Here is a 69664-nt window from a genome sequence, read left to right as displayed (position 1 = left end):
TCTACCATGTTGCCACTTGCATCACTACCTAATTGATCATTTGTGCCCATAGGTGTGCTCATTGGTTTAGCTTCTTGCAACCCAAACTTCTTGATCATGTCCTTGATGTACTTGCCTTGACTTACCAAGGTGCCATCTTTCATTTGCTTGATTTGAAGTCCAAGGAAGTAACTAAGCTCTCCAATCATGGACATCTCAAACTCATTTGCCATCATTCTTCCAAACTCTTCACAAAAATCTTGATTGGTTGATCCAAAGATGATATCATCAACATAGATTTGCAACACAAACAAGTCATTGCCTAGTTTCTTGGTGAAGAGGGTAGTGTCAACCTTTCCCATCTTGAACCCTTTAGCGAGAAGGAAATCTCTCAATCTCTCATACCATGCTCTAGGTGCTTGCTTCAAACCATACAATGCCTTCTTGAGCTTGTAAACATGGTTGGGTTTCTTGTCATCTTCAAAACCGGGAGGTTGTTCAACATAAACCAACTCATTGATGTATCCATTGAGAAATGCACTCTTCACATCCATTTGATAGAGCTTGATGTTGTGGGCACATGCATAGGCTAATAATATTCTAATTGCCTCCAATCTTGCAACCGGTGCATATGTTTCTCCAAAGTCAAGACCTTCCACTTGAGTGTAGCCTTGTGCTACTATTCTTGCTTTGTTTCTCACAACTACACCATCTTGATCTTGCTTGTTTCTAAAGACCCACTTGGTACCAATCACATTGTAGTTCTTTGGCCTCTCAACAAGCTCCCACACTTGATTTCTTGTGAAGTTGTTCAATTCTTCATGCATGGCATTTACCCAATCGGAATCTTTCAATGCATCTTCTATCTTCTTTGGTTCCTCAAATGAGACAAATGAATAGTGCACACAAAAGGATGCTAGCCTTGATCTTGTTTGCACACCACTTTGAATACCTCCAATGACTTGATCCAATGGATGATCCCTTGCTATGCTAGTAGGTTGGAGTATTGGGAGTTGATTGCTTCCACTAGATTGATTTTGATCTTGATCATCATCATGAGAGCCACTAGTACTTGCTTGATTTGCATCAATTTGCACTTCTTGATTGATCATGTGAATATCACTATCATCATCAACTTGCTTTGGCATTATGTCACCTACATTCATGTTCTTCATTGCATTTGCCAATTGATCTCCCCTCACATCATCAAGATTTTGAGCTTCATTTTGAGATCCCTCGGTTTCATCAAACTCAACATCATGGACTTATTCCAATGTGACACTTGTCAAGTTCCAAACTCTATATGCCTTGCTTGTGGTGGAATAACCAAGTAAGAACCCTTCATCACATTTCTTCTCAAACTTGCTCAATCTAGTGCCTTTCTTGAGAATGTAGCATTTGCATCCAAACACTCTAAAGTATGCAATGTTGGGCTTTCTTCCATTCAATAGCTCATATGGTGTCTTCCCAAGCTTCCCATGGCAATAGAGACGGTTGCTACAATTGCAAGCCGTGTTGATAGCTTCATTCCAAAATGAATGGCTAACATTGTATTCACTAAGCATTGATCTAGCCATATCAATCAAGGTTCTATTCTTCCTTTCAACTACACCATTGGATTGAGGAGTGTATGTTGGAGAGAATTGATGTCCAATGCCAAGATCATCACACAATTCCTCAATTCTTGTGTTCTTGAATTCACTACCATTGTCACTTCTAATCTTCTTGATAGTGGTTTCAAACTCATTTTGCACCCTCTTGACAAAAGACTTGAATAGATCACAAACATCACTCTTGTCATAGAGGAAGAACACCCAAGTGTATCTAGTGTAGTCATCAACTATCATAAAGCCATACTTGTTGCCACCAATGCTAGTGTATGTTGTTGGCCCAAATAAATCCATGTGCAATAGCTCAAATGCCTTTGATGTGCTCATTTCACTTTTCTTAGGATGTGCATTTCCAACTTGCTTTCCGGCTTCACAAGCACTACATGGTTTATCCTTCTCAAAGGTGACATCCTTCAAGCCTCTAACTAAGTCATGCCTCAATAGTTTGTTCAATTGTTTCATTCCAACATGACCAAGCCTTCTATGCCACAACCAACCCAAACTTGATTTGCTAATTAGGCACAATGTCAATTGAGTGTCACTATCATTGAAATCAACCAAGTATAAGCTACCATGCCTAAATCCTTTGAATATCAAGTTTGATCCATCAACACTAACAACCTCAACATCATCACTTCCAAAGATGCACTTGAACCCAAGGTCACAAAGTTGTGCAATTGACAAGAGATTGAAATCTAGGCTCTCAACTAGCAACACATTTGATATGCTCATGTCATTTGAGATAGCAATTTTACCAAGCCCCTTGACCTTGCCTTTCTTGTTATTGCCGAAAGTGATAGAGTCAAAGCCACCATTTTGATTTGTATCAATTGATTTGAACATACAAGACTCTCCGGTCATATGTTGAGTGCACCCACTATCAAGCACACAATGCCTTCCTCCGGCTCTGTAATTGACCTACAAGACAAGATCAATTCTTTTTAGGTACCCAAACTTGATTGGGTCCTCCAAGGTTAGCAACTAAGCTCTTTGGTACCCAAATGGCTTTCTTCTTTGAGCCCATCCATGGTGCACCAATGAACTTAGCATGAACACCTTTTGTATCCTTGGTAAGCACATAGAAAAAATTAAGCTTAATTAAGGATACATAAGCTTTGGGTTTCTTGTTCATGCATTGTTGCTCTAGATGACCAACTTGCTTGCAAGCTTTGCAATACCGACCATTGTTCTTCACAAAACTAGTCTTGTGAGGAGCAAAGGCGGCCTTGCCTTTCTTGGGGTTATAGCCTAATCCCTCTTTGTAGAGAGAATCTCTTTGGCTACCCAAGCACATAAGCAATCAGTCCTCACCACCATAAGCCTTGGCTAAGGTGTGATTGAGCTCTTTCACCTCCCTCTTGAGAATTTCATTCTCAACTTTTAGTGTGGTGTCACAAGTGAAACCATCACTACTAGATGAGGATGATGTAGATGTGCTACATGAAGGGTTAGTAGAAGCAATAACAATAGGCTTACTCAAGATATCACATGTTATGCCTATGTTGCAAGGTTTTGCTTTCTCAATTTTAGTTGGCTCATTTTCACATTTGTTAACTAGAGAGGAATGAGCTTCTTCAAGCTTAGTGTGAGCCTTTTGAAGCTTCTTATGGTCTTCCTTTAGACTCTCATAAGATGCTCTAAGCTCATCAAGTTCTGGCTCAAGGGTTTTCTTATCCTTAAGCAAGGCCTTGCACTCCTTTCTAGTTTCTTTATAGTGATGAGTGCAATCTTCTAGCATAGTGATCAGTTCATCTTTAGTTGGTTCATCATCATCACTATCACTATCATGATCACTCTCATCATCGGATGATACCTTAGTGGCTTTAGCCATGAAGCATGATGGAGTGTAGAAGATGGAGCTCTTTTCTTGAATTGCAATGCTAGCATGCGCCTTGTTTTTGGTGCTCTCATCATCACTTGAGGAGTCATCACTATCCCAAGTTGCAACATGTGCATCACCCTTCTTCTTGTTTGAGCCTTCCTTCTTTTCTTGCTTCTTCTTTTGCTTCTTTCTCTCCTTCTTGATAGCATCTTCATCATCACTATCATAAGGACATTTGGCGATGAGATGATCCTTGCTATGGCATCTAAAGCACCTCATGGAATGGTCATTTTTCTTGGAGGAGCTTTTCTTCCTTCTTGCCCGACAGCCCTTCTTCTTCATAAACTTTCCAAATCTTTTGACAAGAAGAGCCATCTCCTCATCTTCATCATTATCACAAGAGCTTGCTTCTTCTTCACTTGATGATTCTTGCTTGGCTTTGCCCTTGGATGTGGTGGCCTTGAATGCCACACTTTTCTTCTTCTCATCATCTTTCTTCTCACCATCCTTCTTCTTCTTCTTGATCAACTCATCCTTTTCATCATCTTCTCTATAGGCATCATCGGTCATCACCTCTTGAAAGACTTGTTGGGGAGTTGATTCACTAAGAGTTGTCTTGACTAGCACGGTGATCAATGTGTCAAATCTCTTGGGCAAGCTTCTCAAGAACTTCATAGAGAATTGACTATCCTTCACTTCTTCCCCAAGTGCCTTAAGCTCATTCACAATGACTTGCAACCGATGAAACATCTCCAGCACACTTTCATCTTCTTGCATCTTGAAGCTTGAGAACTTCTCTTGGAGGATGTAAGCTTTGGCGGTCTTAGTACCTTTGGTGCCTTCAAATGTTTCTTCTAATTTTGCCCATGCATCATGAGCAACCTCAATGTTCTTGATTTGCTCAAAGGTCTTGTCATCAAGAGCTTCATGAAGAGCACTAATTGCAATGTCATTGCATTGAAGCTTCTTTTCTTCAACCGGTGTTGGTGCATTCTCATTTGCAACCTCAAACTTTGTTTCGGTCACCTTCCAAACCTCTCTATTGATTGACTTGAGATGTGCGGTCATCTTGACCTTCCAATAAGCATAATTGGTGCCATCAAAGTAAGGTGCCTTCTTCGTGTTGTTGATATGCAAACTAAGAGCCATTTCTTCACCGTAGGTTGTTAAGCCTCAAATAAACAGTGCCTCGGCTCCGATACCACTTGTAAGGTCCAAATGGCTAGAGGGGGTGAATAGCCTATTTAAAAATTCTACAAACTTCAACTAGACAAGTTGATTAGTAAAACAAAAGGCGAAGCTATTCTAGCACTAGCACAACTAAACTATGCAAGCCACCTACACAAGTCTAGCAAGAAAGCTAAACACTAGTTACAACAAGAAAGCACAACTAGAAGCTTTCTACACTCCTAAACAAGAAAGCTAAGCTAAACAAGCTACACAACTATCAAGGTATACACAAAGGTAAAGGAGAGGGGAGTGATTGTTATACCGACGTTGTAGAGTAGAAATATATCCAATCAATCATGTGCACAATCACAAGAGAAACCTCGGCAAGAGATGACACAAGATTTTTTACCGAGGTTCACTTGCTTCCCGGCAAGCTACTCCTCGTTGTGGCGATACACCCACTTGATGGATCACGAGCTAATTGGCAATCCAAAGCCAAACCCTCAGCGGGTGCCGCACATCCACTCACAAGATGGGGATCCTCCAAGCCACGAGCAATCCACTAGAGTAGCCAATTGCGATCTCCCGCGGGGAAGGCTCAAGAACCCCTCACAAGTCACTTGGTGAGGCTCAAAACAATCTCCAATTACGAGCTCAACACCACCGCTGCTCCAAGCCGTCTAGGGCGTCGGGAAACACCCAAGAGTAACAAGAAATCCGCAGCAAACTCAAGAATCAAGTGCCACTAAATGCAACTCTCAAAGCAATGCACTTGAATCTCACTCAATCTCACTAGGATGAGCAATCAAGCAAGGAGATGAGTGGAGGGAGTGTTCTCTAGCTCAATGTGTGTCTCAAGTAATCAAATGTGCAAGAGAGAGCCTCCCAAAGCCGGCCACCTTCTATTTATAAGCCCCTCAAAGAAACTAGACGTTGGCCACTTTCACTAGGCTGAAAACGGGGGCACCGGACGCTACCAAGTGAGCACCGGACGCTCGACCCCCTACGTCCGGTGCACTGGGGTTGGCCACGTGTCCTTCCTGAATCTCGCGTGTCACATCCTAACGGTCACCTGTGGATCATCGGACGCTCTGCAAGTCCACACCGGATGCGTCCGGTGCTCACCGGACTCATGCGCAGAGAGTTCCACAAACCGCAGGGTCACCGGACGCTAAGCACCGGTAGCGTCCGGTGCTCACCGGACCCATGCACAGAGAGGGTCGCAAAATGCCCTCACACCGGACGCTAACCATCGGACGCTCTCAGAGTGCGTCCGGTGCTTAACCCTAGCAGGGTCAAGCACAACGGACTCTGAGGCCAGCGTCCGGTGCCTCCGCACTCAGCGTCCGGTGAGTGTTTCTCACTGAGAAAACACTCCCGTGACTTCTCCAAATTTCCCACCGGCGCAATAGAAAATATACACTTATTTTTCTCAAAAGCGCCGAATCCCGCCTCGCAAGCTCGGCGGGAGGGAGAGAGGAACCCAAACCTCTCTCAACCCTAGGAACTCCACCTCCTTTGCAAATGTGCTAACACCAACAAGTGTCCACCACCAAAGTGCATGTGTGTTAGCTTTTCACAAACATTTTCACCAAAGGAGTTAAGTTAGCACTTTACTAGATCCTAATGCATATGCTCAAGATATGGACCTAGTAGCACTTGATTCGAGAGATAACCGTGATTTCCCCTCTTGATAGTCGGCTATGTATCCTAAACCTGGTCAATCACTTCTCTACTCATCTTAGACCGGCAAAAGTAAAACCCTATGTTTATACCTTTGCCTTGATAACTTTGCTCCTCGTCTATCACCATGATCTTCACTTTATGCTTCATCCCTTTGTGATCATGTGGCCACCTTTCCATGCCACCATGCATCTTCATCACATGTGTTGCTATGCCTAACTCAAATCACTTAAACACATAGCATTAGCAACTTGGTGTCATTAATTACCAAAACCAAACTTGGGCTTTCAATCTCCCCCTTTTTGGTAATTGATGACAACCATCACAAAGATATGAAATGAAATCATAATGAACTTGAATTGCTTGTCCAAAGCATTTTAATCATGAGACAAGGTTGGACAAACATTTCAATTTCGGTTTTGGTAGTACTAGCTCCCCCTACATATGTGCTTCTATGAGTTTGGTTCAAGTTTGCACATATGCATGAATTAGAGTTTTGGGAGATTTATTACTACCAAAATGATGCTAAGGTATATAGAATGGACCTTTGAAGCGTGATACCAATCGGAGTTGCCAATATACCATCCTTAGCACCAATGTAGCTAGACATACATCAAAAACTCAAGATACCTCGTGAGATCACACTATATGTCTAGATACTACATGAAAATAAAACTTTATGCTAGAGTTCAAAGCATCATTCAAGTTTTATATCTAGCAAGCACCAATCAAACAAGAGTAGTATATTTAAACTTGCAATGCAACACCTCACTATGTTAGTGCACATACAAATGCAACAAATGGTTCATGAGCTTGCTCCCCCTATTTGTGTGCTCAAGTTTTAGTTTAATTTTCCAAAAGTTATCTCTCTCCCTTAAGCACTTTTCTCCCCCTTCTCCCCCTTAAGCACTTTTCTCCCCCTTTATGACTTTATCTTTGTTTCTCTCCCCCTTTGTCATCAATGACCACAAAGGTTCAAATTTTAGTGAGAATTAAGTCAATCAATGTGAGGGTCAAATTATGGTTCAATCTAGATTACTTACCTAAAACATGTAATTCGGTTTGATCCAAGGACAAGCTTTTTCACACCTCATGAAGTATAAGGGTTATCTTGACCATGTTGAATTACACATCATAAGCTCATATTATAGATTCAACACTAGGCTTGCAAGCTCACAAACATGTCATATGCTACCACTAGATCAATCAAACATAGAAGCAATAGTGGTACCATACATACATCAAATCCTTTTGATTTTCATGAATGAGCCTATTGTCATGCAAACATGTCTATATGTTCTAATCATGTCCTTAGCAAAGTATGAATGCTATGTCAACCAACTTTACCTTGCTTTGTTGGAGGAGAGGCATGTCATGCAAATGTGGGGTTCAATGCTAATATCACCCTTTTGTTGATGGTCCCTTATAAAATGGTGCCTTATGTCAATGTGCTTGGTTCTTGAATGTTGAACCGGATTTTGTGTCATCTTGATTGCACTCTCATTGTCACATAGCAAAGGCACATTCTTGAATTTGATTCCAAAGTCATTCAAAGTAGCTTTCATCCAAAGCAATTGTGCACAACAGCAGATATACCACTCCAAACTTCGGGTATTAACTTCTCTCTACAGGATCCAACTGACTGGTTGATCACAAGCCTAAACTTCTCCTGAGGTTTGGGGGAAATAGCAAGAGTGAGTCCATGTCGAACTCCACAAGTATAGCAACTAGATTGTATAGCTTCCACAATCTCATGATCAATGTGACATAAATAATGTAAACATTTAAATAACAAATAATGGGCATATTTAACACACAAGAATCATCATCGTCGATGCAAGAATCCCCAAGGCCGCTCATGACCGTGAGCACGGCTAGTATACCAGTTTTACACTCTGCAGAGGTTGTACATCTTTACCCATGAGTCATGATTTACCCTTTCGCCCGAGGTAGCTAATCTCTTAACTCCCTTCCAAGGGAGGTCGGCAGGGATCACTATGAAGCCTTTCAAAGGTTTCGCCTAACAAGTTAGGGCCATTAGATTCACTCGGCAGGCAGATATAGAGCCCCCCTTCCATGGCACATAACCCGCAGCCTATACACACGGACAGAGGCCACACTATACCCAACGTGTCTAGCCATTCTTACGCCATTTAAGGTAACCGCTAACAAGCTAGAAAAAGGTCCTCATACTGAGCTAAAGCCAGAGCCATTATAGCCCTCATGGTTGCACTGTTGTCCCGGTTATCACTTACAGATAAATCATCAAGTGGCTAAAAAGTCATTTTTATCATTTATTACTTAACATTAATTCTAGTCACATGATCATGGTCACAGAAATAAAATATAAATGCTATACTTGCCTTAATCCAAATGCTCTTGCTGATCTTGCTAGTTGTCCAAGGCTCTGATCTTGTTCAATGAAGTACTCTTGTTCACCACGAATTGCTTATCGTCTAATCTCGATCATCGATCACACAAACAATCGAAGAAAACATACACGAAGCAAACAAGGCTACAATTAGAATAGTACACCAATCATATAAAAACAGTATGAAAAGTTTATAAAAAGATTCTACGCGTTGCTACGATTTCGTAGACGTAAAGATCACAAAAATCGGAGTTGAAACGAAAAAGATATGAATTTTCTAAGATTTTATATAGAAAAATAATTAATTAAATAGGGTCATGAAAATAAAAAGTTTCAAACTGGTGGATTAAGTTTACTAACATGTAGAGCTCATTAATACGAATCCAACACAATTTGAATGGGTCAAAACGAAATTAAGATGACTATTTTATGGCCTATAGAAACTCAGTGGCAAACTTGTAATAACTGGAAAAACGTATTTTTGACATAAACCAGAGTGGAATACGTTTTTAACCGATGAAAGCGTATTTACCATGTGCGTTTTGGACTGCAGGTTAAATAACTGAAAACCTAGGGACTCTTTAGAAAAAACGCGATTGAAGGGGTATCAGCCATCTTGGTCCGTTAGATCACGATCGAGTGGTTCAAAACACATCCAGAGAAAAGGGAGGGGCATCTGCCGGCAGCTCACAGGGCTTAGACGGTGGCGCCATTGACGGGAGCTCTCCTCGTCGCCGGCGTTCGTGGAGAAGGCACTAGGAAGCTCGGTTTTCGACGGGAAAAGTTCCTGGAGCAAGAGAGGACCCTCGCGAACTCACCTGAGGCACATAACAAAGGCGAGGAGGTCTCGGAGAGGGCGTTCGTCGCGAGACGGCGGGCGGCGCCATCCTGTACAAGTTCGACAGTGAGGCGAGAGTAGTAAAGACCAAGAGAGAGTACAGAGAGGGGCTCAACACCTTCTCTACCAACTTGTGAAGCTCGTCCTCTTCTTCAATTCATCGACAAGGCAGCGAATCGAGCGCGCCACTGCAGCGGGGATACTTTGGCTTGGGAGATCCAAACTGCGGCGTTTATGGCGGCTAGGGCTTCCCCGATGCTTGCGGACGCAAAGAAGACTGCAGGGAGGAGCTACGGTTTTTATAGGAACTCGATTGACGAGATTGGAAAGAAACCCCGAGTTCCCGTATCGGGTTGCCCTCCAGGGAGAGTCCCGATCGGCAACGTCCCAAGGAAGGAGAAAAGAATGTCGCTCACAGGTGGGGACAGGCTGTCGGCGAGAGGAGAGAGAGCGGGGTCGCGACCTGGCTTCTGCTGGGCCTGCGGGAGAGAGGAGGGGTTTTGGTTTTCCCCTTTTTTTCTTTTTGTTTTCTTTTATTCCAAAGCTATTTTCACATCATTTCAAAAATATTTTGAATCATTTGGAAAAAATTTTTTGACACAGCCACACATCTCAATAAAATAAATGCAAGGGCATGCATGCTCAACCACATTGCTAACTCCTATGATAATTTTTAATTTAATGAAAAATATTATTGTTCCTATATTTTTATGAGCACAAAACACAAAATTAAATCAAATTCTTCTACTTTAAAGACTTGCAAAATTTAGGGTGTTACATGAAGTTTGTAGAAATTTTAAATAGGCTATTCACCCCCCTCTAGCCATTTGGACCTTTCACCAAGTTTACCTCTTGGTAAGGCGTTTGGTGTTTTTAAGCCCTCCAAACAGGACTCTCCATTTTCTTAGTCGTCCTGGGATTCGCTGGATGGCGTAGTCGGTGGTTCTGGCGGCGCCTGCTCTTCGTGTATAACTATCTTCTCTCTCCACACGTGACTTGGTGCTACGGTCTCCTCAGGACAGTTCTGTTCAAGCTGTATGTCTTCAGACCTTACCACTTCTCCTTCGTAGTCTGCCCATCCATCCTTGATGATTTGCCTCCTCTGGTTGCAGTTGCGTCGTCTTCTTCTTGTCCTGACCTGCTTAGAGTCTTCAACTATATAGTTAGGGTCAGTAAAATAGTGGCGTACCTTCTCAGAGAGGAAGTGCATGTGGACTTCTCCGGTTCTAATGTAGATGATTGATTTAACGGTGCTGAGGAACGGTCTCCCAAGGATGATGGGTGGATCGTACTCGTCTTCTCCCATGTCAATAATCTTTAACCTTTTGGAATGTCTGATCTGCCATCTGGAGCTGAATGTATGTCGGTTTTAGGGGCATGGTTCCGAACAGGAGCTGATAGGTGACTGGGTCGTCCTTTTTGGTCAGGAACGGTGACTTAAGTCGACGATCTTGACCTCCTTGAACTGGAGTGACCATCTTAGCTGACTTGGTCCACATTTGCTTATTCATGTTCCTCCTGTTGGTCCTCTTCCTTGGTTCATGTCATGATTGCTCTGAGATTTGTGTAGTCTTGTTCTTGAAGGAAAACGTCTCCTTCCTCCCCTTGATGTAGAAACTGATCTTGGCAGCACTAGCGTAGATGACAGCTCCTGAGGTGTTGAGGAATGGACTCCCTAGGATGATGGGTGCCCTCTCATCAGTACCAGTCTCTATTACCAAGAAGTCCGCTGGGGCGTACAAGGTACCAACTCGGACGCAAAGGTTCTTCAATATTCCCTTTAGGAAACTTAGTGTCCGATCTGCAAGCTGCAAACACATGATTGTTTAAAGGACGTGTAAAGAATTTTTCATAGAGTACCCTGGGCATAATGTTGACGCTGGAGCCAAAGTCGTAGAGTGCTTCTGGGAAGTCCACCATGCCAATGGAGATCAGGATGACGGGGCGTCCTGGATCGCCTCTCTTGACCGGCATAAGGTCAGTAATTACTTCCACAACAAGGTTACTTCAGTAGTTACCTGCATCAAGCATGTCTACAAGATTTGTAGATTCTAATCCTTCCGGTTATGATGGTATACCGGGGTTAGTAGCAGGAACAGCAGTAGCTATTTGATTTAACTAAGATTCAATCATTTTATTAAAGCTAATTTGATTCTTGATGGCAGTAGAGAAATTATCCATTCTATTATTTATATTTTCTAATATTTTATCATTAGATGCCAATTTCTTAGATAGGTTATCCATTAGCTTTTCTTGATTAGACACTAACTCTCTCAGAGGTAGAAAATTATTATTATTATTGTAAGAATTATTACCTTGATAATTACTTGAGTAGTTAGGCCTCTGTTGATTCCAACCTTGATTTTGTTGAGGACGGTTGTAGTAGTTTGTTGTTGATGTAGTTTACGTCCTCAAGCATCTCAGGGCAGTGATTGCCTGAGTGTCCAGTATCTCTAGTGTGTGTGTACTCGTAGATCTAGGTTCTTCACTTGGTGGAGTCTGGGAGTTGTAAAACTCCTTCATATTTTGCTTGAAGTGTACCTGCTCATAGAGACAAGGCAGAGATCAAGTGCATGGGCCCTGTTGGTGGAAAACACCAACAGAACCAAAAGTGTATTCGTTCTTCTCTAACCTTAAGCATAGTGAGCAAGACAAGGTTGATGGATTATAAGATCATGAGTGTAGCATTTAAAACATTTGTCAGATCAGATCGCTCAACCTAATGGAAAGATAATCTATCTCAACTTATGTTTTTCATATATATCTTCCAAAGATTGCGTGTGCAACATTTTAGTTCATATGATTAGGAGTGTGGGATCCCAAAGGTGGAAGGACTAAACATATTGAATCGACTGGGTTGGTTAATTTAGAGTTATAAATCATACAAGTTTGTCTCTTTTATTCATGTGAACGCCAGAACCAAGGAGAAGCTTATAAAAGTGATAGTCAAGTACCTTAAGATGTTACCTTACTTGAAGAGTGATGGTACAGTATCACCTTGTGGAAGCTTTCCTTTCTTAGCGGTTGTGCATCGTGTTTGTGGCACCCTCCATGGATCATCTCTTATGAGCTATGTCTTCCTTGTATAAATTGTTAACCTTCATGCGTCTCTCTCTCTGTCTCCAATGTGAGTTTATCTCAGGACTTCCCAGATCGATATTGAAAGTTTTCCTATAGGGGTTAGTCCAACAAAATATCCAATATCTACTATAGCATACTATCGGCTCAAAGCTCAACCTAGACACCATGTCTAATTTGATTTAGGAGGGCATTTTAACCTAAGCACCATGCTTAATTTAAAATCCCTTGGAAGTAAGATCATCATTCCTAAACTAAGCATCATGCTTAATTAAGAGATAAATGAAACTACTCCAAACCAAGACTTATACTAAAGCAAATAAAGGTAGCATGAGAGCATTTATAGAAATCTACTCAAGTGGAGATGAAGTAGTGTGATTAGTATTTAAAAAATTGAGCATGTCTCAAAGGTAGGGACAACCAACATAGCAACATGGCAAAGGGTGTTTTATGTAAAGTACTCCCCCAAGCTTGAATTTTGCAAAATTCAAGTTTGGATGAATTTAATTCAATGTTGTATGATGATTGGTTGGACATACCTTGTGCTTGTCATTCGTCCGATCTTCTTGCTCCAATCTTGGAAAAGTTAGTGACAAGAATACCCGAAGGAATTTTTTTACAATTATCCTTATATACACAAGGTAATGTTGCAAATAATTAAAAGCTCATGTCACGATCTGATCAGTGCTTATTTTAGGACACTAAGCTTGTCCTTGGGAAACCATCAATTTATGTCGGCGAAGTGGTTTTCCCTCCAACGCTGACCTATATCAAGATCAACTCAACGAGATCTGCAATATTTATTATAGACATATGCATCGACAACCGCCCCTTTAAAGTTTTTATAAATAGGAAGGAAGAGGGGGTTGGAGATCTCGAATGTGGTGATGTTGGAGAGACCAATAGATTGGGAAGATGTTGCATATGAGCATGGAGCAAATGAAGTGGCTATGAAATAAATTCCATGCTCATTAATGTTTGGAGTGAAATCCATGTGGTGTGGTGAAAATGGTAAGGTGAGTGTGATAAAAAAGGAAAAGAAAAAAGGATACACGGACGACTTGGTTCGAAACTAGCACAGCTACCGTTCCGCGGCAACGGCGCGAGAAAGCTTGTTGGGTATTTTAAACGCAAACAGAAAAATCCGCAAGCGCACGGATATCGATGTAGACTTCACCCGGGAGTATTCCAGAGTATCGATTTTCCACAGGGAACATGAGTGTACTAATTAAGAATCAAGATCGCCCAAGGATAACTATATAATTATTTTTGGTGGGAAGAGAGGAAGTTTCCTGAGAGTTCTCTAGTTGATCTAAGAATCAAGAATTACTTCAAAGATTATTTATTTTAGGACATCAGAACACTAACCACAGAAAGAGATGAGAAGGGAGCTAGGAAGCTCTGACTACGGTCCTACAAACACCGATCCGAACGAGGTGGAATACGTCGACCGTTAGGGCTGTCACTACCCTAGGGCTACCACAACAATCCACAGGATTGGGTGCAATTCCAGGTAATTGCAAGACTAAACACCATGTCTAATCTATTAATTACTACTCTAGCGTTATAAAGACTAGAGCACTTGATGCAAGCGGGAATCCAATAAATAACTTGAATGTAAATAAAAGTAATTAAAGAACTCAAGAATTATGAATTGAAGAACTTGGAGAACGATGAAGAACGAACCAGTTGCTGCAAAAGTACAATGTTGAGGAAGATCCGACAGATCTGGCTCCTCCTCCTCCGCTCTCCTCTTCTCTCTCCCCATTTTCTAGATTACAACTAGAACTAACTAGAACTAGAACTAGATGAACTAGAACTAGAACTAGAACTAGATGAACTAGAGGGATCCTCTCTACTTGGATGATGAATTGAAACCCTAACTTTGATTCTGTAGAAGAGGTATGATCTCCAGGGGCCAGGGGGCCTTGCTTATATAGTCTTTTCAGATAAATCTAGGTCGTCGGATCAAATCGACATTAATCGCACGGTTTTCCTTGATCCTTTAGGTCGGTGGAGCGTGATCCGCGAAACGGGTCCGAATTGGACACTGAAGGTAGGCGGGCGCCCAAAGGAATAGGGAGGGCGCCCTGTCCCTGAGCCCTCTCGGCTTCCCGTTCATTCCCGTAGCTTCTGGAGTCTTCTAGATGATAGAAAATTGCGCGGCACGTTAATATCTCTATGTAAACCCGACGTGTGGGCCTTTCCTCCGTATTTCCTGATAACCCCCTACAGAAATAGACAAACACCAAAACTCGTGGAATTCTGTCAGACAAAACCCTAAGTCTGGGTGTTGGTTGTATTTGGATCCTTTTCCATGATTAGTTGACGATTAAATGTGAGCATTAAGGACCGTCAACAACATCCAATGCAAATCCAAGATGCCAAGATGATGAGCAAAAATGAAGACAAGAAGAAAGGTTATGCTCACATCAAGTGCTTTGAGTGCAAGGATGATGGACACTTTGCCTCAAGGTGTCCTACCAAGCTTGAGAAGAAGGCTCAAGCAACTCTCAAGAGGCAAGGCAATGAGAAGCAACATATGAGCAAGAAGAAAAGGCTGAATCCAAAAGAAGTTGCTACTTATGCCGGGAAAGGGGACACATGGCTCATTCATGTCCCTTAGGTAATAATTCTAAGCCTATTTCAATTGATGATAATTCTATGCTTAGAAAGGATGGTAATGGTACCTCTATGGTTGCTATTGCAAAACATCCCGCTACTCATACTAAGGCTATGCCTAAGTATGTTGCACCTAACTTGAGAGGACCCAAACTAGTTTGGGTACCATCAAAAAGTGGATGATTGTTTGTAGGTACCATCGGCATTGGAGGCTTGATTCAATTGATCTTATATTATTCATCATATGATTGAGTCAAGTATTGAAGCTTAGTGCTTATCCTATCCCAATGCCAAGTCAAATAAGTGAAGTCCAAGTGCTATAACATACAAGTGCAAATATTCAAGTTGTGGTAATTTATTAGATTATTTGATGGCTTGCAAATATATGAGTTGAAGCTTGCAAATTGGATGATAATGAGCTAACCAAGGTATATCTTTATTGATCACATTCGTTTGGGTGCATATGAGTTGATTGAATTGAGTATATATGCAATGTTGCTTGCTATAAGATGATTGAATGGATTAAATGATTAGTAATCAAGTTTGGATTGATTTGGGTTGGATAAGTTCATAAGATAACATTTAGTAAGTGGATTGAATGGATTCATGTCTTGTGAAAGTATACAATCAAGTTGATTTCAAGTTTGATTCAATTTGAACAAGTATAGCTCAATTGCTTGAAATCTGTCCATTTTTGAAAAACTGAGCTAGCAGTGATCAAGTCAGAGTTTGAGTGATCAAATCTATTTGGAATGGCTTGAAATTTGGTATGCATGCTTTACACTTATCATAGAAGATGCTGTAAAAATCTCATGAAAATTGGATGAGGGATACTTCGATTTTGGAGTAGATCTTATCAACTATAGTGCAGCAGTTTTCAGCATGTAGCAGTGGTGGAAGAATTGAAATCTGGTAGCAATCTAGAAGTCACATGAAGCTCAAATTTTTACAGCTGCTAAATGACTTAGTGAATCACATCTCCACCAATTTTCGTGGTATTTGGATCTGTACATTGTGAGATATGGATATTTCTTTAGAGAGTACAGAATCTGCCAGAAAAGTGACAATTATTGGATTGATCTAGAGTCACTTCAATCGAAAGGTGCTCAAGTTGGGAACATGAACATAAGTGTTTGATGCACCTAAGTTTGGTTTTTGAATTGATCTAGAAGCATGACAAGTAATAAGCACAAGGTCATTTGATTGTGGAATGTACTTGGTGTACTCATTTAGTACTCAAATTGAAGATCAAGATCAAACTCAAGATGAAGATAAAGTTTAAGTTCTAGTGACTATTGGAGATTATTTAGAAAGAAAAAGAACTTAAACAAGTAGAAAGAAAAGGACTTAAAGAAGGGTTCACGGATATTCATCATATTAAGTCCATCACTTGAATCAATCAATCAAAGGCAATTCAAGTGAGTGTCAAGAATGGTTCTTTAGAGAGAGGTCACTTCTCCCTATGAGAGGGGCGTGCCGCCCGAGGAGTGGGTAAACCAAGTGTGGTGTTTGGAAGGCTAACATGGAAGTGGTGGTCTAAAGGACATTTGAGATGCTTAGTTGAAGCAATCAAAAGGATTGATCAAGAAAGCAAGCAACACCCAAAGAGAGCTAGTCATGATGTTCAAGTGGTATTCTTATTAGTTCTCTCATGCAAGCAATGATCAAGAAAAGATGAAGCAAGCCAACCACAACAAGATAGTGCACTTGATCATAAGTGGTTCTAAATTCATATGGGTGAAGATTTGATCTATCAATTGGCATTTATAATTGGTCTTCACCAAGCTTATAGTTGGACTTCACATTGCTATTTGGAGCTAAATTGGAATCTTATTGACTATCCTCTACTCCAAGATAACAAAGGTATCATTATAATGTGCATGATCATTTCATCCCTTACTAGTATGCAGTTAGTGCATATAGTACATGCTTAATAGGATCATGCATGACAAATGAAAAGTTTTAAATTCATAGCCTACCACTATTGCTTGAATGATTAGTTGATCTAGTGGTATGTATATGAGTTTATTCATGAGCTAGTGAACTCAAGTACTTGATCTATTTTGGATTGTTAACAAGTGACAAGTACAACATTGGCAAGATAACCCTTAATGTGAGGTGTGAAAAAGTTTGTCATTGGTTCAAACCGGACTTGGAAGCTTAGTCAAATCAACATAGTTCAAGTCTACAATTAGAAGCTCATGATGATTAGAGTACAAGAACAAGACAACAATGCAAATGGATATCTAAACTCAAATATTTCCTCAATTGGTATCCTACAATTGGTACTCATGATAGCAAATGTTCAAGAAAGCAAACAAGTGGTTCCATACTAGAAGACCTTCAATTGGAAGAAGATTTCCATATGGTATCAGACAAGATCTTTCAAAAGATATGACATTTATACATATGGTGTCTATCATACAAAAAGGTGGTTTCACAAGTGATCCTCAACTTTAAGTGATCATCAAGCAAAGAAAGTTCCCTCACCAACAAGATTGACAAGTGAATGACCCATGCTATGACATAGGGGGAGTGCCCCACCAAATGGTATCAAGGTCAAATATCCTAAGTGGTATCTCAAGAGCAATTCAAGTAATGTCATTCCAACACATATGGTGATGTCCATAAAAAATGCAAGATTCAAGCCTCAACCATCTATCCCAATGCAATCCTTTGTCACAATGAGATTCACACTTTTTAATTGGTATGAAGTGATTTAATTGGTATCACATACCTTTTATGGAAATTGATGACAAAGGGGGAGAAGTTGGAACAAAGATATGATCATGGGATAAGTTGGACAACAAAATATATGTTTCAAGGGGGAAAGATCAAAGATGGACATGGACAAGGGAGCAACATTAAAAAAAAGATGATGGATCAAAATTCTTGGACAAAAGAAAAGCACCCAAGTAGGGGGAGCAAGCTCATGAACCTTGTTTGTATTTAATTTGTGCATATTCATGTGCTTGCTTGCATTGCATAAGTTTTTAAATTCAATATACATGCTTGTGTGGTGTATGCTAGTTATAGAACTTGATTGATGATATGATAACTAGCATGCATAAGTTGGTAGCTAGACTTGTGTTCTTCAAGTAAAGACTAGACCCTTGCTCTTAATGTTGTTCTCACGGGGTTTCTAGTGTTTTTGTTGTCTAGCTACACATGGTGCTAAGGATGGTCTACATTGAATGCTTCAAATGCTATCGAACTTGGTATCGAGCTAAAAAGGTTTATTCTATACACCTTATCACTTAGTAGGGTTTTGTGGTGCTTATCCAAATCTTGACATAGAGCTTAAATGTTGGATAAGTAGCATAAAATCCAAAACAAGTTCGCAATTTACACTTGTGTGAAGTGCTAGCTTGAAAAAGCTTTATTTCCATATCTTTGTAGAGTTGTCATCAATTACCAAAAAGGGGGAGATTGAAAGGTCCTTGTTTGGTTTTGGTAATTTAGTGACAACTTAGGTGGACTAATAGTGTTTATGTGAGATACACAGGAGATTAGTCCACAGGTGATTATATGATGATGGAGGAGCTCATTGCATATGAGACATGACGTGGAGTCATGTGACCAAGGTGGAGAAGATCAAGATGAGGCTTGGCTCGATGAACCGGTTGCAAGAGTGAAGGGCAAGTCAGAGGCTTTGAAGCGAGGGACCGTGTGTGACGGTGAAGCTTGAGCAAGACTTGGCGCCGATGTACCGAGGCAACGGTGAAGAGCAAGTGAGGTCAAGATCGATGAACCAATATGGTCACATGATGATATGAAGTGGATCATATCATTTTGTGATTGGTTGGTGCATGTGTTGCATCAACATTGGAGGATATGGAATGGAAAGCGCAAGGCAAAGGTATAACCTAGGGCATTTCCATTTCACCGATCATAGGTGTGTAGAGAAGTTTATGACCGGATTTAGGATAGATGGCCGTACTATCAAGAGGGGCAAACTTGTTTGCATATCGGTCATCTAGTGCCACTTAAGCGATCTAACATTGCATACGTGTTAGGATCGAGTGGCGTGGCAAGTTGAGAGGCTAACTCCTTCGGGAAAAAGTTTGTGAAATGCTAACACACATGCATATGGTGGTGTACACTTGGTGGTGTTGGCACATTTGCAAAGGAGGTGGAGTTCCTAGGGTTAAGAGGAGATTCGGCGCTTTTGAGAAAATTAAGTGCATGTTTTCTATTGCGCCGGTGGGAAATTTGGAGCTGGACGCTAGTGTTGGCAGCACCGAACGCTGGTCCAGAGCGTCCGGTGTGGTGTCAGTCTGTGGCTCAGGTGTGCAGAGAGCACCGGACGCTGGCACCGGATGCTGGGCGGTTATTGTTCGAGCGTCCGGTGGTGCGTGGCGTCAGCGAGTGCGTGTGAGGTGTTTCTAACTGGAGAGCACCGGACGCTCAGGGTGCGTCCGGTGGCTTGCGTCCGGTGACCCTATGAGTTTGCGGAGCTCTCTGCGCACGGGTCCGGTGTGCACCGAACGCGTCTGGTGTGACGCAGTAGAGCGTCCGGTGGTGCTGTGCAGGCACGCGTGCGCAGTAGCCGTTGGCGGCAACGGTCGAGTTCAAACGGCTAGTGACACGTGGCTGACGCCTGAGCACCGGACGCTGGGGGTTGAGCGTCCGGTGGCTCCTTGTGAGCGTCCGGTGCCCACGTGTTTTGCCCAGTGAAGGGGCAACGGCTAGTTTAGCCCTTGGGGCTATAAATAGAAGTAGTGGCCGGCCTTGGCTGGTACTGAGCACCCTTGGGACTTAGTGTCCATGCTTGGGGAGTGCTAGTGAAGCCTCTAACTCACATATGCTTGATAGTGATTATCCCATTGTGTGAGTGAGCGATTCTAGTGCGTTGCATTGAGAGATTGCATCGAGTGGCACTAGGTGTTCGTGTTGCAAGCCGGTTGTGCTTGTTACTCTTGGAGGTTGCCACCTCCTAGACGGCTTGGTGGCTTGTGACTCCGTCGAAGCACGCAAGAAGATTGTGCGGTGCTCCGGAGAAGAGATTGTGAGGGGTACGGTGCTCACCCCGCGGGGATCGTGAAGAGCAACTCTAGTTGAGCGAGACGTGAAGAGCGACAAGTGGTCCGGCCGGGTCAAGTGCTAGAGCTTGTGGTAAGCACTCCACGTGGGAGAGTGTGACTTGCGGGTCACCACTAGCAAGAGGACCGGCGGCAACCTTGGAGCTTGTCTCAAAGGGGACGTAGCTTGGTGGCAACCAAGTGAACCTCGGGAGAAAATCATCGTGTCAACATTTGTTCTTCCCGTTGGTTTGCAAGTCCCTAACACAAGCTTGTTCTTACATTCATATAATTGTGCTTGTGTAGTTGCTCTTCTAATTAGTTAGCTTGTGTAGCTTTCTAGTTACCTTCTTGCTTGTGTAGCTAGAAGTAGTTCCCTTGCGTGACTAATTTGGTTTGTGTAGCTAAGTAAGTTGTGCTCTCTAATTTGGCATTAGTTGCCTTGTTATTGAGTTTGCTAGTGAGCTTAGGCTTTGTGTGCTTTGCCTCACTAGTTTATGTAGGAGCTCCCCCGGTTTGCAAAGTACTAGTTGCATAGGCTTGTGTGACCTTGCTTCTAGATTTGGTTAGGTGAGCTCTTGCTAAGGTAGCACCTTGCTTGCTTGTTTAGGATCTTTTCAAGGTGCTAGAAAACTTAGATAGAGGGGTGTAGTCTTGGCTAGACCGATAGTTTTAATTCCGCACTTGTTTCGGTTAGCCGGGGTGTTAAAGTTTTAGAAATGACTATTCACCCCCCTCTAGTCCGCCATCTCGACCCTTCACTCTTACCGCTTGGCACTTGTGTGTGCCTCGGCGAGGGTCGGGGAATGGAGTCACAAGGGAGGGGGGTACCACCTGGAGCTCGTACGTGCAAGATAGGGGGTCAGGGAGTAGAACAGAGGGGAGGGGACTGTGACCATGGGAGCCGCGATGTCCGTCTTCTTTAGTAGCAGCGTTGGTCATTACCCCGTCTACTCAAGCTTTTGGTCATCTCCATGTGATGTGAAAAGGTAGGATGGTAGGAGCTGTAATTTCCAGCAAGACAGAGGAGGCTTGCGGCAGGTGGGAGATCAAATCAGTGTGAAACTAGGGTTTGGCCGTTTCGTGTTTTAGTGAAGGGATGCGAATCGTTTCGGTTCCGATTCAATAACTCGTTTGGATCCGTTACTAAGGTCAGTCTCAGTGGGGGTTTCATCAGGATGTCATGCATATTTATTAGAGTACCATGTCAACAAAACTGCACTTTTTGCATGAAACGAAGAGGAGAGAGAAGGAAGTAGTTTCACTATGGTGAAACCCCGCGGGCGTTGTTTCCCACGCGGTGAAACGGGATGAAATCTCCACTGAGGACCAAATCGTTTCACCATCTTGCATATGATCCAATCATTTTGCAGCAATTAAATGCTTTGCTTAGCCTTAGAAACAACAAAGTGAAATGCTTCATTGCTGGAGTTATTTCATAGATGGTTTCATTTAAATCGTAACGTGTTGTTATGTGAAACCGTACAGTGACACTATCCATTAAAATTGACCTAATGGTTCTCAACATTTTTTCCTACCAAATAAATAGGAGCTTAGCTATGGCGAGTTATGGCGAGTTGTGGCAGAGTCTTAACACACATGTCCTTATCGAGCTTGCTAAACAAGGTCATTCAGAAATCCATTTCTCGGTGAGACACACATGGAAATGTTTGCTAGGCAATACTCCTATCAATGAGCCACCCCTCTCCTATCATTACCTCAGACCAGGGCCCACGTGCATAGACAGACGGACAACTCACATCCACATCGCAACGAATATTAATTACGCGAAAGCCAAACAAAAAAGAAAAATGTTTTTTTTTTAAAAACAAGTCCGTCTAATTTTTCTCGTCGAATCGCGCAGGCACGCGCAACCCAAAAAACACGGCCGGACTCGTCTGCTCCCATCCTCACCTCGTTTCAAATTTTCCTCTGTTAAACCCTACCCACCGGACGAATCCCTCGGCAGATCCAACCAGCTTGCCGGAGGAATACACCGGTAGATTACATCAAGCGGCGGGGAGAGGGAGGAGTAGGCGGCTGAGTGAGGGTTAGAGCTGGGGGAGGCCGTCGCTGTCATGGAGGCGCAGGCGACGGCGACGGTGAAGGAGGCGCTCGCGGCACTGTACCACCACCCGGACGACGCCATCCGCACCGCCGCCGACCGCTGGCTTCAGGAGTTCCAGCACACGCTCGACGCCTGGCAGGTGTGCGCACGCTTCTCCTTTCGATCCGCTCTCTTCCTGTTCGTGTCCTTAGCTGGGTGAGGGTTGGTTCTGTGTTTAGGGAGTGGGACGCTGCTAACTTGGGTCCGCTAAGCGTGGGATTTTCATGCAATCGTGTGAATTCGGCCTGAACTAGGGTGAATTGTATCACCGTTGGGAGTGGTTCTGTATCTGTCCTAATCTAGCTCCATAGGACAATTTGGGATTGCGATTAGATTTGTAGGAGTGGGATTTTGTTCTGACCCCTTTTGACTGCTCAATGTGTCTGCTACAGCTGAGGCTGCTGGTAGGATGTCTAATGCAGGATGGTTGTGGTCTCAGTTGGTGTGCATTAGTTTGGAAAACTCAAAAGACTGGATCTTTTAGGTACAGTTTAACTTCTTAATCCTGTTAATTCCTTCTAGATTAGGGTTACTACTTTCTAGTGAACGCTGACGAGGCAAATAGACAAGTTGAGCTTCATCCTAGTGTCTTTCATAGGACATCTATGCGAGCTTGATGCGATGCCAGTATGCCACTGACTGGTTCAACTTAGTCCATCTCCTGTAATTGGAGGTTGTGATGTGTAACGTGTTGCTGTGGCTATCCAGGCCTTTGAACAAACTGCTGTTAGGAAGTGATGATTTAAGAAGATGAAGGGATGATAGAGTTGTGCATTGGCAATGCACTTGTGTGAATTGACCAAAGTTTTCAGTGCATATATAGTGTGTTTGTATAAAATTTACAGTTTCTTGTCAGCTTGGAATGTATTCTGGATTATGGTAGATGATTTTTCTTTGACATTGTATTACTCCCTCAGTTCCTATATACCCGGCGTGCAAGCGTTTTTCTTTTTGGCCACAATAGGACACGGGCTGGTCGGTCGAGGGACCTGCTCATTACTCCGCAGGAATACTACTCTAATTAACAAGCGACATGCATGCATGGCCAGAACTGAAACGTCACCTGCATGCAGCCAGATGATTTTTTGGCCAGTAGCGTGGGTGCTAATTGCAACGCAGTTAATACAAAGCACACATTTTTCTTGAAGAGTCTTGGTATCTTAAACAGGGCTGTGCACGCCGGGTATATAGGAACGGAGGGAGTATACTGCAGCCATTTATTGTCAAGTTGAGCATATTTGAGTGTTTTTGTCATTCTCCCTATGCAGGTAGCTGACAGTTTACTTCATGATGAAAGCAGTAATTTGGAAACTCTCATCTTTTGTTCTCAGACCCTCAGAAGCAAGGTAAACAGAAAGGGGTGTAGCCGCACCTTGCAGAACTATCTAGAAATGTTATAGTTTACTTAGTTTTCACAGTGATTCTCAGTAATACCATTCCATGTTATTTGTAGGTACAAAGGGACTTTGAAGAGTTACCCTCGGAAGCTTTTCGATCGTTACAGGATTCTTTATATGTAAGCACTGTCTTGTGAAGTTTATTTTACAGAGTATCTATGTTGTATATTGCGGATAGAAGTTAGCTAGGGACACCATGTAGTTCTATTGCGGTTTGTGACCTCTAAGTGGCTTAAAAATACCACATAGTATTTGCACAAAGTAAAACACATGCAAGTATTTGTGTATCATATTATTTTTCATATAATTACATAATTTGGAAGTCAATTCACTAGTCTAGACTTTCAAAAGAAAGCATTATAAACAGACTGAAGCAGTAAACAGAAAGTCAGAAACCTTTTCTAGTCGCATCTAACCTTGCTAATTTACAGTATGAGCTTTGAAACTAAAAACTACCCCCTTGATTCCAAATGTAGGTCGTCGTGACAGCGACACGGTCTCCACTATGACACTTTGGCTTGCGACTTCTGTTAAAATATTTTGGATAGTGAAAATTTTATATTATGGAAATATTTTCCATGATGCATATGGTAACATCATCCGTGTGTTGTGGACTTGTGATTGTGAATCAACGTAATTTTTCATGTGTTGGTGGTCCAAGTTAAGTTTGACCAGATAATGTAATCGTATGAAATGACCCACATTTGGAATTGGAGGTAGTATTTCTGTTCCCTAGCCCTTAAATATCCCACTCACTCCCCGACTCCCAGTAGGAGACACCACCATCAAGCCGAAGTTTAGTAAACTTCTATACAAGGGCACATTTATTTATTTTGGGCAGCGGACACCTTTCTATCACTCCAAGTGTTGCCCAACTGCCAAACCTGGGAAGCTAATTGCTGTGCATATATCACGGTGGAGCTAATGTTACCTTGGGGCAATGACTAGTACATGCATAGGGAACATTTATTTATTTTCGGTAGCAAACACCTTTCTTTCACTTCAAGGGTTGCCAAACCACCAAACCTTGGAAGCTGATTGCTGTGTATGTATCAAGGTAGACCTAATGCTATCTTTGGGGGCAATGACTATTGAATAGAACAATGCAGGATATAATTTGTGCCTCTTTGTGTTGTTATATGGAATACTCTGCTTTTGAAGTTCTATTGCAATGTATACTGTGTTCTCCTATCTCGTCCTTTTGATTTCTTAGCCTTGTTATAGTACCTGGTTGACCTTTTAAGGAGCTTTGCTATTTTTTATGTAAACGTGTTGCGTTTGCAGGTATTGCTGAAAAAGTTTAATAAGGGACCACAAAAAGTTAGAACACAGGTAAAAATATAGAGTTACAAGCATTGTTTATGCTAACACAATTGTTGTAACACTAACACACTTTGGACCATCTTCAGATTTGCATTGCAATTGCTGCTCTGGCTGTGCATGTACCAGTAGAGGACTGGGGAGCTGGTGGAATTGTGAATTGGCTAAGCGATGAAATGAAAGCTCATCCAGAATTTATTCCAGGCTTCCTTGAACTGCTTATAGTTTTGCCGCAGGTACGTATGTGTTCTTCAAGCTGTTTATCAAAAACTGACACACCTATGTTATCCAAAACACGGTTTGGTCATCCTTTTTTTTTTTTTGGCAAAGGTGCATATGTATGGTGAATTTCTTGTGTGCGCAAGGGTTTCTACCCTTTTCTCTTCTTTAAGACAAAGATATGCAGCTCTCCTGAGCCCTGTGTTCTAGGAAAAAAACTGAAAAACTCAAACAAAACTGTAAAACAAAGTTTAATGGAAGTTAAAGCTGTGGTCCTTTTCTTGTTCTCTCACAATTTTACATACACGGGGATTTTGAGAATGGCTGAGACTCTGAGAGAGAATACTTCTTTAACTTTATACCGCTTCCTTCAAAGTAGCCTCACTTCTGTCATCTCTTGCCATCCTTACCCCCCCTCCTCTCCAAATCCCTACGCTCCTCTTCTTTGCCTCTTGTCCATTCTGCTGTACCTGACTACTTTGATATTTCTATCCACTGCCTGTGACATGCTCTGCTCTATTATGAGGCTACCGCCACTGTTTAGTCCAAGGATCATGAGTCATGAAGATCTATGGCCATCTGTGCCAAGAGCATCATCTGGGATGTTCTGTGCCACATGCGCACAACCCAGCCTGTAACTGCCAGCCTTCTATTTGCCTGCACTTGAGCTTTGGCAAATTTCTAGCCACCTTACATGGATGGCCAGATCCCCCCCTGTAACTTCTTTTTCTCGAACTACGCAGGAGAGCTGCGCGTCATTTCATTAAGAAAGAAGTGAACAAATACAAAAGATTAGGGGAGACCCCCCAATCCTCGCACACCAACACACCCACCAAAACAGAAAAAGATCCCCTGTAACAATCCTGGGCGTTTATGGTGGACACAATTCTTTCTCATAGATTTATTCATGTGACTTAAGTTACCAAAATTGGCTCGTGCATAACATCCATAATTCCATATATTGTTATGCAGTGTGTCGGTCTCAGTGAAATTGAACTTTGTCCATTGTTGTGTTTACAGGAAACTTCCAGTTATAAAATCGCGGCTCGTCCTGAAAGGCGCAGACAATTTGAGATTGATCTTTGTTCGTCTGCTAATGTTGCTATTGGTTTATTAACTGCTTGCATGGCCATTGATCAGCTGAAAGAACAGGTTTATTTCCTCCTCTTCAACATTTCCTTTATGATACTAATCCCTTTAGTGTTATGATGCATAAAGAGGTTGTGCCTAGGCATTCATTTTTTTTGTTCAGAGCTTAGCTATTTATTTTCTACCTACTCTGCTGCATGCACATGTAATGTGCTCCCATGATAGGGCCCTTTATGTGCTACTCTCCTTTCTTCCATAAACAAGATTTATGCCTGTGCATTGCACGGGCCGCAAAGTTTTACCCTTATCTATGAAGACACATATTAATTAATCTATAAATCTAACTACATAAAAATACAAAGGCCTTTCATGATTTTTATCACCTATATTGTGTAGTTTAAGCTAATTAAACCAGTTTTAGAAAATAATAAAAATAAAAAGTTAATAGATGATTTTACATTAGGAATCCTCAACTATTTTCTAATCTTCTCCTGAAACTACGGTGAATTGCTGTGCATGTAAGTGATAATGTACAGGCATCCCTTGTTCCTTCCTTTTTTTTGAACACACCCCTTGTTCCTTCTTTCTATAACTTACCATGTTATTGCCAACTTAGCTGTAGAAGGTATAAAAGAATACTAATCAACGGTTTTGGCATTGTGTTCAAAATAAATGTGACCCATTTTGTCATATCTATTTTAATACTATCCTTGCCTTTTGCTATCTTCTTCCTCGTCCCATCGATTTGCTCCTTCACGGGTACTGCGTCCAGAAGCCGCAAGGCACCAACGGCCCCTTCTCTCTCTTTCTCCCCATATGCCTGTGTGTGGGCTGTGTCTGATGGCGGCGGCCGCGCCTGGCCTTGCTCGCAAGTGGCCCTTGCCCAGCGACGACGGCGCCTGTTCTTGCCCGCACGTGGGCCACGCCCGGCGGCGGTGGCCTTGCCCACACGCTGAATTTTTTTTCGATTCTGATTTGGAGGAGCTTCCGTCTCAGCCATGGCAACCACCTTGTCACCTTCTCCTATGTTGGCACTGACGCGGCTGGGCTGTTTTCATGCTGGGTGCTGGATTTTTCGATTCCGATTTGGAGGAGCGTCCGCCTCAGGCAACAATTTTGGTGTTTGGTCTTCTTTCTGGATGGTACGAATTGCAGACTGGACACCTAGGAACTTGACAATGCTACCATGAACGCAGTGGCTTTTGTAGATCAGAACTTGTCTCCCTCCAACTCGAACTCGACGTGAACAGGACAGCATACTGCATAGTAAGTCGTCTCGGAGTCAGAGTCTTGATGGCTGCGCGCGCACGACTGGAATGGAACCTTGTGGGTGCTGTGCGGACGTTGGGGCCCACGGAGGCGTGCACACGTTTTTTTCGTTGGACGAAACCTGTCCGTATATTTTAAGTAGTAACAGATTTGTAGTTGTCCTTCAGTTACTTTGATGGTTGTCAATAGCTTTCCCTCAAGGAGCTCGCTACCTTGATTAATAACTTTGGAGCTAATATCCTAGTTGCTGGTCCTTACAGTTTATATATATTCTGCCCTGTACACTGACTCTGGTAGATCGTGTCTAACTGAGACCTTAGTATATAATGTACTGTCCATTTATTTTGTACATGCAAATGTAATATCCACTTTGTGTAAACTACCTCAGATGTGAGTTAACAGACCTTTTATCTTTACATACAACAATGTCACATCTTCATGGTATCTTTTTTGAGGAGAAGCATCCAATTCATGTTTCAGTGTTCTTTTTATTGAAATGTAGAAGTGAACTTGCAATTCTGAGATACATTTCAGTAGTGAGACAACAACCTGCATTTATAGTGTATCTTTGATTGTTCCTTTGCAGGTTTTGGAGGGTTTTTCTTCTTGGCTTCGTTTCTGTCATGGGTATGAAGTTTCTGGTGTTCTGATAGTGATAGTGATACTTCATTCCTTGAAAGTGTAGCTGTTGTAGTATGTCTCATTCTGTTCTTATGCTACTGCTGGTTAACAGTATTGATTTCAGTAATTATAATTAAAGTCTTCTTTCTGCCAGAATCTCTGCCTCTGAACTCGCATCACATCCTTTGGTCCATGTGGCACTCTCTTCATTGAACTCTGATCAATTCTTGGAGGCAGCTGTAAATGGTATTGTTCTAAATATGCCTTTAATTTCTATTGTACTCAGGCTGTTCAACTTTTGTTATCTTATACTTTTCATCCTTTTGCCACATAACCAATTGAATTCTATACACAATTCTATGACCATTTTCTGGTGTGCTTCTATGACCACTAATGTTCATTTATGAGTCTGTCTCTTCATGTAAGCTAAGCTATCTATACTAATGATCCACATAAGCCAATAATGATAGGCTGTCTGATTTCCATTTCGAACCATATCTGTCCGTGCAATGCCGTCTGTGATCCCCGCAGGCCGCAGCAACACATGGGGCATTCCTATAGTTCTTACTACTTATTAATTAATTATTTCACGTTCAAGATTCTAAACATAGCAGAGCTCATAGGATTATTGTTCTTTAATGGGCGAAAGGGCCTCTAGCTGAGTTGGTTAGGTGGTCTGAGTAGCACTCAGTGACTCAGGTCCTGAGTTCGACTCCCCGTGGGAGAAAATTTTAGGCTGGGGTGACTCCCGCGCCAAATCACAGGTCTAAGGCCAGGCCCTGGTTGTGGTTGTTATCACATGGGCTCCGGTACCGCTGTGTATCGGTGGCGCTGGGGTTGGTGGGTTTTCTCAACCTGCGTGAGAAGGTCTTCTTCTTAGTCCTTGTTTAGTTCCCAAAAAGCTTTCCCAAAAGTTTTAGATTCCCCGTCACATCGAATCTTGCGGCACATGCATGGAGTATTAAATATAGACGAAAACAAAAACTAATCACACAGTTAAATGTAATTTGTGAGACGAATCTTTTGAGTCTAGTTAGTCTATGATTGGACAATATTTGTCAAATACAAACGAAAGTGCTACAGTACCTAAAATCCCAAAATTTTGCCAACTGAACAAGGCCTTAATGCAATACCTGGGGGCTGTCTTTGCCCCCTGCAGGTCATGTTTTTTTTTTTCCTTTAATGGTGTTCATGCATCCACTTGACATAACAGTGACAATATTTGAGTACGACTGTGGTTGTGAGTTCCCACTAAATATACATAAAATGGCCTAATAGAATTACAATAATATGAAAGCATTTTCAACTTTGAAGGTGCATAAACACATAACATATTCAGATGGTGATTAGATATCTACTAGATAATGTTGACCAGAACTAAGATAGTTCTTTTTTGTGAGACAAATCTATGATGATTTGACTGCATTGTAGGACATCACCTCAACATTTTAGGAACAACATAATACAACCCTTTGACTACCCAATAATCTATTCCTTAAAAATGCTATGTATCTGGTACCAGGTATCAGATTCCAGGTACCAGGATTCAACATGCTGCCCCTTGAAGCAGGAATATATTGACACCTAGTGCAGGTTTCGAGTTTGTAGCCAACCGCTGCAGGTTTTGTTGTTTTCATTGTTTCAACATGGGTTCAATGAGGGTCCTACAAGCTTCAATAACCAAATCAACTTCAGTACGTGCATCTCTCAAGAGGGTGATAAAACGGGAAGATCTTAGGGCAGTTTTCTGATAGACGAAGTGAAGTTAGGTGCTCAAGGTATTAGTGACCCGTTGGTTGGAGGCTGGCTGTGTGGCTGCATCATCATGAGGCATGGGCCATGACTTCCTTGTGGGATCCCTGTGCAACGCGCTCCTAGCGTATTGGTTTTTGCAACATCATGTCCTCTATGTTCTCACAGAAGACAAAGCTATGCAGTTTGGCACGCCAAATTCTCATTCAGTCCTGCCAGTCGCAGAGGTCAAAACAGGCAGACTTGCTTAGACCATATTCAGAAACTGTGCCCCTGAAGGATTTTCATGCTCCATTCTATTTTTGTTTGTATACATGGGAAGTCCAGGATACTCTCACATTGCCCTTGCCACTACAGCCTGTAAAGATTTGCGGGTAGCAGTCCTGCACATAGTCACAAAGTTTATGGGTTGATGGGGTCAAGGTACGGGGTCGCGGTACGTGGTACGCTACTTCTGAGAGATTTTTACACTTCGGTTCGAAAATGAACCCGCGAACCTGGGTCGGGGTCGACGAATCCGGGTCGAGGGTCGAAGGTGGTGAACCCTGGATACCAAAGCTGTCGTCCCCTTCACGTACCATTGCCTTCCACCAGAGTCCACATTGTTTCCTCCAGCTGCTTCATTGTATGAACTATGAAGTATCCTGTTTGCACGCTAGCATACATTTGATGTTTGGAATTTATATTTTATCCACTTGGCTCTCATGATTCTGTTACTGTGGTTCTGATATCCAATTGAAGCGAGGATGATTAGTCATCTGTCTTTCTTGCTTGCTTAATAAAAGGCAGAAACATTACATATCTCTAGTGTGCCCAACTTGCATGGGATTAATATTAAAGAGTCACTGTTATTTGCTCAATATTCTTCCAAACAGCTTGCAAGCTTGTCGCATTAGCTTGATTATCTGGGCTGATAATGTAGTAAAAGCTGGTTTAGGGGATAAACTAAGCTTGGCCAAACCAACACTCCAAGCTAGGTATCCAAGTGGATACACAGTGTTTTCTATGTCAGCTAGTTTGGTTCATTTTTTCTCCTAAGTTATCTATGTGGCATGCCGTTCTAGTTTGTTTTCACAAGTTTTGGGTCGACCCAATGACCCCCAAGCAAGTGAACTTGCATCCCTACTGAGAATGGCAGTAGTTAGTACTGGGAATGGCTATAGTTAGTTACAACTAAGATGACTAGTCCAATAATTCTCATGCCTTTGGTTTTGTTGGAACATCACTGATACATAGTTAATGTTCTAATTTCCAGTTACTTCTGAACTGATACATGCTACTGTATCTCATGGTTCTGGTACTATTGCTGAGCAAATGCCGCTCATTCAAATTCTTGTCCCTCATATTATGGGTCTGAAAGAGCAGCTCAAAGATCCATCTAAGGTATGACATCTCTGGCCATATTCTGCATGGACGGTCACTGTCAAATTCCTCTTCATCATGTGTTGAGTGTTAATTTTATCTCTTCAATCTTAATGCCCGCATATATCATTTGGGGGGATTAATGTACTTCGTTGTTGATTCTGGAAAATTCAAAATTTCTGTTTGTTATCTGTCTTTGGAATGAGTCACTCTAGCTCTCTATTGGTTATCTGTCATTGGAATGTGCAATGGAAAGGTGTAAGGCCTTGTTTAGTTCCAAAATTTTTTGCAAAATAGGAATAGTAGCACTTTCGTTTGTATTTGACAAATATTATCTAATTATGGACTAACTAGACTCAAAATATTCGTCTCGTCAATTCCGACCAAACTGTGCAATTAGTTTTTATTTTCGTCTATATTTAATACTTCATGCATGCATCTAAAGATTTGATGTGACGGGAAATCTGAAAAATTTTGCAAAATTTTTTGGAAACTAAACAAGGCCAAGCATTGTAGATTGCAAGAAGTAGTAGATTGATTGTTGAGATACAATGTACATGAATATATAGGCAAGAACAGGTGTGGCTTATAGAAACGTAATCATACTTATATAATCCTGTCTAACAAATAGAACTAAAATGTTGTGTTGTTGTTTGAGCTGATAAAGTTATTTTACCCATGAATCCACAGTTTTCTGTCTAAGCAAACTCTTTTAGTGCATCTTTTGAATGTAAATTTTTAACTTTTGCTTCTGAACAAACACAAATGCATCCAATTCTGAGCTTTTAAAATAATCTGACTGTTGAGGAAGATGCTATGATAAACAAAAGCCAGTAGGGCAGCTGATTAGCAGAGGGAAAATACTTTGTGAGACCCCTAAATGTAGCTCTATTTCTGGTAGTGGGCTAGTGGCCCAAATCACTGTTAGATTAGTGATAGTCCTGATGTGGCATTGAACATGGCCTATCAAGCTTTTACCAAGGCTTTCATCATTTCTCCCCATGCTCTGTGTCTGTCCTCTCACTGCTACAGTACATACAGATCCCTAGGAACAGACTACTCCTCTGGCCCAACATTTCCTATTCCTCCTTTATTGCCACTAAACTCCGCAAGAAAATATATTAACAAGTGCTTATTATATTTATCGTTTTGTTATATTTTATATGTTTATACCTTGAGTGTTTGGCAAATATGTAGAAATGCATGTGTTGTTTTGCTTCTATTTTTTATGACCCTTTGGCACATTTTCAGGATGAAGAAGATGTAAAAGCTATTGCTCGTTTATATGCAGACATGGGTGAATCCTATGTTGACTTGATTGCCACAGGTAAATTTCATGGATTATGCTGATCACCATTGAGATGATTCATTTATTTACTTTTAATGTTGACTTGATTGCCACAGCTCTTGCCAATGACCCATTTATTTACTTGTAATGTTTGAGCTTTACCAGGTTCAGATGATTCAATTCAAATAGTAAACTCATTGCTAGAAGTTACTTCTCATCTGGAATTTGATATTTCCTCTATGACGTTTAATTTCTGGCACCGTCTTAAGCGTAACCTGATCAGGAGGTAATTGACTAACCTAATTAAACATCATGTGCTTTGCCTGAGAAATAATGTTATCAATGCTTCATGTGTTTTAGGGACTCTTATGTATCCTATGGATCAGAGGTGGCAATCGAAGCTGAGAAAAACAGAAGATTACAAATATTTCGTCCAAAGTTTGAAACTCTGGTGTCTTTGGTACGTATTTGAGGACTGAGGATTTATTAACATCCTCCCTATAATCTTGCCATGTAATGAAATCGGCAATGTCCACTGAGTTATTTCATTTCATGTGTCTGATTTCATATATTGTGTTGATTTCTGGATCAGGTCAGTTTCCGAGTTGAATACCCTGAGGACTACCACACCTTTTCCGAGGAAGACCGCAGGGATTTTAGACATGTTAGATATGGTACAGTACCTGGTTTCTTTTAGCTGGTTTCATCAGTCTATTTTGCCTATCTTGTGCAATACAGTTGTAAGACATAATTAGGGCCATTTGTGTTTCAGCTGTTAGTGATGTGCTACTTGATGCAACTGAAGTTCTTGGGGGTGACTTGACGCTAAAACTACTTTCCACCAAGCTAGCTCAGGTGACTTAAACTTTTTCTCTTGTTTTATTTCTGAGATCTTGTGCTAACCCTTTGGCTTGGCAGTTTCCTTGATATATTTTGTGATTTGTGATTTGTTTAGTTTCTCGGTTACTTTGGCATCTTGTGCTCTGTATTATAACGTGAGTTCCTTCTCCAGAAGGCTTTTCTTTTATTGAAACAATGATTTCATGTCTCCATATATAGTCTAGACAGAATGAGTGTATTCCGGCATAGGTTTGTCTGGCCCTTCTGACTTTCGTGTATATGGATTTTGGTGGGTTGGGCTAGTTGCGACATGAAGTGCTTATGAGAATTCTCAGATGGATTTTGGATATTTGAGGCGCATTAACAGTACAGGTGCTGATTGAGTATGTACAGCTTTGGGAAGTTTTAGAGGTATTCCATTTGAATCCTGATGTATCAGATCAACACAAGTGGAGACTTATTGAGACTGACATATTCTTGTAGCTCAGCATACTTGGCCTTTTTTTTGTGTGTTAGTTATGGATTCCCTGTTACAAATAAGGGAGACTAAACTGGATGATAGTATTGAGGAGAGCTGGCACTATGCAGTAGACTTGAAAAATAAAAGAGACTAATTACATTCAAAATCCAAGATCGAAGATGTCGTCGAAGCATGCAACTCTTGGACAATGTCGATGTAGAAAATGACCTCCTCCAATACCTCTAGTCTTCACAGATGGTACTTCAAATATGAACCTTGCTTTGGAGACTTAACTCGACGAGAATAAAGAGATGTGTCAAATCAAGCCAAAGGAAGAACAGAGAGATCACTGCTGCAAGATGGCAAGGAGTAGGACAGAATGGTGATGATAAATAAACGGCCATTGATCATGAAGTGTGCAAAATAGCTGTGAAAGAGACCAAGAGGGCACAGTTGCATAGTCAAGATAGGATGCAATCACAGACTTTGGCCATTTGGCTCTGCTTGAGTTCCAACCGTCTTTCGTTTCTACTCCCTCCATCCCAAAAAGATTGCACATCTTGCTTTTTAAAGTTTGATTTAATATATGTAAAAAGTACTAATATTTATGATATGTAATAAGTACCATTAGATTTATCGTGGAATATATTTTCATAATAAACTTATTTCGGGATACAAATGTTTATACTATTTTCATAGATCTAGTCAGACTTAAAAAAGTTTGACTTCTCGAGAATCGAGGTGTTCATTCTTTTGGGACAGGAGTAGATATTAACAACGTAACGATGATTGCTTAACCTCAGGCTTTAGTTTTCTTTCAAACTGACTGACTATTGCCTGCCCAGAGTTGCACCAGAAAAGATTCTTTAGTTCTCAATAATAACAGCTTTTCACTTCTGTATTTTAGGCATATGGGAGCTGCAACAATGAGCAGAACCCCAAGTGGCAACCTGTAGAGGCTGCCCTGTTCTGTATACAAGCAATTGCAAGATCAGTCTCAATTGAGGAGCGAGAAATTTTACCACAGGTATTGATAGCATATTGATTGTCCCATAATGCTACTGTTGGTCCTCCTTAACTAGATTATCTACAAGACCTTCTGTGATTGGAACATGGGCTTCCTGCGTTGTTTGCACTGAATTCTTATTTGGTGTTGATCATGCGCTGTTATTGTTTTCTAAAGGTTATGTCACTGCTTCCCTGCCTTCCTCACCATGAGCTGTTGCTACAAACAGGTATGTTTCACCGTGAAGATAGTTCAGAAGTCCTTGGTCTTTGCACGGTGTTTATTTAGTTTTATGCTGCTCAGTAGGCAGTAGCTCGTTAGCTCTGGTGTTTATTTAATTTCATGCTGTACCTGCTCAGTAGGCAGTAGCTCATTAGCTCTATCAAGATGTTACTCCCTCCATTCATTTATCTCCTTCATCTAAGCAAAAACTTTTTATTAAAAAATCTCCTTCATATTAGCTTGAGACTTGCCTACATTTATTGCCCCTTTGCTGCTCATTGGCTACCACTTGCCTGTATTTATTGCAACTTTGCTGCTCATTGGTTGTTTCTTGCCTGTGACTCATGTATGTCCAGCCTGAGATGATTAAATGTAAAGTGAGAGCTTTTGCTCTGCTCTTTGGTCATTGCACCAAAGGCTAAAACGATGGAGATAAATGGACGGAGGGAGTAATGTTTATGACAGCTAGAGCTGCTTATTCCCATCGACAGATTTTTATTGTTACTGAGTTACTTGGTTATATTGACTTGCTGCGTGCTTTTGAATAATAATAGCCATGCAATAAATTGTTTACCTGGCCTGTTTATCACAATGTTCTGAAATATATTTACAGTTTGTTCGACCATTGGAGCATTTTCAAAATGGATTGATGCTGCACCAGCTGAATTATCTATTCTACCACCTCTAGTTGATATTCTCAATAAGGGTATGAATACATCAGAGGATACAGCTGCGGCTGCTTCTATGGCCTTTAAGTACATATGTGAAGGTATGCATCTGCATCTACTTAGCAGTTTATTATCTTTGTGCATCTGTTTCGGAATCATCTTATTTATTTTAGTAAGTCTAGCTTGGCATTGTTGGGCTATTGCCTGTGACTGTAGTAAAATTTGAGATGGGCTATTCTATTAAATGCCATTCATGATTTGGCACCCCATTTCCTCATTGGTGTGTGATAGCGTCTGGTGGCAAAGTGCCAGTGGTGTTGAATAGTATGGAGCATTAGGTTTCATGCACCAACCAGATGAACCCAAAAACTTAAGCCATAGGGAAGAGGTGGGTAAGGATGGGGATGTCCCTCCAAATGGATACCCACGGTTCTTCTCTAGTGTAACTAAATGAACTAAAATTTAGTTCATTTAGTCACACTAGAGAAGAACCGCGGGTACCCGTTTGGAGCACCGTCCCCATCCTTAGAGGTGGGCAATCCACTTTATACTTCAACACTCCCACTCACGTGCAGCCACATACAAGGCGCAAACGTGGAAATAAAGGAGCGGAGCACTTAAATGACACCTCTGCCACAACTCGAACTCAAGACCTCTGGCTTTGATACCATGTTAGATTTCATTATATGTTAGAGTACGTAAGGGACCTATTGGGCCTGGGCTGGTGCCATAGCCCATTAGTGTTATGATTAATTAGAGATAAGGGTCGCTTCCTTAGGGGTCAAGTAAGCCTTGCATGTAAGTCAAGTAAACCTCTCTATATAAGGAGAGGAGATGTATCAATCTAATCAAGCAAAAGCAAGAGATTAGAAGGAAATCCCTTCTCTCTTGCCGGCTGTGGGTAGAGCCCCGCGGCCGGCGTTCCTAGCGCCCAAAACCCTAGCCTCCTCTTGCTCACAGCCGCCTCCCTGTGAACAGTACCCGCGGCTACTGTAGCGTGGGTACTGGTCACGCCTTCAGCCGCCTCTCCTTCAACCCTAGCAGCCACATAACAGTATACCTCTGGCTTTGATACCATGATAGGTTTCTGTAAACCTCTGGTTTTGATGCCATGTTAGGTTTCAGTATGTTAGGTTTCATGTTTTGATACCATGTTAGGTTTCATGCATCAACCAGATGAACCCAAAAGCTGAAGCCATTGGGAAGAGGTGGCCAATCCACTTTATACTTCAACATGGGGGATCTTATCCTTGCTTTTGGTTTTGCCCAAATTTATGTTTTGATGCCATCAATTGTTTACTGTTTGTTTAAATTATCCTTTTTTGGTGATAAGACTGTAGGACAAAGTTCTCAGGGTCCCTGGATAGCCTCTTCCAGATATACCATATTGCAATCAGTGGAGTTGGTGGTTATAAAGTTTCTTCAGAGGATTCGTTGCATTTGGTTGAAGCCCTAAGGTTCTGTGATTCCTCCCATCCAGCTTGGCTATTTTTGTTAGTAAAACTTTTTGGTTGTCTCAAGTACTCACCTTGCACGCTGTTGCATTCTGATACATTTCGATCAGTGTGGTTATTACAACGCTTCCACCAGAATCTGCTAGTAAAGCCCTGGAGTTGATCTGCCAGCCAGTAATAAATCCCTTGCAAGTAGGTAGCACTTTTTTATAGTCAATTGGACCTGCCTAATTATCCATTCTAATTTTTTTGCTTTGATAAAAGGAATTAATCCAGCAAGGTGATCAGGTTTTTCAACAAGTCCCTGCTCGGCATTTAACTGTACATATAGACAGACTATCAAGCATTTTCAGGTGGTGGCCTTCTATTTCTAAATTTCTTCCATTGAAAGATACGTTTGTTTTCTAAATCGTCCAAATTGTTCCAGCAATGTGAAACAACCAGAACTAGTTGCTGAAGCTGTATATAGATATTGGCCGACACTCAAGAGTATCTTTGATCAGTAAGTATGATGCTATGGAGTTATTGACAGAAGTTCCTATTACTGCTATATACATGAATGTTCCCCTCCACTCCTACTTTATCAAAATACTCTTATGCACAGACGAGCATGGGATACCCGCACCATGGAGTCAATATGCCGATCTTGCAAATTTGCTGTAAGTTTGTGACTTCTTTAGCATATTAATTGTTTGATATAATTTCTGCTCAAATCTTATGCAAGTGCCATCAAGAATGCATTATGGAACTATTATCTTGTATCAGACATGGAGTCTGAATAACTCTGTTTCCTAATGTTCCTTGGTTTAACTGTTTAATTAAAAGTTGCAATGAGAATCTACCTGATGTTTTCTGAGTAGTGTGGAGCATGGGCTACAGCATAGCCTTGTAAGATTCAGTTTATCATGCCTGATGCACCAGGGTGCTTGGCATAAAAGTGTGTACGTAGTTTGTAAGTTTCAGATTATCATGCCTAATTCAGGGCTTTGTAGGCTGTTGTTTCAGTACTTCCCAAAATGTACAAATTATCATCCAGTAATAAATCTGGAGTTGGAGATTGCAAATAAGCCCTTTGCTTTAAATTTGTTCTTTTAGCTTCTAGTGAAGTAAGGGGATTGAAGCAGATTACAAATATCTCTTGTGGTCACTTCAATACCATCTGGATATTCATTGTCTGCTGACTAATGCTAACATGCCTTTTCTGGGTGAAGGTAAGGACATGTGGAAGGGTCATGGGAACGACGATTGGTGCAATGCTTGAAGAAATCCAAACTCTATACCAACAACACAAACAGTCTTGCTTCCTTTACTTGTCCAGTGAAGTTATCAAGGTTGATTTATATTTTCAAAGAGTCGAGTAAACTTGAACTGTATTTTCCCTTTCTCTGACAATTCTTTTTCTTTGTAGATTTTTGGATCTGATCCATCTTGTGCGGGCTATCTTACTAGCTTGATACAAATACTCTTCAGCCATACAGTGCAGCTTCTCAGAACGATTCAAGTAATTGTTCTTTCTTTTCATTCCTAGGTGAAAATTACATATTGGCAACACAAAAGGTGACCAAATTGCACAATATTTTCAGGATTTTACAGCCAGACCAGATATAGCTGATGATTGCTATTTGTTAGCATCAAGATGTATTCGCTACTGTCCTGATCTATTTATACCTACAGAAATGTTTCAAAGATTGGTTGACTGCGCAATGGCTGGTATAACTATACAGCACAGGTAATGGCCTCAAGATTTTCTGACTGTGCAATGGCTGGTATATATAAACATTTGAACAAGATGCTTGAGTTGGTTCAAATTCAAAAAATTCTCTATACATACAACAAGGCCCTTATTGATATATATCAAAATCATTTCAGAGTTGATCCGAATCTGACCATCTTAGCAGTCTTGTTCAAACACTTTTAACGATATTCGTATTCCCTGTGTTTTATTTTACCGTATTGAAGTATTGAAGTCTAATGTTGTAACTGAACTTTTATGTAACAGGGAAGCCTGTAAATCGATATTGTCTTTTCTATCTGATGTCATTGACCTTCCAAACTCATCTGACGGGGGACAGTACCGTGAAGTTATTAACACAATCATACTTCAGCGTGGTGCAACCCTTACTAGAATAATGATTGCTGCCTTAACAGGGGCGCTACCATCTGGTCGTCTGGAGGAGGTGGGTTGTAAGCTCCTATCTCTTTTTCAAAAAAAAAAAAAAAAAAAAACTGAAACGTGCATGAGCATTGTCATTGTATTAAAAGGAAAACTAATTTTACAGTGTTATTTCCATTGTTGTTTGTTACATTCGTGTCCAGCGAACAATTGTTGAACTACCCTATCTAGCGCTACTCTATGCTCTATCGGAAGCTAGAAAGAACATGTCTTACATGATGTTTTCTTTTGCTCTACCAGCAGCCGTAAAGGCATGAATCAACATTCTCCTGTGTTATTAGATATCACACTAAAAACTGATGCAAAGAGGCAAATATAGCTCACATTTTTTTTGCCAAAATGTATCTCTTATTTGGTCACAAAATTACTGGAATACCCTTCTCACTACATAACAACATATTGGATGGAACGTTAGTTCCTTACCGATATACTACCCCTGTTCAAAAAATGTAGGTCGTTTTAGTTCTGCCCTAAGTAACATATCTTTGACAAAGTTTATAGAAAAACGCAGCAACATCTAGAACATAAACAATTAATATACTAAATCCATCATAAAATATGTCTTGACAGTATTTATTTGGTAACACAGTGTTAATGTATTTTCCATAAACTTTGTCAGAGTAAAGAGAAGTTTGACCTAGGCACTAAAACAGCGTAATTTTTGGAATGGAGGAAGTCTCTCATTAGGACTCTATCTGGTCACTATTTGTCCATCATTTTAAGAGTATAGAATATAGAAAAAAATGACTGTAAAGGTGGAACTGAATGTCTTCCAGCTATTAATTATGGTGATTATTGCATTTGTGCTGTCTCGTCAGGTGCAAATAAGCCACATTATTTTTAGTTTCCCTTGTGTCACATACTGTTTTTTTTTTCATCCCCACATACCTACATTCTGCTGTACTTAGTTGGGTGCTTTCAACTAACATTAGTACCACGGGAAGTCTTAGGCCTTGTTTGGCGGGGCTCCCTCTGGAAGCTCTATGCCAGTGTACTGAAGGAGGCAGAGTTTTTCGGGCTCCTATTTCATTTCTTGAGGAGAGAAAAACAGCTCCTGGTTGTGCCAAACAGGCTCTTTATCGAGGCCATGAAATCACGAACACCACTGTTGTAAACAGCCATTTGTGCATAAAATCAGCACGAGAATTCCAATTATAGTTTTGATATTTTATTGTATTACTGAAAAAAAATTAAGAGCAAAGCATGAGACAGTAAGATGATAATTGACGGGTGGATTTGTACCTTTTTGCAGGTTTCTTATGTTCTGCTGTCACTTAGCAGAGCCTTTGGTGGGAACATGCTGAACTGGGCAAGGGAAAGCATTAATCTTATACCACCACAAGCCCTAACAGATGCAGAACGTTTGCGTTTCTTCAACATCATATCTGATGCTGCTTCCGGGTCTAGTCTCCATACCATAACAGACAGATTTGGAGAAATCTCAGATGTTTGTAGACGAAACAAAACAGTGCAAGACCTAGTTCAAAGTGCCTTGCGGCCTCACGATTTGACCTTCACGGTTGCTCCACAACAGATTTGATAACTGGATGTCTCTGCAAGGCAAGTTTAGAAAGCCAGTTCAAGCATATTTTCAAGTTAAAAAAAGCCATCGAGTCAGTGTTGATGCAGGACCCATGTCATCTTGGGAAGATTTTTTTCTTAGTTCATACAGGTTTGAGTTGCGGCGGCATACAGTTCAGATTTGTTCAGAGCATAGATAGGTCAGTAAGCATTGTATTCTTTCGTGTTTCTCCGTTGTACATGTGCCGTAAATTGTGTATTTGGGGAGGGAGATAAGTTGTGTTGTATTATCTCAAAAAACAGTGTTATACTGGGTATAACTGGCAGATCACGCGGAATGGTGATCTACCATGGGCCTGATTTTGGGTTGGCCGGTCAGCTTGTTTTTGTAAAGTGAGGTGGCCATCGATTTATTATGTAAGTTTATACCGGCTGTTGAAGGAAGGTCAAGTTTGTGTTCCCTTATGATCCCCAAATGTGATGGCCTTCTGGTTTGATGATTAGAACTTGTGCAATTTTAAGCTCACCTTGAATCAGGGGCAGACGTTTGAACTAATTTGGCTAGTTGCAGCTATTCGTCAATTAGTGTCCTCGACAAGGTTTCGTCCCGTGCTTGCGGACTACCTCTGTAAATGTTAAAAACTTGACCATTCTACTTACATGACAGCAACAGGTAGCATCGACATCACCATCGTTGAAAATATGTCCATTGGACCACTCGATGTGATTCAGAAGGCATGCATCTTGCGAGGGAACACTGACACGGACCGGTCAATCAGGTGGAGGCATGCATGGTAGGCTGTTCGCGTTCACGCACTGGTCTAGATCTAAGGCTTTGTTTAGTTGCCAAAAATTTTCAAGATTCCCCGTCACATCGAATCTTGCGGCACATGCATGAAGCATTAAATATAAAAGAAAACAAAAACTAATTATGCAGTTTATCTGTAAATCACGAGACGAATCTTTTGATCATAGTTAGTCTATAATTGGATAATATTTATCACAAACAAACGAAAGTGCTACAGTGGCGAAATCCAAAATTTTTTCCAAACTAAACAAGGCCTAAGCTGCTAAATTTTAGCTAGCTTTTAGTCATCTCTGTTTAGTTTAGGCCTTGTTTAGTTCCCAAAATTTTTGGAAAAACGACACTGTACTACTTTCGTTTTTATTTGATAAATATTGTCCAATCATGGAGTAAGTATGCTTAAAAGATTCGTCTCGCGATTTACAGGCAAATTGTGTAATTAGTTTTTATTTTTATCTATATTTAATGCTCCACACATGTGCCGCAAGATTCAATGTGACGGGGAATCTTGAAAAGCCCCTTTTAGTCAGGGTGTTTAGATAAAACATAACTAAAAAGTGAGGCAATTTGGGCTCTAGTCCCATTTAGGATCACTTTGGTTCCTAAAATACTTTGTAAATTTTCTTAGATTCTGTGTAAAGCATTAAATGTAGATAAAAAAATAACTAATTGTACAGTTTATCTGTAATTTATGAGACAATTCTTTTGAGCCTAGTTAATATATGATTGGACAATATTTGTCAAATACAAACGAAAGTGCTACAGTGTCTATTTTGCAAATTTTTTTGAACTAGACAAGGCCTTATTGCCTCTGAGCTCGCATTAGATCTTATACAACCAACTTAAGCCAATATAAACTTATTTAGTGTCTTCGTGTTTGGTTGTCCTGCACAGGCAGCCATGTTTGATAAAATTATGTTTGTTTGTTTATTTACATTTTATTGCATATAGTCATCTTATATATATTATGTTGGATTTTTCATGTTTCTAGTCTCTGTTGTATGAAGTACGAAGCTTGATCGTCTACCCTTGACCTGATTTTTTTTGTTTTTCCCTTTTTTAAAAGATTTTTATAATTACGCCTATGGCAATATCCATTCAGAATATTGACCCTGATCTCAGTGCCGAAGCAATTGGCGCCGAGCTCAAACTATTGATCTCGGTTAGGTCCAAAAGAATAGTTTGTTGTACTCAACTCAAACTACAACTTCTATTAAAGGTCAAACTTCATATCCAGAAAAGAAACTATAGTTTTATCCTAGTCAAAACAATATAAAAAAAGGAGTTAACTATTGATCCAACACTTGAAGCATTTTTAGGCCAGTTCATGAACATAAACCTTAGATCATTTTTTTTAATCTTTAGTATTTCTAGATTATTTTTAAGTGATCAAACAAGTTAGTGTAAAAACTCTAGAGTTAGCCACATTTCTCAATATCCAAGGCATGGTAAAAATTCAAATTTATCAATTTCCAGAGCTCGGTGTGAAGATCCAGAGCGCCGAGCTCATACCACATCATGCGATGCAGGCAATCACGTCAACAACACGCATAAAATGACCCTAGATCTTGGAGCCAAAGCAATGGGTGCTGAGATGTGTAAGCTCGGCGCCAATCGCTTTGGCACCGAGACCAGGATATATTTTTGAAAGGATACTATCAGAGGCATATTTATGAAAATCATTAAAGAAAAGACTAAAAACAAAAAAAATTAAGCCCCTGATAGTTTTGTTTAGCCTTTGTCGAAATCTGCCAGCTCTTTTAAACCACAAGCTAATAAAAAAATCCCTAGATCTGCCTCTATGCCCCTGCAGCCCTGCCTCCACTCGCTCATCCCACGTTTCACCCCTTATCACAAAAAAAGAATCGCCAGTGCTGCATCTGCATCCACCCACGCCCCACCCCATTGTTGTGCCACCACCGCCCGCCCTGCCCTGTGCCCCTTCCCTAGCTATATCTCGCAGCATTAAGGCTATGAAACTCTATGCCACCGTCGTATCTAAAGGATTATGAGGACGCTATGTTAGTCAGAAAATAAAAATTTTGATCTTATAAATAAGCATCAACTGCTAGTTATAGATCACAGGATTACCACTAGATGCGCAGGTGCAGCAGAAGCGACTCGATGTAGTCATGTGCATAGTAGCAGTGCCGTGTAGTTGCGTGGTTGTCTGTCACGTCAATCCCTCTCGTGCGGTTCATCCTTGTGCTCCAGATGCAGCACCTCCGAGGTATCTCACATGTACGGGGAAGAAGCGTCACGCCTCCAGACTGCTAGGTCCACGAGGAGCAATATGCGCGGGCGTGGGCCGGGTGAGCGGCAGCGGCTGCCAAATGGCGTGAGTAAACTCTAACCGCCACCACCCTCTCTTTTATAGGTGTTCCCTAATCATATTCCTATTTTTAAGCACTACTTCAGCAGTACATTTCAGCGAAGGAACAATGATTTTCTCTTTCAATAACAAGTTAGCATTAGCAGTAGCATAAGCCAAATTTCAGCGAGGCAAACAGGGCGTAATGCCACAAGCTCTATATTTTTCTATGAATTTAAATTATAGATTTCTTAATATATATAACTATGCCACAAGCCACGTGCACCGCTGGAGGTGTGGATAAAAATTCATGATTCTGTGCAACGCAGGGACACGTATCTAGTAAGAAATATAAAAGGTAACCGTGAAATGAGTTTTGGCTAGGCGCCTCTCTTGTCGAGCCAAACACAATGGTATGACAAAACCAACTTAGCGCGCTAGAGAAAGTGGCGCGACATGAGATCTTATGGCATGATTGGTGCAACCAAATAGATTAGATTTGAAAAATAGTTTTTTGTTAGATTACTTCTAAAATATAATTGAAAATAGAGTAAATTTTTTAAAGTAAGGAAAGGGACAGATGGAAGGGAATTTACCAGCAACTACACTAACCTACCTTTTCCTCACCTTGTTGTCCTAAGGTCATCGATCTCAAAGTAACTACATATGAATGGCAGCCCTGTGCCAAAGGTTTTTAGCTGCATTAAAAAGGTATGTATTCTTTTCCAATTGAAATGCACAAGACTACATATATTACTGCTAATATTATACAAATCTAGCTAGTCATGTAGGTGCTAAATAGCAGTTATATATTCACACACACACACAGAGAGAGAAGTATATACTCCCTCCATCCACAAATAAATGTAGTCTTACTTCCCGAGGAGTCAAACCTTTTAAAGTTTAACTAAAAGTATATCAAATAATATCGATATTTATATCTACAAATAAGCATATTATAAAAGTATATTTTATGCTCAATCTAATGATACATAAATATTAGTATATTTTTATATAATATTTGGTCAAATTTAAAAAGGTTTGATCCTCGGGAAACGAGATATATATTTATTTATAGATAGAGGGAGTAGATACCCTCCTAATATAAAGAGTGATTTTCTGGCTACGATATGAAGTCAAATCATCTTTATTTTGATGAACTTTTTACATAAATATGTAAATATTTACTGCTAATATGATCTAAATTACTAAGCTAGCTACTCATGTAGGTGCTAAATGGGAGTTATATACAGAGAAAGTGAGAGAACAGTATACTCCCTCGGTCCCTCCATCCCAAAATAAATGATATTGTGATATTTGTACCGATCAAATTTTCTTAAGTTTGATTAGATTTGTAAAAAATATCATATATATTTGTATTTCCAAATAAGTTTAGTATGAAAATAAATTCAACGATCTACTAATTATATTTGATAAATATTAATATTTTTTTGTATATATATTTGTTCAGAGTTGAAGCAGTTGACTTCTCAAAAAAGGAAAACTACACTTATTTTATGATGGAGGGAGTATACCCTCCCAATATAAAAAAGAGTAATTCTAGCTAAGGTGTTAAGTCAAATCATCTTTATTTTGACAAATATTTTATAAAAAGATATAAATATATATGATATAAAATGATTATTATTTCATTCACCCTAAAATGTATTTTATAGTATATTTATTTAAAGTTATATATTATTTTTATAAATTTAATTAAACTAAACAAACCTAGAAATTCCGTTTTCGAACGGAGGGGGTACCACAGGCCAACCGCTGATGGAGCCAACCTTTAGTTTGGAGTATTATTAGCTAATTTGTTGTAAGAAAAAAAATACTATTAAATAGTTGAGAGATTCGGGAGATCAAACCTAGGCCTTGTTTAGGCCTTGTTTAGTTCTAAAAAATTTTGCAAAATAGGAATCATACCACTTTCGTTTGTATTTGACAAATATTATCCAATCATGTACTAAATAGACTCAAAAGATTCGTCTCGTCAATTCCGACCAAACTGTGCAATTAGTTTTTATTTTCGTCTATATTTAATACTTCATGCATGCGTCTAAAGATTTGATGTGACGGGGAATCTGAAAAATTTTGCAAAATTTTTTGGGAACTAAACAAGGCCTAACTTCCACTCAAAAACCCAAAATTTTTCAAGATTCCCTGTCACATCGAATCTTTAGACATATGTATGTAGTATTAAATATAAATAAAAATAAAAACTAATTGCACAGTTTGGTCGGAATTGATGAGAAAAATCTTTTGAGCCTAGTTAGTCCATGGTTGTACAATAATTACCACAAACAAACGAAAGTGCTACAGTATCACGGAATTTTTTGTTGAGGAAGTAAACACGGCCCTATTTGCCCACTTCTCTTAGGGCCTTGTTTACTTCCATCCAAAAATCCAAAATTTTTTAAGATTTCACGTCACATCGAATCTTTAGATGCATGCATGGAGTATTAAATATAGACGAAAATAAAAACTAATTGCACAGTTTGGTCGAAATTGACGAGACGAATCTTTTGAGCCTACTTAGTCTATAGTTAGACAATAATTACCAAAAACAACGAAAGTGCTAAAATGTCCCGAAATTTTTTCACTCAGGAACTGAACAAGGCATAGGCCTTGTTTTAGTTTTTACCAAAAACCAAAAAAATTTCAAAGTTCCCCGTCACATCGAATCTTATGACATATTCATTAAACATTAAATATAGATAAAAACAAAAACTAATTGTACAGTTTATCTGTAAATCACGAGACGAATCTTTTAAGCCTAATTACTCCATAATTAAACAATATTTGTCAATTAAAAACGAAAGTGATAAAGTAGCGAAATTAAAAAAAAAAATCACAAACAAGGCCTTACAGTACCAGTGCATAGTGACAGTACGCTCTACGGTACAGTGAAGCGGGCAGAGCGTACCGAAGCGACAGTGACACACAGTATAGCCGCCTATCACGTCACGTCACCTGCACACATTACTGTACGTAGTACTTCTACTAATGGCAACTTGTAAAGCGAAGCCAGACGCATGCGTACAGGGGCCCGGCCCCTTGTTTTAGCAAGCCGTACGACGTCGAGTCTGGCGTCGTCATAGGCGTGGGGTGGGGGCGGCTCTTGGCACGTCCCGCCGGGCAACACGTACGATCCAGAAACGAGCGAGGCGAGCCTGGCCCTGGCGACGACCGGCCGGCTGGGCTTTTCCTCCCGGACCCGGGGTCCGTCCCGGGCTGGCTCCCGGCCGTCGACGACTGGACTCACATGGTCGCCGGTGTCGCTACGCACGCACAGTCTGACCGATGGGTCGGGGCCTCGGAGGCCAGGCAGGCTCCGGGTCGCCCGGGAGCGCGGCGTGAGTTCAGGGGCTCAGAGCCCCCCCGCCCCGGCCGTTTTGTACGTCGCCGCGACATGTGTGTGCTGGTGCTGGCCGTCTTTCCCATGGATGGACGGACCTCATACAGTATTCATCTGAGAAGAGCAGGAGTAGCTACTAGTGGCCAGCTGCTACGGCCCAAACGTGCGCACAGTGAAGATGCTGTGTCGGGAACAAGAACAATCGGGGTGCACGCTGCTGTGATGGGAAGAAAGAGAGGGTGGACGGATGGGATTGAGCGGAGGTACGGTGACGCGCGGTTGGGGACTCCGGGACGTGGCTACCGGGTTCACGCCGCGCCTACGGGGGTTCCGCCACTTTTGCTCCGTCGCCAACGGGGATTTTGCGTGATTCCACCCGAGCAGCCGGCCGGGCTTGTGTGATATCGGAGCCCTGCGATGATGGCAGACCAAGAACGGCAAGGTGTGGTTCGGATCGATTGTGCCATCAGGTGGCCTACAAATAGCCTGGGATCAGGCACGACGACGAGGCTGCAAATCTCAGACCATGCCTTCGATGGTCCGCCACATCCAGCTAGCTCCAGTATGCCGCCGGCCGGCTCCCATGGTTGGCGCGGCCCTGCATCTCTCGCTCTCGCAGTCGCAGGCCTTCGTCGTCTGTCACCGGGGCCGAGAACCGTGCCGTTCCGCCACAAGTTTGGTCCAACGACGGCCCGCTGACGTGACGCCCGCTGCCTGCCGCTTCCTTGCGCCACTGCCGCTTCGCTTTCCCTGTGAGCCGTTTAGGGGGCCGGGGTGGTTATTGGAAAAGGGGGGCGGTAGCACTAGCACGTACAACTAATTAAGAGTCGTGTAAAGACGCCTAATGTTGATGTTGGAGGGAGGAGAGCTTGACTCTAATCCAAGTAACAATTTCGGCCATGTTTAGTTGCGAATTGTTTTTAAATTTCGCTGTTGTACCACTTTCGTTTTTATTTGATAAATATGTCCAATCATGGAATAACTAGATTTAAAAAATTTGTCTCATGCTTTACATGCAAATTATGCAATTAGTTTTTATTTTCATCTATATTTAATGCTTCATGCATGCATGTGCCGTAAAATTCGATGTGACATAAAATCTTGAAAAGTTTTTGATTATTGGTGGAAACTAAACAAGGCCTTCGATGCACAAGCATATGCAGCAATGAGTTCGTGTAGCAACTAGCAAAGTGTCATTAGTACAAAAAAAAGTTTTTAAAGACGCCTCCTATTTTTTTTTACTGGAACACTTAGCAAATCATTTCTAACTAGCTCTGGGAGCACTGTAGCTTATAGACCGCCATCTAGAAATATATTTTAGGGGCGGCTCTGTTAAGTAAATCGCCACTAAAAACTATTTGTAAGGACGGTTAGGTTAAGGAGAGTCACTTCTGGAAATATGATTTCTAGAGACGGTTGCTTATGTTAACCGCATATGAAAATATGTGATCTCTAGTCAACTGCCCTTACAGATAGTTGCAATATAAATAATTTCGTAACTTTTTCAGATAAAGTTGGATGAAAACAAAATATATATCAAAATTATAGAGCTTGATAAGATTAAAAACTTTATAAGTCAAAATATTGATTACAAGATTCGTACATATTATTACAAATAGATAACATTCATATAAGTAGTCATAAGTAGATGTGTGTAGGTGGCTATCATGCAAGGAAGAGGTTATGGGTCAAATCCTAGCTATTGCACTCAGAAATAGCCAGATTTTTTTTCTTTTTTACGACTTTCTAATGATTTTTTAACAATTCCTAAATGATTTTTTAAAAAAATAAAAAAATTAGGGATGGTTGACTTAAGTTAACCGACTATAAAATCGATTTTTAAAGACGGCTGCCTTGATAAAACCATCTCTGAAAATCAATATGTAGGTATGGTTTTAAAACCATCTTTGAAAAATCAATTTTTAAAATCGTCTGGCAGTCGAGGGTGGGCAAAAGGTAGAAGACGGCAATAAAAATGGTGGGTCATGTTCGCTTGAGTTTATTAGTCGAATCTACCAGCTATTCAGCAATATTATTTTTTACAAAAATCATCCAACAATACTTTCTGTCATGGCTTATCAGCCAAATGAGCGACTTGCCTTGAATGTATGCGCACGGAGACAAGGGGGCCACAACTGACTCTCAACCTTACACTCAGGTTTTATTTAGTTCACCTCAAAAACTAAAACTTTTTAAGATTCTTCATCACATCGAATCTTACGCCACATGCATATATAGAGCATTAAATATAGATGAAAAATAAAAACTAATTGTACAATTTGCCTGTAAATCGCGAAACTGATCTTTTAAGCCTAGTTACTCCATGATTAGACAATGTTTGTCAAAATAAAATGAAAATACTACCATGTCAAAATCCAAAAACTTAAATAGTCCTCATTAAGTTGTGATGGCCTACACTGATGTGATGGCGGCGCACACGAGCTCAATGGTCAACCATGACAACTATAATACCACAAGCTAGCTTAGCTAGGAGCTCTGCCTATCTTTAACCATATCATCTATGTCTTCTACATCATCATCAGAGGTGGCATCATCAGAGTCTGTCTTAGAGCAGTCATCAGCACCAAAACTCTGCCCACTTTCACTCTCACGATTAGGAGGAGGGGGATAGTTTGGACCAAGATCAATATTCATCCCTTCATCATCAACACCCACATGCTTATTCATTGGATTTGGGTTTGCCAGGTTCCCAGGTTCAGCAGATTGACTCTGTGTGGCATAGCTTGGTTCTGCTAAGTTTGGACAAGGAATTGAGGGGGTGAATGGGGGTTCAACTGTGTTCACAGTGCTTGGGCTACCAGAATCCCAATCAAGAAGCACAGGGGGCTCACTACTTGGGCTACGGTCTGCAATAGTCAACAAGCATGTTCTAGAAGCCCTATGCTTTGTAAACATTTTTACCAGATATTGGTCACTGCGGACTTGGATGTTTACCTTAGCCTCTGTGCAGAAGTAAAACATGTTAACTATGTCACTGTACTCATGAGGATACTTGTCCACAACATCTTGAACCAGCCCAGTGAAGTTAGTGCGGTCAGCATCCACCACTTCATTCATTGAAAACCACCGCGCACGAGAATTGTGAGGAACAATCTAGATTTCTAAGTTGAAGCTTGTTGGGTACCATAAAAAGGGATACCCAAATCAGAGTAATAAAAAACGCAAAAAACAGAGCATATTAACCATAATCACCGGGGCACGGTCCCCAGCTCATCTGATCCTCAGGGCCTCGGACGCAAGTTCCGACTCGCCCGACCTCTCAGGGCCTCGGACGCAAGTTCCGACTCGCCCGACCCATCAGGGCCTCGGACGCAAGTCCCGACTCGCCCGACCCATCAGGGCCTCGGACGCAAGTCCCGACTCGCCCGACCCCTCCGGACCTCGGACGAAAGTTCCGTCTCGCCCGATCCCTTCGGGCCTCGGACGCCGGACCCCGCTCCACCAGGTCTACAAGATTTCCACCACACGGCGCCCGTACCCACGACGTGACAGGCGCTATGACGCCCATACCGCAGCAGGGCAGGGTGTCGACTGTTCCAACCACCCTGGTCACTGTAGCCTTACCTCTTTCACTATGCAACCTTATCTCTTTCACTGTGGCGTACTGCCTCACAGCAAAAAAGGGATGGGGAAGGTTAACTAGCGTCACTGTTCACTGTCTTCTCCCACTATTAACGGGACCATCAGCAGCATCACCGATCCGACCCCCACGACTCCTACAGGGCTCGGTAACCCTCTACAGGAGCAGCCATGCTGTCAACCATCCCTCAAGGACAAGATGGACAAGCTTCAACAGGGTCGGGGCTGTAACTCTTCCACTCGGTAGAAGAAAATTTACTCATGTAAATACCTGTCTCCCCTTGAGACTATAAAAGGGGAGCCAGGGCTCACAACTAAAGGCAGGTTGATCAGGATTCACATATACAACCCTCACACTCTCTCACAGAGCAGCGACCATCACTCTATCCACCACAAAGTCGAGACCTAGGACTTAGCCCTCTCTCGCAACCTGCTTGTACCCCCCTACTACAAGCACCTTTGGATGCAAGGCTATACAGACCCCCGATCTCACTGGACGTAGGGCGTTCCAGGCCCGAACCAGTATAAACCCTCTGTGTCTCACTTGCATCACCATCCAGGCTTGGGTAGTCACGCAAACTTATACTCGTTTGTGTCTAGACCACGAATCTAGACGCCGATAGTTGGCGCGCCAGGTAGGGGACTTCTGCGTGACATTCACCTGTCCCTACTGGGAAGGCTTGGATGGCAGACGGATTTCACCCACTCCGCAGCGGCACCATCATGATGTTCGGGAGTTTGGAGTTCATGTCCCTCGGTTCCGGCTACGACATGGTCCTACTCCCGCCACGTGGTGATGTCGAGCCTCGCCCCGAGCCGATCCCACCATAGTCAGTGCATGGGAGTCGTTCGGGACGCAGTGCGAGGGGCACCCGGAGGGGGCGTCAGAGATCCGGGATCTCTGATCCTACCACTAAGGCCAGGGTCCGTACAGCCCTCCCCCCGCATATTCTTCACCAGGTCGCCCGTTCCTCCGGCCCGACAGGCGCTAGAGGAAGGGCTCGCGGGGCATCAAGCTCCGCTCCCAGGACCAACAAGGGATCATCGCGGCCTCCCGTCCCGCCCCGGTCGAAGGGGAAGGCACGGCCCACGCCCGTCCCCCGCAAGGGGGACAAAGGGGCCTCAACATCCTGTCCTCCTCCACCTGTGGATGGAGGAGAGACAGCGGCACCTCCCGAGTTCCCTTTCGGGCTCAAGAACGCGGCCGCCACCTACGCCTCTTCCGTGAGCACTTCGTTAAGTGCGTACGTGGATCTTCCAGGGCACCACCTAAGATCTACCCTGGATCTTATCTCCACACCCCCCGTTTCGTCATATCCGGAGGATCCTACCTCAGGGGACGACGAGTGGGCCGACGCTGACTTTTCCGGGTGTGGCGACCCGGAGACCTTCATACGCTTCTTGGAGGCCAGCAACTATTGTCTCGGCTACTCCGACTCTGACGACGGGAGCTATGACCCGTCGTGAGAATGTTTCAACCTGGAAGTAGGAGGGACGCCGCATAACGCCCAGGGGGGCGAAGGACCCTCTAGGCACAAGAATGCGATCCCACCTCCCAACCCTACTCCCGGGACCAATCCTGGAGCCCGTGGGGTAGCATCAGCCCCAGTAGGAGGACACCGCCCTAACCTCGAGCAGCTCAATGAGCTGGAGGCCAGGCTCGAAGAAGAACGCGCACGCTTCCGCCAACTCCGCGAGGCCCTGGTCCGAGACCCGTCCGGCCGCAGAGACGGGGGTGAAGCTAGACGCCGCGCCCGCGACGTCAACCGCCGTATCGTCGAGGACCAAGGGGGTGACGCCCCGGTCTTCAGCACGGCCAGCCAGAACGTGATGGCCGCTGCACTCCTCCTCAGGGCGATGCCCGAGCCAACGACCCCTGAGGGAAGGAGAGTGCGCCAGGGGCTACGTGGCCTCCTAGAGCAGGCTGTGGTGCAGAACGCAGAAAGTTCTGCATCACAATCCTATGGCACGAGACGCCAAGAGGACCGACCCCCTCCTAACAAGGCACCAACGGTGCAGGGTCCGCCGCCCCGCAAGGGGGCAACAGGGCCCCATCAGTCCACGAACGCGTCGGGGCTGACGCAGACGTTCGGGCCACCCTCGAGGCCAGGCGGCGTGACAGGGACGAAGCCGAGTCTCGACGCTACGACCGCGCCGAGGTGGAAGGTACGACCCCGATCACGACCGCAGCACGTCTCCAGAGCCTCCGGGTCCCCGCGTCTTCAGCGAGGCCATACGCAGGGCTAAGTTCCCGGCGCGATTCCGACAGCCCGCCAACCTCGCCAAGTACTCAGGGGAAACCAACCCTGAGCTCTGGCTGGCGGATTACCGCCTAGCGTGCCAGCTAGGTGGAGCGGACGAGGACCTGCTCATCATCCGCAACCTCCCGCTGCATCTGGCCGATACGGCTAGGGCATGGCTCGAGCACCTCCCTGAACGCATGATCCACGACTGGGCTGACCTGGTCAGGATCTTCGTTGGGAACTTCCAGGGCACATACGTGCGCCCTGGGAACTCCTGGGACCTCAGGAGCTGCCGGCAGAAGCCCGATGACTCCCTCCGGGACTTCATCCGGCGATTCTCCAAACAGTGCACCGAGCTCCCCAACATCACGGACTCCGACGTCATCGGAGCCTTCATTTCCGGCACCACTTGCAAGGAGCTCGTACACGAGCTCGGACGCAAGACCCCCACAAGCACTAGCCAGCTGCTCGACATCGCCACCAACTTTGCCTCAGGCGAAGAGGCAGTTGGCGCCATTTTTTCCGACGGCGCAGTCAAGGGGAAACAGAAGGCCGAGGCCACCGAAGCCTCGGGCTCGCGCGACCCCAAGAAGAAGAAGAAGGGTCGCAAGGGGAAGCAGGGTCAGTCGGACGACAACTTAGTCGCCGCAGCCGATCGCAAGAACCCCAAGTGGACTCCTGCTGGCCCCGGTCTCTTCGACGAGATGTTGAAGAAGCCGTGCCCCTATCACAGGGGACCCACCAAGCACACCCTTGAGGAGTGCACCGTCCTCCGCCGGTACTATACCAACATCATCACCAAGGAGAGCGCCGAAGAGCCCCCCAAAGACGACGACCCCCAGGGGGAAGGTTTCCCCAAGATCAAGAACTGCCTCCTGATCTTTGGGGGACGTACGGCTCGCCTCACTGCGAGTCAGAGGAAGCGCGAACTCCGGGAAGTTTGCGCGGTCAGCTCGGTCACGCCCTCGTACCTTAAGTGGTCTGAGAGCGTGATTACGTTCGACAGGCAGGATCACCCGGATCGGATCCCCAATCCCGGGAGCTATCCTCTGATCGTCGACCCCATCATCGCCGAGACCCGTCTCACCAAGGTGCTGATGGACGGAGGCAGCGGCCTCAACATCCTTTACGCCGAGACTCTGGCCCTCATGGGGATCAGCAAGTCCCGGCTGAGGAACGACACAGCACCATTCCACGGAGTGGTGCCGGGACATCGTGCCCACCCCCTCAGACAGATCAATCTGCCCGTCTGCTTCGGGACCCCCAACAACTTTAGAGGGGAGGTCCTCACCTTCGACGTGGTCGGGTTCCCAGGGACCTACCACGCGATCCTGGGACGACCATGCTACGCCAGCCGTCCCCAACTATACCTACCTCAAGCTCAAGATGCCAGGGCCAAAGGGCATCATCACCGTCAGCACGACCAGTCAGCACGCCTACCAGTGCGACGTCGAGTGCATTAAGCAGGCCGAGGCTCTGGCTGAGTCTCTGGCCATCCTCACCGGCCTCGGCGACTGTGACCAAGACGTCCCCGACCCCAAGCGTCACGCCGGGAGCTTCGAGCCAACGGAGGAGACCAAGCTAGTCTTTCTCGACCTCGGGACCTCTGAAGGCAGGGCGTTGAGGATTAGCTCCAGCCTCGACCCCAAATAGGAAGTGGTGCTCGTCGACTTTCTCCGCGCAAACGCCGACATATTTGCGTGGAGTCCCTCAGACATGCCTGGAATACCGAGGAAAGTCGCCGAGCACTCCTTGGACATCCGAGCCGGCTCCAAACCCGTGAAGCAATGCCTGCGCCGATTCGACGAGGAGAAGCGTCGGGCCATCGGGGAGGAGATCCACAAGTTGCTGGCGGCCGGATTCATCAAGGAGGTATTCCATCCCGAGTGGTTAGCCAACCCCGTGCTAGTTAAAAAGAAAAATGGGAAGTGGAGGATGTGTATAGACTATACTAGTTTAAATAAAGCATGTCCAAAGAACCCCTTTCCATTACCTCGTATTGATCAGATAGTTGACTCCACCGCGGGATGTGAAATTTTATCTTTTCTTGATGCTTATTCCGGTTACCACCAAATCAAGATGAAAGAGTCCGACCAGCTCGCGACTTCTTTCATCACCCCTTTTGGAATGTATTGCTACGTAACCATGCCGTTTGGCCTCAAGAACGCGGGGGCTACATATCAACGATGTATGCTCCAGGTTTTTGGGAACCTTATAGGCAAAACGGTAGAGGCTTACGTAGACAACATTGTCGTCAAATCCCGGAAAGCAAGCAGCCTGGTTGCCGACCTTGAAGAAACGTTCCAATGCCTTAGGGCAAAGGGGATCAGACTCAACCCCGAAAAATGCGTTTTTGGGGTCCCCCGAGGCATGCTCCTCGGGTTTATTGTGTCTGAGCGAGGGATCGAGGCCAATCCAGAAAAGGTCTCGGCCATCGCGAACATGGGCCCGATCCGTAACCTAAAGGGAGTACAGAGGGTCATGGGATGTCTAGCCTCCCTAAGCTGTTTCATCTCTCGTCTCGGAGAAAAAGGGTTACCTCTGTATAGGTTACTTAGGAAATCCGAGCATTTTTCCTGGACCCCCGAGGCCCAGGAAGCCCTTGACAAGCTCAAGGCTCTGCTCACCAACCCTCCCATTCTGGTGCCCCCCACCAAGGGGGAACCACTCCTCTACGTCGCAGCCACTGATCAGGTGGCCAGCGCAGCTATCGTGGTCGAGAGGAAGGAAGAAGGGCACGCCCTGCCGGTCCAAAGACCGGTGTACTTCATCAGTGAAGTACTATCCGATACAAAGACCCGATACCCCCAGATCCAAAAACTACTCTACGCTGTAGTTTTGGCCCGACGCAAGCTCCGCCATTACTTTGAGTCTCATCCAGTCTCGGTGGTGTCATCTTTCCCTCTAGGGGAAGTGATTCAGAACCGAGAAGCCAATGGTAGAATTGCTAAGTGGGCTATAGAGCTCATGGGTGATGGGATCACCTATGAGCCTCGGAAAGCCATAAAATCCCAAGTCCTGGCGGATTTTGTGGCAGAGTGGACAGGAACTCAGCTCCCCCCACCACAGATCCAGCACGAGTGCTGGACCTTGTACTTCGATGGGTACTTGATGAAAACTGGGGCCGGTGCGGGCCTTGTCTTCATCTCACCCTTCGGGGTAAGGATGCGATACGCAATCCGACTCCATTTCCCCGCCTCAAACAACGCAGCAGAGTACGAGGCCCTTGTCAATGGTCTCCACATCGCGATCGAGCCTGGGATCAAACGGCTCGATGTCCGAGGCGATGCTAGACTCGTCATCGACCAAGTCATGAAAGAGTCTAGCTGCCATGACCCCAAGATGGACGCGTACTGCAAAGCGGTCCGACGCCTGGAGGAAAAGTTCGACGGCCTCGAACTTAACCACGTGTTAAGGAAATATAATAAGCCGCCAACGCGCTCGCCAATATGGCATCCGAGCGGGCCACGGTCCCCCCGGACGTTTTCGTCAGCGACCTCTACAAGCCTTCCGTCGACTACAAGGACGACGAGGGGTCGGAAAAACCCGCAAGCGAACCAGGCCCCGACTCCAAGGACTCCACAGATCAAGAACTGGAGGCCATGGACATCGAGTCAGAGCCACCTGCGTCTGACGACTCGCCCGATTGGCGCTACCCCTTGCTCCAACGCCTCGTCGATGGCACTCTGCCCCCAGACCATGCTGAGGCAAGGCGTGTGGCTCGTCGCGCCAAGACCTTTGCCCTCCTTGACGGAGAGATGTATAAGCGCAGCCCCTCGGGCATCCTTATGCGTTGCATCCCACGACAGGAGGGAATCAAGCTCTTGCAGGACATATACTCGGGGGCTTGCGGCCACCACGCCGCGCCTAGGACGCTGGTAGGAAATGCCTTCCGACAAGGCTTCTACTGGCCCACCGCCGTGGCCGACGCCATCGAGATCGTGCGAACTTGTGAGGGGTGCCAGTTTTACGCTCGGCAAATTCATCTCCCTGCCCAGGCTCTGCAGACGATCCCCATCACCTGGCCTTTTGCAGTCTGGGGCCTCGACCTAGTCGGGCCTCTGCAGAAAGCGCCCGGGGCTTTACCCACTTGCTTGTCGCAATAGACAAGTTCTCAAAGTGGATCGAAGTCCGACCCATCACAAGGATCAAGGCCAAACAAGCGGTGTTGTTCTTCACAGATATCATCCATCGATTTGGAGTGCCGAACTCCATAATCACCGATAATGGCACACAGTTCACCGGACGAAAGTTCCTGCAATTCTGCGACAGACACCACATACGTGTGGACTGGGCAGCAGTGGCTCACCCCAAGACCAACGGTCAAGTGGAGCGTGCCAATGGCATGATCCTCCAGGGTCTGAAGCCTAGGATTTTCAACCGTCTGAACAAGTTTGGAAAAAGGTGGCTCAAAGAGCTACCAGCCGTGGTCTGGAGTCTGAGAACCTCAAGAAGCTGAGCCACAGGCTTCACCCCGTTCTTCATGGTCTATGGGTCAGAAGCCGTCCTCCCCACTGACCTGGAGTACGGGTCCCCAAGGGTACAAGCCTACGACGAAAATAGCGGCAAAACGTTCCAAGAAGACGCGCTGGACCAGCTGGATGAAGCCAGGGACGTAGCCCTCCTACACTCCGCCAAGTACCAGCAGGCCCTCCGCCGATACCATGCGCGACGAATCCGAGGCCGAGCCTTCCAAGTCGGCGACTTGGTGCTAAGGCTCAGACAGACCAACAAGGGTCGTCACAAGTTCACACCCCCCTGGGAAGGACCCTTCGTCATCGCCGAAGTCCTCCGACCCGGCACCTACAAGCTCGCCAAAGAAGCAGGGGAGGTCTTCAAAAACGCGTGGAACATAGAACAGCTACGTCGCTTTTACCCTTAGAACTTTGTAAAAATTTCTTTGTTTGTTCATCACCTTAGAGGAGTAAATGAAAGTTTAAGTTATGTGGCCTTTTTCTTATCAGAGAGCCTCGGACCTGCCCAGCAGAGTCCGAGCCTCCCTCGGGGGCTACATGGGGGGAACCCCCTGTGTCGACCCCAAATCTTTTTCCTTTTTTCGCGCAAGTTAAAAGAACCCCGACCCAAGGTTTTCCTCCTCTCTCTTAAAAAGACTTAAGAAACCGAAAACTCATCCCCTAAATCTTAAGGCATGAGCCCGAGGAAAGATCTGCGCTCACGAGCAAAGACCGCCTCTACTCACCTTAGATTCGGGGGACGGATTTGGACTTCTAAAAGCTACTAAGGAAAAAGGAAAAGGACTTAGGCTCGGGGACTCTGGCTAGCGCAAAACTCTAAGTAGCTCACCCGACCTCGCGTTGCCGAGGTCGGATCGGCATAAGAAAAAAAAAGAAAATAAGACACTTAGGAAAAAAGCCTAAAAAGAGCAGTTATACAAATATCCATATTCGACATTAACATTGTATATATAATACAAGGCCCGCTGGCCTTAATACCCACACGAAGAAAAAAGAAAACTAAGGGTCCTGCTGCCCTGTCTGCGTAGGTCCTTGAACCCCGAGGGGGGGAAGCTCCACCTCGTCGTCGAAGAAGGCGGCCAAGGCATCTCCGGGGGCAGCCGCGACGTCTTCAAGCCTCTGCACCTCCTCCTGGGCCTCCGTCTCCTCATCGGGGAGAACGTAGCCCTCACAGACCGCCGGCAAGTCAATGCCGGCGTAGTGAGAGCTCAGCACCGCCAGGGCTTTCTTCACCCCGGCGTGGAGCGCCTCCCTCATCCTTTCCCCGGCCCGGGAGTAAAGGGCTTCGACCCGACTCCGTAGCGACGATCCCGACGCCGACACCCCGAGCCCCTCACACGCCGAGGTGACCACGGCTTCAAGAGCCGAGCGGTCCGAAGCCTCGGCGTCAAGGGATTTCGACAGGGCCTCGGCAGTAGAGGTCGCCTCGACCACCTTCCTCTCGAACTCTGTTGAAAAACAGAACAAGAAACAAAAAGTCAGGAAGACTAACTCAAAGTACAAAGGGGGCCAAGGTAAAAGGCGCAAGTCTTACCCTCAGCTCGCTTCTCATGCTCCGCCGAGCTCCGGTGCCAGCGGGCCACCTGACTCTGAGCTGCAGCAAGGTCGTCCTGAGTCTAGTTTAGGGCAAGGTCTCTTTCGGCGAGCAAAGCCTCAAGCCGAGCAACCTCGCCCTTATACCTCTCAGCCGCCGCCTTCTGCACCTCGGATTCCCGGGTAAGGACCCCAACCCTCTCCTCCAGGGGGGCGACCTTGTCCCGGGTCTCCTGAGCCTCGGTTGCCAGTGCCGAGCACTTCTGCCGAAGCTCGGCAGAGATCTCGCACTCCTTCGCGAGCTCCCCCTCAGCCGCCTCCCTGACAGCCCTCTCGTTCTCATAGGTCGCCCAGGCATCCCTTTCTCGGCGAAGAAAGACTGACTTCTCCAGGGATGTGGCCTTGAGCGCCTGCAGAATCAGAAGTCGCACAGGGAGTTAGTGCTGCAAAACAGTGCAAAAATACCTCACAACGCGAGAAGAAGCCTTACCTGGGCTAAGTTATACATGTCTCGGCTCACAAGCTGAGAAGCTCGGTTGATAGCCTCGACGGTAGACGCTGGCACGCCCACACGCGTCCAGACCCTGCCAGAGGTAATCCTCCGACGGGTCGTCCAGAACGAATCTGGCCCCTCCCTCTGTATCGTCAAGGTTGGGCCAGAATACGGGGCTCTTGCCCCATCGGGCATCGCCCTCCCCTCCCGCCATGGGGTCCTCGGGCGTCGCGCTGGACGCGACGATGGCTCGCCCTTCCTCGACCTGCGCGGGTCGGGCCGCGCCTCCCAAATCAGCATCCTCTAGAGGAGGCGTAGCCCCGGGGGCAAGGGCCGTCTCCTCCGGCCCTTGTGGCCTCGGCGCCCCCGTGTCCAGCTCCTGACGGCGCTCCCCCTCCTCGCGGCTCAGAGGGGGAGGCGACATGGGCCTAGCCGACCCAGGAGTTGACTGTGCCCCCTCTTTACAGCCTTCAGGGGGGCCAGCACCACCGAAGGCGCCTTTTACTTACAGCTGAAGGAGCAACACCGAATCAGAAGAAAGAGAAAAACAAAAAATCAGCAGAAGGATCAGAAACCCTATACATACCTCGCTCGGCGCCTCGGATTCGCCCCCCAACGCCTTCTCCCCCTCCTGGGGACCCACGGGGGCTGAACCCTCCCAGGGCGCGCTGTCCTCGTCATCCACGATGATGTGGGAGACGGCCTGCCCGCCCCCCGGCGCCTGGGTCCCCTCGGGGGCCTCCGACCCTCCTCGGGCCTTTGACCCCTCCGGGACCTCGATCCCCCCGCCGGCAGAAGGGATCACATCATCCTCCTCCGCCAGCTCGTCGAGCCAGTCGGCGTTATCACCTCCGCCCTCAATCTCCGAGACCGAAGTCTCAGGAGAGGGAGGCGGGGCGACCCCCGCCTTCTCGGCTTCACGGCGGTTCTTGGAGGAGATCTCCCGCCTTTCCGCCCTTCGTGCCGCTTTGGCCTTCTTGTCTTCCTTGGCCTTTTTCTGTTCCTCGTTCCGGGCCCTATTCTTGGCCCGGATCTCCTTGTCCTCAGGGACTGGGGGTAGGGAATCCCTGACGAGCCCCATCCCCTGTGAAGCAAACAGATAAAAGGAGAGTCAGGCAAAAAGAAAAAACAGGTACAAGAAATCGAAACAAAACACACTTTCTTACTAAGGAAATGTAGCCCTTTTCAGGGCGCATCGGCACCACCCGGGAGTTCTTCAACTCTGAGTGCGTGGTCTTCTCGACCCGGGCGGTGATATCCGACGCCGATACCAGCTCGGCTAACATCCTCGTCCCAGCCCAGGGGACGTCTCGAGTCATCTCGAACATGAGCATCTGACGCTGCGCCAGCGGAAGCAGGCTCCTCTTGTGGAACGCTATTGCCACCGTGGCCGCAGTAACTCGGGCATCCCACAGCTTCTGAAGCCCCGCAAGAAGCGGAGCGAGCTTCTTCTGCTCCTCGGACAGAGCACCCCACGCCCACTTCTGGGGGGCCACCGTCACTATCTTCCTAGTGTACTTCGGCAGCAGACCGCCGTCATTCCGGAGGTAGAACCACCCGTTCTGCCACCCCCAGTTTGACGAGGGCATCGAGCTCCAGATGTACAGCCCGGCCCGTTGCTGACGAAGCTGCAGCGTGCAGCCGCCGACTCGCAGGGGGAACTTTTCCTTCCCCACGTAATGGGCCGACATCTCCGCCTTGAAGAGGTGAAGCCAGAGGTTCCAATTGACAGGAACCCCCAGGAACCCCTCACAGACCGTGGCGAAGATGGCGGCCTGCATCACCGAATTGGGGTTCAGGTTGTGCAGCTCCACCTCGTAGTAGTGGAGGATCGCCCTGATCAGACGACCGGCCGGAATCCCAAACCCCCGGTCTAAGAACGACAGGAAGCAAACCACATAGCCCGGTGGCGGGTTTGGCTCCCTGTCGTTCGCCGAAGGAACGATCCACTCTGGGAACTCGACATCCTTGAGGGGACGGAGAATCCCGGCCTTCACGCGTGCCTCCAGCGCAGACTTGGTCACATTGCAGGGAGGCCACGCCTCAACGCCGACCATGGGTTCGGGTGGAGAAGAGCGGTTGCACGGTGGAAATGGAGAAGACGACGGCGGAAGCAGAGGGAGGGGGCAGGGGCTTTCTTGTGCGGGAGCAGTAGGAAAGGAACCAAGCCCCCTACGGCTGCATTTATAGAAGGGGCGCGCCACAACCACACCGCCCGCGCAGAAGGCCAAGCGGGAAGGAGAGCAACCGTCGCCCACTCCCCACCAGGTGAAAAACTCGAAGCGCCAACTCCCTCCGATCCCGCGCCCGGCGCACGCGCGCATTTATTTCGCAGGCGAAACGTCCCATCCAGCCAGGGCGAAAAGGCACGGCCGTTTCGAGTCCCCACGCACCACGCCTCAAAAAGTGTGCCTTGAAAAGTCATGTCAGGGCGGTTCCTTCCAGGGCAAGCGGCGCTCGATCCCCCGCTGACCAAGGTCGCAAGGCGGTTCCCGTCGGGCGCAGACTCCGTCTCGCCCGACCCCAACACTACGAACAAGTCTGAAAAAAGCCTTTCAAGGCCAAAAAATCCCCAGGTCACGGCCACTTACGTTCCAGAGGTTGCGAGACTGACCTGCAAGACAGGTTCGAACAGTCGCCTCAGGATGACTGAGCGAGGGATGACTGGAGATGAGCACACTAGAGGCCAAGGTCCAAGCCCCATAGGGAGTCGGCGCATCTTTACAAGTCATATCCGAGACCCATGCGGGTGTCACGCGAGTGGGATCCCATCGAGGGAGGCACCGAGCCCTCGGAACCTAACGAACGGTTCCGACATCCACCGTGACTGCCCTCGGGTATTTTTTGAGATGTGCCCATAGGGCCACTAGCCGACCCCTATCGAATGGGACTCGGACATCCACTTGGATCCACCCGATTGCAGCTCCCGGGAAGCGTCGTTATTCGCCCACCGAGGGTAGTACGGCACAACCCACCCCTCCTCCGAGCGAAAGGAAGAATGAGGGACGTAACCACAAGACGAGAAAGAACCTGATCGACCCTTGCGGGGAGAGGGCTCGGGGGCTTCCTCGCACCATGGGAACAGGCACTACGTGTAAAGAACACGCAACCTACCCCTCAAAATACTCCAAACTATAGCTGTGAGGGGTAAAAGCCTTTTAAGGAATAACACCATTCCTCCAAAAGGCTCGGGGGCTACACCCTCCGGAGAAAAGTAAAAAAGCTCCCAGTCAACAATAGTCCCATGGAAAAGAACCTCTGAAGAGGTGACCTCACCTCTTCAGAGGCTCGGGGGCTACACCCGGTGGGTGCGCTCGCGCGCACCCTCCGGAGAAAAGTAAAAAGCTCGCTGTCAACAATAGTCCCATGGAAAAGAACCTCTGAAGAGGTGACCTCACCCCTTCAGAGGCTCGGGGGCTACTGTTGGGTACCATAAAAAGGGATACCCAAATCAGAGTAATAAAAAACACAAAAAACAGAGCATATTAACCATAATCGTCGGGGCACGGTCCCCAGCTCATCTGATCCTCAGGGCCTCGGACGCAAGTTCCGACTCGCCCGACCTCTCAGGGCCTCGGACGCAAGTTCCGACTCGTCCGACCCATCAGGGCCTCGGACGCAAGTCCCGACTCGCCCGACCCATCAGGGCCTCGGACGCAAGTCCCGACTCGCCCGACCCCTCCGGGCCTCGGACGCAAGTTCCGTCTCACCCGATCCCTTCGGGCCTCGGACGCCGGACCCCGCTCCACCAGGTCTACAAGATTTCCACCACACGACGCCCGTACCCACGACGTGACAGGCGCTATGACGCCCATACCGCAGCAGGGCAGGGTGTCGACTGTTCCAACCACCCTGGTCACTGTAGCCTTACCTCTTTCACTATGCAACCTTATCTCTTTCACTGTGGCGTACTGTCTCACAGTAAAAAAGGGATGAGGAAGGTTAACTAGCGTCACTGTTCACTGTCTTCTCCCACTATTAACGGGACCATCAGCAGCATCACCGATCCGACCCCCACGACTCCTACAGGGCTCGGTAACCCTCTACAGGAGCAGCCATGCTGTCAACCATCCCTCAAGGACAAGATGGACAAGCTTCAATAGGGTCGGGGCTGTAACTCTTCCACTCGGCAGAAGGAAATTTACTCATGTAAATACCCGTCTCCCCTTGAGACTATAAAAGGGGAGCCAGGGCTCACAACTAAAGGCTGGTTGATCAGGATTCACATATACAACCCTCACACTCTCTCACAGAGCAGCGACCAGCACTCTGTCCACCACAAAGTCGAGACCTGGGACTTAGCCCTCTCTCGCAACCTGCTTGTACCCCCCTACTACAAGCACCTTTGGATGCAAGGCTATACAGACCCCCGATCTCACTGGACGTAGGGCGTTCCAGGCCCGAACCAGTATAAACCCTCTGTGTCTCACTTGCATCACCATCCAGGCTTGGGTAGTCACGCAAACTTATACTCGTTTGTGTCTAGACCACGAATCTAGACGCCGACAAAGCTATTGTCTGGGTCCATCCTACAGATGAACAAGGAGCATGTAATCAATAGAGCACTCTAATCAATAAACCCTAACACAGATTGGTTGCATAGTGCACTAAAGATCAAGAGCATAAATCAATCACAAAGCATTGAGATAGACAAGGTGACCTAAGACCGCGAAATCAAGGAGGGCAGTGAACTCACCCGTCTCGAAACCAATTCGGTCGCTCGCCGGGTCCATTCCACGCCATGCCTCCTAGCGGCGTTCCTCTGGATCCACGGTCAAATCCACGCTCCCATGCGCTAGATCAGCCGCCGCTGGTCCACTTGAGCCGCCGCCGCCGAATCCGCTGTCGCCGCTAGGGTTTCGGGAGGACTCGAGAAGACAGAGGGAGTGAGGGACTGAGGAGTGAGGACTGAGGGGATGCAGTCAAGACCGGTCTGCATATGCTCGACAGCCAAAGGGCAAGATGGACATTCTCACAGTCCGGTCCCACTTGTCAGACCTACCAAACAGGCAAAAACTAACAGAAATCAGATGGAATGGCGTAGAGGGCAAAAGAGATAAGTGTCATAGCACGATGGTCCTTTCCAACTTTTTAATGGCATGGAGGCAGACACCATCTTTCTTAATAGCACATAGGTAAAAACCTCATAGTTTTTGTATACCTAAAGGGTAGAGAAGACCGAGACAGATTTAATAGACCTCATTTCTAGGACAAAGGTGAAACATAAGATGAGGAATAACTAGCAGTAGTAGTGGGAGCTCGGTGACGGGTAATTAGTTGTGGCAAGAATTGGAACATAGATATAGCAGAGGCACATATGCATGCGAGCGGAAAGGATGGTAGCATGGGTTCAGCAAATTCCATGCTATGCATGCTCGCTCTACATACCGCATCAGAAATTTAAAGGTTAATTAAATAATTAAGGGGTATAGTTATACAGTAAATCACTTAAAAAGTTTATGAACCTAAAAATTAAATCTAAAAGCCAAATAAAAATATATGGTTCTATAATCAACTATTTAAAAAATTTATAGACCTGAAAAACAACTAAGCTGATGGATGTAACTGAAACCCGTATATAAGTTAAATAGACCTCTGGTGTTTAACTCAATTCAGTATATGCGTGTAACATGTAGCACACTAAGACTAGTCTCAGTGTGGAAGATTCATATAAGTTTTATTCACATTAAATAAATTGTTATATAGACATTTTTGATGACACGATAGTGTATTTAAGAAAGAGAGGAGTAATGAGTTTCATCTTCATAAAATTCTTTTAGCATGATTACCAACTCTCTATGAGTCTTGAAATTAAATGCCTATGAAACTATAAAATAAAATGTTTTATTCGAGTTTTATTTTATTTTATATGATATGACAGTTGTTAGAAACAAGACTATAAAACTACCCGCTAAGACTAGCCAAACGGCAGCTGTGATTTAAGAAGGTTGCGCCACCCGATGAGTCGTGCAAGGAGAACACGACAAACAAGTTGGCCTCCTGCCCGAAAGACCTCTAACGACCACCAAAACCAAATCAACGGGGCTAATAGTCATTTCGGACATCATGATCAGTTTCTCATGAAATCACATGCTGTGCATCTCTCTCTCTCTCTCTAGCTATAGGCGTGTGATATCAAGAAACAGGGCCTGTAGTACGTGGCTACTGCAACTATTTCTTGCTTCAATGCATGAAAGAATCAAATACCCGCTACCTAATTTGAACGTACAGTACAGGTACTCATTTTTTTCCCAGTAAACATTTGGAGTTGTACGCTGACAAAAGTGACACTCTTATACTATAGAGTACTCAGTTTTTTCCCAGTAAACATTTGCTGATGTATGCTGCCAAAAGGGGCATTATTTTGGTGGTCAAAACTAAATTATTTACACTATTTTAATTTAATCTAAAAACCCACTAGCACTGTAATATATTTAGTTCTATCTATTCCATTACAGAAATGTGACGTGAAACATAAATGAGCTAAGTCTAAATCACCTTATTAGGAAGGAGACATATACATGCACCCTTACCATTACATCTCCTGTATAAACATAAATTTTAAATTTGTGGTAATATTATAGTTTTTTTTGCAGAGAGTAAAATTATAATTGGAGGCGTTATTGAAGTACAAAATAAGGTGCGATATATTAGAGTATATATACTTCTACTAGTCGGCACTCATGGCTCGTCAGATTAATATCAACATAATAAAGGACGATGTTAACGTGCGAACCATCGTCTTTTTCGCCACACTCTCTCTCCCATCTTCTTCTCCCTCCCCACACCCCTCCTCCTCCCTCCTCCACCGCCAGTGGCCGGCGGCTCCGGCCGCCCACCCCCGCCTTGCTCCTTGACCCCACCCTCCCCTGGCATGCTGCCTCGGCGCCCACCACAGGCAGCATGCAATCAAATAGAAAAAAAAGACTGTTTCTTTGACATTGGAAATAAAACTCTTTTTGTGTATGCAGTCAGGCCTGAACAGTTCATTTCGGACATGAAAGTTCCTAAGCGCCGCAAAGACGAAAAGACGTACTATTTCACTATGTTGCAGTCCTCAAATGAAATACAAATAAATAAATAATGTACTAAAATGTAAAACTACCCCGTAATTAGGGACTTACATTATTCCATATAGAATCGGATCAAACAACGCGGATGAGATAGAAGTGATGTCAAAGTAATCATTTGGAGTTGGATGTGGTTCAGCCATATGTGTATCTGATCTCTGCAAAAATGCTCTCAACAATCACCAGCATATATAGTACTCCCTCCGTCCACAAAAGAATGCAATTCTCGTTTTTTTTGAATCAAACTATTTCAATTTTAACTAAAATTATATAAAAGGTACCAACAATCATGATACAAAATAAGTATCATTATTAGATTAGTTATAGAATATATTCTTATAATAAATTTATTTAGAGACATAAATATTATATTGATACTATTTCCTATAAACTTAATTAAACTTGAGCTAAATTGACCAGCAATGTTCCCATAACTGCATTCTTTCGTGAACAAAGAGAGTATAATACATCTAAAGAAATACCATTCTATTAAATAGAAAAAAGAGATCGTTTCTTTAGGACATTGGAAATAAAACTCTATGTGTGTATGCAGTCGTGTGTGACACACACACATACATACTTCATGTGCCAACTTGGCCCTATTCAGATGGCAGTAAATGACTTGATACTCTGATGTTAATTTGTTGTGAGAGAAAAACACTGTTGGTTGGTTGTAAAATTCTGCCTAATAACACAGATATATTTGCAATGTATTTGCAATTTACACTGCAATGTCTTGAGTAAACACAGCAAAATCACCCCAAGTAAACACACAGAAACAGTTCTTTGAAAGCACTCGGAGTAATCGTCGAATGGCACCTACGGTGTAGAGTTGAAACTTCAAAATGGCAATCCATTTTGTTCAAATAGAGAATGCATTTATATTTTGCAGCAGCTATACATCACTAGAAAATGCTAAGAGAAGCGACAAGAGTACTATAGTGTTATGCACAGTCCACAGGTGCACCCTGCACGGTGCACGCCACTTTCTGTTGTCGACTTCCGACCGATACTGGAATGCACGGCGTTAGCAGCCTGTTTAACCCATGGGCAAACGGCGAATGCAACTACTACCCGGATACTCCTATGCAAGGAGGACCTCCCAATAGCCGATCAATCCTTGCAAAATACTCCAACTTTACAGTCATGCTTTGATTTGATGTGAGCAGGCAGCAGGCATGAGTGAAATGAAATGGACATGAACCGGTCAATCTCCTTTTTCTTTTTTGGGGGATCAAAAATAGTAAAGCAAAAGCTTTGCAGTCTGGCTCAGCCTGCAGTACTAGTATCTTTCACACACTGCGGCCTGTTTATTAGGCCTGGTTTAGTTCATTCTAAAATTCTAAAATTTTTCAATATTCCTCAATCTTTGATGCATAGAACATTAAATATAAATAAAAACTATTTAATTATATAGATTGTCTGTAATTTGCGAAATGAATCTTTTTTTTTTTTCCTAACTGCAAACCCCAGCAGGCAGCAGGTGCCAATAGTAAACTACACTCCGCTACATATTTGCAGTCTTCTTTTTCTCAAAGATTAGCTAGATGTGTTTAGAATGCATGCATTTGCTAATCGATGTTTAAAACCACCAAAAATTTGCACGTTCAACAACCAGACGCAGGCAAAAGTTTGGACACCCTGCAGCATGCAATGCATCCTGACAAAACCTCTACTTGTAATCTTCTGCTCGTACTCGTAAAAGGCACAATGTATGGCGGGCAGAAAAGAAAGGATCCAAAGCAGCAACCATGCACAAAAACTTTGCAATCAGGCAGAAACACAGACTGCACTCACGGCTCAATGAATTCAAAAGAGTGCGTGCTGCAACAAACTGAAGGTCCTGTGATAACTTGCACAGATTCCTACGGAAAGCAACTTTAAACCCGTTCTTATTTTATGAAACAATCTTGCAGAACCCCATCAAATTTTCAGGTTTCAAACACAGGCCACAAACTATACAAGCACTACGGCAAACAACATATGAATAGCATAAACCAATTCATCCTCAAATAAAGAGCCAGTAAACAAGCAGAAATCATTCATGAATCTAATTAGTACCAATCAAAAGCTAGTACCAATCGGCCATATATGTGGCTACAGTACATTCCAATCGGCCGGGCGCATCTCCTTTGCAGGCATCCATAAGATGACCAGGCAAGCCTAGCCAGTTATGGTATTAGAAGGACAAGAACTACCATAAAAAGAAATGGAAAAAAGCCCCCAAAAGAGTGTAGCAGGTCGCAATAGCAGGCAACAGTAGACTAGCACAGACGCCACACCACACGCTATCGCCATCGCCCCGGCCCCGGCGCAGTCCATGGGCCTTCGAACCAAACCCACTCATCCATCCCTGACCCGCAGCAACAGTACGTTGATTCCCCGCGAGGACGACAGAAACTGACATGACTCACCGCATCGATCACACCACCAAGAAGATGAAGAACATCTGATCTGATCTCACTCACACTGGATCAGTAGCAGGCTAGAAATTAATATAAACAAGAGGATTAACTTCACCAAATCGATGGAGTATATACACATGTACTCCTACTATATGTAGATGTAGACGGCTGGCTGATTAAAATCCCAAGTTAATTAAGCAAGGAGCAAGCATATCATCACAGCAAGTAGTTCACAACTGCAGCTGGAGCCATTACCAGTAGCAGCAAATAGTAGAGTCACCAATTAAGCTGGGAAATGATCAGATCGAGAACTGACCTAATTAGGAGGCATGCAGTAGTAGTTCCAGTAGCAATACCAGCAGCAAAGCATACGAAAGAGCAACGCACGGGCTAATAAGGAGAAATT

General features: G+C 44.4%; 2 protein-coding genes across 2 annotated transcripts in view; one reads left to right on the top strand and one right to left on the bottom strand.

Moving 5' to 3' along the window:
• Nucleotides 22034-41430, top strand: LOC8070484 (transportin MOS14). Its single transcript, XM_021465639.1, has 27 exons — nt 22034-22401; nt 23570-23647; nt 23755-23817; nt 24983-25030; nt 25108-25254; nt 26258-26389; nt 28182-28222; nt 28371-28462; nt 31224-31351; nt 32582-32657; nt 32784-32904; nt 32979-33078; nt 33211-33292; nt 33391-33473; nt 34826-34945; nt 35102-35153; nt 35760-35915; nt 37148-37271; nt 37379-37460; nt 37533-37621; nt 37696-37770; nt 37873-37927; nt 38480-38599; nt 38677-38769; nt 38852-38997; nt 39268-39445; nt 40694-41430. The coding sequence occupies exons 1-27, from the start codon at nt 22273-22275 to the stop codon at nt 40979-40981; spliced, it is 2898 nt and encodes a 965-aa protein (XP_021321314.1). The 5' UTR covers nt 22034-22272; the 3' UTR covers nt 40982-41430.
• Nucleotides 69435-69664, bottom strand: part of LOC8067418 (protein G1-like5) — a 1715-nt gene continuing 1485 nt past the window's right edge. Inside the window, exon 2 of the mRNA XM_021455868.1 lies at nt 69435-69664. This exon is cut by the window's right edge and continues 936 nt beyond it. The gene's annotated coding sequence lies outside the window, so the exon portion shown is untranslated.

The sequence above is a fragment of the Sorghum bicolor genome, chromosome 1, assembly GCF_000003195.3.
Source record: "Sorghum bicolor cultivar BTx623 chromosome 1, Sorghum_bicolor_NCBIv3, whole genome shotgun sequence".
NCBI classification, from domain to species: Eukaryota; Viridiplantae; Streptophyta; class Magnoliopsida; order Poales; family Poaceae; genus Sorghum; species Sorghum bicolor.
The sequence above is the reverse complement of the archived record's forward strand: the minus strand, read 5'-3'. Positions and strand labels throughout refer to the sequence as shown.

Coding starts and splice junctions, on each gene's coding strand:
- LOC8070484 (XM_021465639.1), top strand. CDS start 22,273: ATGGAGGCGCAGGCGACGGCGACGGTGAAGGAGGCGCTCGCGGCACTG. Junction 31,352..32,581: donor AGCTCAAAGATCCATCTAAG/GTATGACATCTC, acceptor GCACATTTTCAG/GATGAAGAAGATGTAAAAGC. Junction 39,446..40,693: donor CATCTGGTCGTCTGGAGGAG/GTGGGTTGTAAG, acceptor ACCTTTTTGCAG/GTTTCTTATGTTCTGCTGTC.